General features: G+C 40.9%; 2 protein-coding genes across 2 annotated transcripts; both read right to left on the bottom strand.

The window, feature by feature from the left end:
• Positions 1–10695: 10695 nt before the first annotated feature.
• LOC103615194 (inositol 1,4,5-trisphosphate receptor-interacting protein-like 1) lies at positions 10696–13364 on the bottom strand. Its single transcript, XM_008633210.2, has one exon. It carries the CDS (start codon positions 13010–13012, stop codon positions 10808–10810), a length of 2205 nt encoding a protein of 734 aa, XP_008631432.2. The 5' UTR covers positions 13013–13364; the 3' UTR covers positions 10696–10807.
• Positions 13365–20576: 7212 nt separating this feature from the next.
• Positions 20577–50394, bottom strand: RNASEH2B (ribonuclease H2 subunit B). Its single transcript, XM_017733665.1, has 12 exons — positions 50349–50394; positions 49475–49506; positions 48129–48198; positions 45098–45205; positions 42746–42822; positions 40070–40190; positions 33577–33641; positions 32267–32372; positions 29150–29228; positions 28370–28412; positions 23273–23353; positions 20577–21323 (listed from the first exon to the last, which is right to left on the bottom strand). Exons 1-12 carry the CDS (start codon positions 50392–50394, stop codon positions 21216–21218), a joined length of 936 nt encoding a protein of 311 aa, XP_017589154.1. The 3' UTR covers positions 20577–21215.
• Between the last annotated feature and the right edge of the window lie 9882 nt (positions 50395–60276).

Raw genomic sequence — 60276 nt, 5'->3', positions numbered from 1 at the left:
AGACTTAAATTATTTATAAAGCAATATGTCTTTCACTCAGAAAAACTATGAGGGATCTGTAAAAAGGAAGAGAAAAGCTGGAAGTCTTGAATCTACAGAATTGCGTACAGCTATGATTACGGGCCCTGACAGCTGCATCTCACGGTGATGGGTTCTATCACTCCTTGATGTCTGCACTGACCCATGTGAATATTTTGCCAATGACTTCTTCCTTTCCTGCTGCAGGCATTTCCAAGGTCAGACTCTATAAACAGCTCATGGTAGCTTGGTTGCTCCTTGAAGCAATTTAGATCCTGCATTGTAGGAGCTCCAGATAAGTGACAGAAGGAAAATCCTGATGCCATCTCATCTCTTCACACTTCTGGGGGATGCAGAGATGAGTTTAGAGAGGAATGGGGTAATTGTGGTACAGCTTATGGGCTCTGATGGGGTTGGAGAAACAAGAGACCTGTCAATAGCATTATAGTGGATCAGAGAAATTCCCATGTTATGGACCAGCTCAGTGGGACAGGCAAGGAGGGGACCAGGTGTGGTTGGATGGCCACAGCCATATGGTGAATAAGCAGCCAGCAACAGGAAGGAAGAAATGGACTCTCAGGAAGGAGATGTTCACCTCTAGCAGCCCAAGCTTGTGCCATTCCATATATGTGTTAAATGAAGCAGAAACATTTTTGTCTTCTGGCATCTGGAGTTGACTCCAATGCCTCTGAAGGATATTCCAAAGAAGTTTTTCAAGCTCTACCACTATATATGAAAAAAAGAGCTTGGCCTCCTATTCTTGGAGAAATGTTGTCTCTATGACACAAGGGGAAAAGATGAGGATGTTGTAGTCACTAAATCATTAAATTATTCCTAAAGGGAAGAACTTTCACCCCAAGAGTTGAAGAGGGATATCAGTTGTGAACTTCAGGAGTATTTTAGCTTCTTGGATACTCCATTTCTATTTCCTGTTCACTGTCCTATCAGAGGGTGCCAATATAAACAGAGAATAGGTCAAAAAGCGTTTGGATTATTTACGCTAATTACAAGAGTTGGTGGCTAAGCTGCATTTTCTTGCAATGTTAGATCACCTGTGATCATGAGCATGAAGCCTCTCCCATAGGACACCCAAGTACCTTCTCCAGTTATCAAAGACAGCATGCCAGAAAGCCAGGCAGCAGAGCAAAGGCCACAGCCCTAAACTGCAGGAGGACTCATTTGGGAGCAAGGAGTCTGCTGCCAAGGCACCCCTCTGCTGTTTTGTGACCACCAGGTGACGAGCAAGCTGCTGACAAAGGAGGCCAGTCCTTTGAAAGAGGGGCCAGAGAGTACAGCAGAGTGGAACTGCAGATGTATGACTGGAGGGCAACAGGGAGCCCTGAGGGGGAAGCCAGATGTGGGACTTCCCTGCTCAGTCAATGAGAGATGCTGTGTGTGCACCCAGCGCATACACTTTTGGCATTTCTGTGATACAAACCAGGCCGTGGGAGGAAGCAAGGGACTACAAACCTTCTGAGCAGAAAAGAGTTGCTTGAGTCCTTTGAGATGTTCTTTACTCAGGAGAGCTGAATGACCTCCTTCCTATCTCCCTCCTCCATCTTATGGACTGTATCTGATCTTAGCAACACTGGTAATGAGTGTGCCTAAATTAAGGCCACTGAGAATTACTGATTTTCCACTTGGGTAGGAGACTATCCATTAAACTGAAACAGAAAAAAAAAAAAATTCCCAATATTCAGCAGAATGAAACAATTAATTCTGTCTGACTGAAGAATTTGAAGTGACCCCGAACAAATACTTTACTTCCAATGCCTTGGGCTTTAAAAAAGTCAGAGAGGAAAAGACAGACAGCCAAAGAGGGAGGCTAGATATCCTATCCAAAGCTATCAAGACAAATGCTATCATTCTCCTCACTTTGTGGCTTAAGGACTTCAGCAGTGATGGAGGGTGGGGGGGGGTCTTGCCTGGGATGTGTACAAATGGGCTTCAAATCTTTGATCTGCCCAGTTCAGGCTAATGAACTTACACTGACATCTTATGAGAAGATGAGAGGATGGACACATGCTCTGGGTGTTGATATTTTTCCACTTTCTAAAAGGTAAATGTGTGATGAGGAGGACTTGAGACTGGAGTTGAAGGAAGTGAGATCCAACTGCAGACAGCAAACACCCATCTTCTTTTGCCTGACATTGAGGATGACTAAAAACCATAAATGAGTTAGGACAACTTTGACCAGGATTCTGGGGAGAACATCCTGATGGTGGGAAGATTCATCTTGGGAGTCCCCGCGCAGAACCATGCAGGAGGCAGAAGGGGTGTTTTAACCTCTCTCCTCTGTAGTAGGTAGACAGGGAAAGTTCCAAAAACAGCCCCTCTTTGCAAAAGGGGCCCAAATCCCCCTGAGAAACCAAGTTCAGCAGATGGAAACAGTTTGTACCAGAAATGTCAGCACAGAGGATAAATAATGCTGGTGGCCACTCTCTGCTGTCTTTTGGCAAATCAAAGGCATGCCCAACTCCTCATCTCAGAACACATTCCTTTTATCAGCATTGTCACAGATACAAAATGCAGGACAAGCACAACATGAGAATTTAGTGAGACTTTCAATATACAGTGTGATGGCACATTTGTTACCTAGACCCACTGGCTGCTAACTGTGTAATTTACTTGGGCTGCTTGTTCTGCAATCAGTAGAAATGCGAACATATTTCCAATTTTTTACAGGCCTTCTTATATTTTGCTTCTATGGAAAATACATTTTTCTGTCATTTTGTACCCGGAAGTTTTCCTCCTACACATCATGCAGACAAATAAACAACCCCACAATCCAGCCAGGGAGGTTGGCAGGCTTGATACTGTGCTATGTCTAACTGAGCCAGTCTTTTACATATGTTATATATTCACCTTTTCTCTGGCATCTGCATTGCACTTGGGAAAATACTCGCACGCAAAGGGATGGGCTCTGGGGAATGGAGAAACATTATCTAGCACGGGAATACTCAATTAATTTTCAGCAAGCAGCTTTTATAATACATAACATACACTTAACATAATACACTTTGGTCTTGTGCCAGAGATTCTAAATGATTAGGCTGTATCAATTTACTCTTGAAACACTGATTAAAATCTTAAAACTTTCATAGCAAATGATGCATGAACCAGAATCTGAAATGTGATGATTGAAATATTGCAATGTCAGAGATTCATCACACAGTCTTTCCAAATCCACTCTCAGTTTCAGCTGGCCCCTTAAATGTTCTACTCACACGTCCTAGTGATCAGCTTTTTTCTCCTGCTCTGTCTCACCCTCCCCAACCCTCTGCCTCTTGGAAAGATAATAGCCAGGCCTTAATTGAAGCAAACAGGTCATTAAAACAGTAATTTTGTAGACATTCGCAATGACAGACATTCATTCACTGCCAAGGACAAGTAAAGAGTCGAGGACTGGATATTTCACGCACATTAATTCTACCATAGACCAAATCAAAGTGAAACGTCCTCCTCACTTCTTACTGTGAGAAATTTCCATTGGGAACAGAATTTAAACAAAGAAAAATGAAAAATAGCTATTCAACTCTTGCCCTGTGAATGGTGCCCTAGCCTTGAAGGAGGTCTTAACAAATGGTGTCACAACTTCTCCAAAGAGAAGGAAGATTCTCATCTCCTGTTTTTTGGTGCACAGTCACAACTCATCATTTGTTGCAGATAAGAGAGGTCAAATCACCCCGATTATTTTTACAACCTCTCTGTAGGACAACCCTCATCACAGTGTCACTAAAATGCACTTAGTTCTCACTGGAATCCAGAAACTCCAAGCAAAATTGCCTGCTGCGTGAAGCACATTGTCCAAAGATGATGTCTCTCCTAGGAACCATTGTACCAGAGCTTTTGTGAAATGATACTTTAGCAGCAAGCCAACACTGTAAATCTTGTATTGGGTCTCGAATGCCTGTACAGATAAGTGCACTTGGACTTCTTCAAACTGTCAGCTACAGGTCTCTTCCTTCACTGTCAAACTGTGGTGTCTCTGGGGAGAAGCCATGTGTGATTCAGATAGTCTGATGGTGAGGATGTCCTGACCTGCTCTGGCAAAGGACAGCACTCATCACCCTGAGGGGAGACATCTGAGCCTGGACTCATCCCATTTCACTTCAGGCCAAGTTGAGAGTCCTATTACACTAGGACTTTTTCCCACAGTTTGTAGAGAGAGGCACCACCGGACTCCTTGTCAACACTCAAATGAAGACATGTTTTTGTCCCCAATGACCCTGGAGGAAACTGCTCCTAACTAAGTGTTCAGTTAAATGCCCAAAATGAGATGAGGTGGCCTGGACCAGGCAGCAACCTGGTGTAGCTGTCTCCACATGAACTGCCAATGTGCTCCAGTGCCAAGTCCAGTCTTGGCAGGCTAGGACCAGGCCATGACTGGCATCACACTAGCATCTGAGGACACTAGGAACTGGGGCCTTGGGGAGATGACCTCTGCTCCAAATATTTTAGGGACCATCTGAAGCAGGGAGAAGTCCAAGGAAGGAGCACATCATCATTTTAAGGTGCAGAGTAGACGCCTGGCTAGACCCAGTGGCTGTCCCCCGAGGGCTCCCCTCCTCTCAACTGGCAGTGCTTTCCACTGTGCTATTGGCATGCTTGAACCTGTGTCCGGGAGCTTTCCTGGTCCACCACACACCACCATTAGTGGACAACTTCTGTGTTCTTTTCAGAGCTTTTACTCTGCTCCAGCTCAAACTGTACGCATGCAAGGAGGAAAAAAAACCCAACTGAATGAGATCATTTTTCTCTTCTCATCTCAGACATTCAGCCTGCTAGCCAGGGTTACTGGAATAAAGCAGAGAAGCTCTTTTTCCATAGCAAGCCATCTGGTTGACATAGACTCACACTGATGCTAATCTGTTGGTTTCTTTCTTTTTATTATTTTTTTTTTTTCCTGAGGAACACTTCATCTGCAGCTGTAAATTCAGACCTGCTCCCTCTGTGTGCAGAGCATTCATTTTGCACACATATTTATTACCACATTATGCCCCATTGTAGGTGTCAGGAAATCATTGTTATCCTTGGTGTGTCTACGTTGTTCTAATGTCAGGGATGTACTTTCAAATGGAAATTAAGCAATTATGTTTCACATGGGGAAACCTGACAGACGCGTAGATTTTTACACCACTGGCAATGTTGCTGTCACAAAAGCAGACATTGTTCTCAGTGGACTGTCAAAGAAATATAATGTATTTCAAGAGCACAGTGGGAGAGGGAGGAGAGCACGAAGGGGGAATGTGGGGTAATTAAGTGTGTGATTTGAGTTCATAGATCACGGAGCTGTTTAACTTCAAAATGCAGAAGCGACTTGACAATGAGGCTACTTAACTCATCCTTGAAAAGGAGTCTTCCAGTAGCCATTTAAAACACAAATAAATGCTTTCAACACTATCTTCAACTCCTGGATAAAACAGGATGCTACTGCATGTTTACTATTTGTACCGCTTATTTAGGAATTGGTCTAATTAGCTACCAAGACAAGCACTGTAGGAGCAAAGAGCCATGCTGGTTCCCAGTTTATTGAATATCAGCCCCCTAGCCGAGTTGACCAGGTGGTGTCCTTGGGACAGGGAGCTGGGCAATCCTTCACCTGGTGAGGAACGTATACTGCAGGTTGGTGCCATACATCCTCTAGGGATGGGAACCTTCCCCTCTCGCCCCGTGGCTCTATCATTGTAATGCGGCACACAGGGCCCATCTGGAGCCTCGTGCAGCACCACCCGCCTTCCCTCCTCCTCCTCCCACCTTCCCCCAGCTATTTTCGGTTTGTTGCAGGCTTTATTCAGCAGCTTTTTGTGTAACTCTCCTCTGCCCTTGGTCATTAGCTTCATACTACTCCCTTGGGTTTAATAGACCAACAGCAGTCCAAAGCCAGAAGCCAGTGAGCTCAGGCAAAGGGCTGTACTCGTGCCCAGTTAAAAGCAATAGAAATCTGGGGCCCAAGGAAGAGACTATCTTAAAAAATGAAGTATTTTAAAAATATTTCAATCAAATCCTCACATTTTAGAAAAAGGTCTGTTAAGAAGCACAGCAGTGTACATCCAAAACCAAGCCTTCAGTTAAATGGATTTCTAGAAAAGATCAAAAAAGCACTTAGGACTCTTCAAGGAGAATTTATTTGTTTCACGGATGCAAGAGGGGAATAAAGCCCACAGCTGTTTGTTTGGGTCCAGCTGGCTGCAGATATCCTGGGCCTGCTGCTCCTAGAGATGCAGGGCAGAAACACTTGTGGGCACCTGGACACTTCTGCTGAACATGAGACCTTGCCCCATCTCCGCAGCCCAAGGAGGCTCAGTGGGCAACTGTGCCTACTGCCACCCATAGCTCTCGAGCTGGGAAGCAGTGTTGATATCATCTGCTTTCAGATGTGAACCCTTCTTTTCCTGTCTTCTGCCTCCTCCTGCCTACTCACCAACCCCAGTCACAGGCTTTAGTTTTAATTATTTTCCTGCTCTTGTTCATTAAGACACACCATTCCTCATTCTTCTTCCTGTCTCATTTATTTCTTTCTCTGTCTCCTGCAGAAGATAAACCATATGAGACCTGGAAGTGCTCCTTGAGAGATTGAAGATCACTGGACAAACAAGTGCTGCTCTAACACCAGTAGATTAATACTACATAGCTTCATCAACAAGAGGGAAAACCAGTGTCCCACAGATCAGGTGGGAAAAATGAACCAACAGACACAAATGATAGTGTTCCCTGTAGGTGCAGATTGAGAATCAGTATCAGCATCAGCTGGGCTTCTGTCAAGCAAGGCTGGGATGGAGGGACACAGGACCTTTTTTGGCCCTCTGCAAATATGTATTTTACAACAACTCGGCAAAATGTCCAAAATGTTTCCTAGGAATACTTGCATCTGATAGAGTGCTAAAGGAGGTAAACAAGTTAGTGACAGTGTCAGGACAGTGGGCCACAAGCAATCCATGAAGTGCTGCCAAATCCAGGTGTAAAGAGCACAGGCCATGCCAGGAAGCAATGAATGTGAGAAAAAGGTGTGGTGTGGGCCCAGCATACTACTGATGGACCACCCTCACCATCCACAATACTGTGGCCAGCAGGGAGAATGTGATTCTTGGATATCAAATTGCAAAATCCTGAGTAGGATCCAGATTTTGAATGAAAATCTCCAATCTATTCAACTTTGCCCCAAAAAGCTGAAAAGTGACAACTTGGGATACAGAGGGTGGTTATGTTCTTCACCTCACGAACAAGGAAGAAAGCAAGCCCATCTCTTCCTCAGAAGAGCTCCATACATCCAAAAGGCTGCTACACATAGACAACAATCACTCTCTTCATCTTCCCTGCTTTGCTCCTCAGCTTGTATCAATCCATCACAATTCTCCACTTGGGCAAACTCTCCCCTTTGTCAGATGGGTCCCACCTATTCCTATCGGGTCTCAGTCTGCAGAGTGGGTTCCATAACTGTCAATGTTGGCAGGTTGATTCCTGTTGGCACCAGATGTGCAGCCAGGTGTTTATCCATTGAAGCTCTGTTCCTTCCCAAGCCCTTGCCTTCACTCATGGAGACCAGATATTGTGAGCATAATGGCTTAGGTTCTGCCAACCTAAAAACAAACTGTTTATACACACTGTTAGTTTAAGCTCAATGTTTCCAAACCCCAGGGCAGAAGTCAGATACACAACTCCCTTTCTGCCCAATAGGATTTGTGTGGTTACACTTTGGCAGAGTTGAAAATACACACACATAGAACAGAACACATGGACACAAGTATGAGGACATCTGAGAATGTCACAGTTTGTAGTTATTCTGTAAGTCCACTGGGATAGATACCTCATCTCTCAGTGGCTTCAAAGCCAAGTAGGACTCATTTGTACACTTTAAAAATAAATACTCTTCTATGAAGAACTGCTGAAAAAAGCCTTGGCAAACTGCACCAAGAATCTTTCTGATCCTTGTAAGTGCTACTGGCAAACTCATTTCTATGGTGGTTTTCTCTTAAAAAGGTCCAGTAACATTTTCTTCTTGTCATGGAGTAGCATGTCCATTCTAATGAGTTACTGCTTTTTAGTAGTTGTCTGCTACCTAGTGGTTTGCACATACCACTGGCACAAGTAAAGAAGAACATTTAAAGCACAACTTCCAGACAAAATGAGAGCACGGAAAAGCACTGGCCCTCTTTGCTTCCCTGTGCTATCTAAGCTCTCTCTTCTCCCTGCCCTTCCTACCTCTACTCCTTTATTTCTAATCTGACCAGAGTGACAGAATTGTTGGGGTTGGAAGTGCCCTCTGGAGATCATCTAGTCCAACTTCCCTGCCCAGGCAGGGTCACCTGGAGAAGGTTACACAGCATGCATCCAGGTGGGTTTTGAATATCTCCAGAGAGGGAGACTCCATGACTTTCCTGGGCAGCCTTTGAGCCTTTTTTTTTCAAGCATATCTTCCTGCAAAAAAACCCCCAACAACAAAAACCTCTGATCTCTGTAGATCATTTGGCCCATGCTGCTTGTCACTAACCAGTAATTCTGGAATGGAAACGTTCAAGTCAGGCATATGCACACAGGGACAACTTGCTTTGGAAATAACAACCACAGCAAATAATCCTGTTATTCATGAAAGTATGGAGTTGGTTTTTGCATGGTTGAATGCTTAGATTTTGTAGGTTTAATTAATTAAGAGAATTAAAAATAATCATTTAAGTGGTTAAACAGGGTTGATAATTGTTGTTGATCCTTGTTATTCCCTGTTAAAATTGTTTATGTCCCCTAGTTACATGTTTGATGGTGATCACTGTTCACATCCTTTTTGATTACCAAGTTTAGTGGTTATGTTGAAAATTAGTAATGAAGTCGTGTTGGCTGGGTCACTCCTTGCATTAAATCATTTATTGATTACAGTGTTTAACAGTAAAATTAATAGTCCTTTGTAAGTGTCTCCCCCCCCAGAGACTTCAAACCATCCCCACAGGCAGAACCCCCAGAGCTATCCCTGAGGGATTGCAACTTGACTCCATGACAGCCATGCATAGCAAGGGAAAGCCTTTCCCGCCACAGAAGGAGACGACACCGCCCCTTCCAGCTGTCCCCTAGCAGCAGCGAGCCATTGGAGGAAAGACAGTACATCAGAAATCCCCTCACCAATCATCTGAAGCCTTGGAGGCGGGACTGTGGGTGGACTGTGGGCATATCTGGGAGGGCACAGAGGATATAAAAACCCCGACACCGACTAGCCGCTGGAGAAAGCTGATGCTCAAACATTCGGTCCTGAATCTCTATCTAGAGACTTTATTAAAGAATTCTGGCCTCAGACTAGCTGAGGCTGACCCAGCATTGCTGGCTCACTGAATTGAGGCATATAGCCTGTTCAGCTTAAAGGCTTTTCAATACCTGCGCCTGGACTTTTTACCTTTTATTTTAACCTTTTCTTCTCCATAATAAACTACTTGTTCTTGGACTACCACACACCAAGAGTTGTTGTTTTTTATAACAATCCTCCCTGAAGGTCTCCTTTCTGCCAAAGCTGCACTCTCTAACCAACGGGCTGGGAAAAAGGTACATACCACTCTTGCTGCAATTCTTTGGTGGCACAGCCATTACAGATTTAACTGAATTATAGAACAGCCCATGATGGAAGGGACTTCAAAACACTGTCAAGTCCAAACTTTTATGGAAAAAGAGCCTAAGTGGGATCGTCTAGCACCCTGTCAAACTGCCATCTTGAAAACCTCCAGTGATGGAGTCTCTACCACAACCATGAAAGGTTGTGCCGGTAAATGATTGTTCCAATATAAACAATTTCTTTCTATGTCAAGACAAGCACTCCCAGTGGAACTTACACTTTTTGCCCCTTGTTTTATCATTGCAACACCTCAGGAAGAAAGCCACGATTCTCTTGGTGGAATGTGTCCCTGCAGCACCACTAACTTGATGCAAGTGGTACTCACTAATTAGGAGCCCTAAAGGCACTGGTGGCACCCAGATATTTTGAAATAGGACTGTTCCAGTTTGGCCAAATTTAGAAATATATCCTCTGAGAGAAGGCACAACCACCCCTCCCCCCACCAGGTTCGGGAAAAAATAAAACTTTTTTGTCATCCCAAGACAAGGACAAAGGGCGTGGTCCAGTGGTTGCACCACCAAGAGACAATGTGATGGGACAGGATGCTGGGGGGAGAGAATTGAAGCCAGGAGAAGGGTGAAACACATGTAAGGAGTTGTGGACACCACACAAGCCGCCGGCGTCATCTGCCGCTGCCTGGAGATGATGTAAGCTCTGCACAGGGCACGGCACTTGGGGATCTACCTCATATGGAGGAAACAGCAGGATTGAGCTCAGTGCTGCTGCATCTGCATCTGGAGCAAAGGTGCAGCAGCAAATTAACAGTAGACCGATCTCTGTATCCGGCGTGCCCACTCAGGTGGCACCAGATGCCTGGCGAGGCCGTAGTGTGAGTGATGCAGTAGAGAAATTCAGCAGAAACTAACCCACCCGCCGAGTTCCAGCTCATCATGTGCAATAAGATGGGCTGGGTGCAAATAGGCTGAATTTCTGATTAGAACCAATTCAGCACTGTAGGTCTGGCAGACTACATAACCACCTGCAGAACCCAGATTTTGGAATAATACGTTTTATTGAAGAAACGGGAAGGCTGCAATACATGCACTAACTATCCCTACTGGGGATAAATCCACTAACTACATGTTAACTACCTATCTATTGGGGGGCGTTAAGTGCACTATCTACCTATTAAATACTTAAACATGGACTACTCCTTTTATATACAGAGCCTGTCTTCAGGCGTGAGCCCCCAGCAGCTCATCTCTGTCTCTTAGCACTGGCCTTCATGGCTGCAAGAAGCAGTTGTTTGAGCTGATGTCGCAGCCTAATATACTCCTGCACCACCTCTCTGTAGGCGTCTGGATCACACGCCAGGTGCTGGAACAGGTTGGGCGGTTCAACCCTTTGCAGCTCTGGCGGCAAACTGATCTCCCTGGGAAGCCTCTGGTTGCCTATGACAAAGTGGTCAAGGCGTTTCTTGTCCAGGGAGCAGCGCAGGGAGTCCACAATGTCCACCAAGCGCTTCATGAAATCCCTCCTGCTCCACTGTGACAGGGGTCTGGTGTTCAGGAGGTGCATGACGACTGTCTTCAAGGCGTAGGCAGAAAAGCCTTTGCCCATTGCAACGCCGGTGAGGAACTGCAGGCATTTGCAGTGCCAGCTGTCCTGCGGCGCCCGCCTGGCCACGTGCCTGAAGAAGTTGGCCTCAGCCACGGCGTAGGTCTCGTGCCAGGTTGTGCTCGGCATGAAGTGGACTTCCGTGGGCTGACTGCTGACATAGATGTCCGAGTCGCCTTGCCGCACCCCAAACAGCACCTCTACCACCAAGCTTTCCTTGCCCTTGCTCAGCTGCATCTTGCAGGAGCGGCTGGAGGGCAGCAACATTAAATTAAGCCTGTGGGAGGACTGAGGCAAAAGCAACCAGTCTGCTCTCACCAATCGGTACAGCCAGCGGGCAGTTTTCTCCACATCCAGGTAGGGTCCAGTGCAGAGGGTGTCTAGGAGGCTGGGCTCCTGCTTCCTGCTCAGCTCCTCCTTGGAGTGGTGGAGGAAGCACAGCATGGCGTTGTCGCCCAGCTGCTCCCTCACACAGGTGCACTCCAGGTCCACGCGGACACGGAAGTTCCTCCCTGGCATTTTTACTCCAGTGTCCGGTTCCAGGTGGAAGGCGTGCCCCGGGGGTGCACTCAGGGGTACAAGCACGTGGTACAACGCACCTTCTGCGCAGGGCCTCCAGCCTTCAAAGGCATTGCCCACCCCGATGGCTTGTTGCAGAACTGGGTAGAAGTGATTGGACGAGCCATATCCAAAGGCACGTGTGAAGTTGTCCATCAGGAGAGTTACCGTGGCACAACCTCTGTCCAGGTCCACGAGAGGCCATTGCATGTGCTCCTGCACAAGCCTTTCAAGCTTGCCTGCAAAATCCCACTCTTTGTCTTCATTTGTGTCAGATTTCTCTCCTTCGTTGCCAGCAGCATTGTTCTTCTGCACATCCGTGTTGGCATTCACTTCTTCCTCATTTGTGCCCTTACTGCATTTTTTTCCACCATGTCTGGCCTCCTTGTCTTCTTCATTTGTGTCAACATTGCCGCCTTCTTCCTCATTTCCGGCCTCAGTGTTGTCTTTGATGACATTCTCATCATCCTTTACTTTTCCAGTATCTCCATCCTCATTGCCTTCTTTTTCCTCATTTCCAGCATTGTCTTTTTCATTTGAGACAGCATTGCTGCTTTCTGCCTCCTTTCCGGCCTCCTTGGTGTCTTCCTCCACGTTGACATCATCACCTCCTTCTCCAGCTTTTGCCTCCTCAGTGCCTTCTTCTGCTTCATTTTCAACATTGTCTCTCTCATTTGTGACAGCATTGCTGTCTTCTTCCTCATTTCCGTCATGCTTCTTATCTTCCTCCACATTCACATCATCATTTCCTTTTCCAGCTTTTGCATCCTCGCTACCTTCTATTCCTTCACTTCCAACATTGTCTTTTCCAGTTGTGCCAGCATTGCTGCCACCTTCTCCGCTGTCATCAGCATTGTTGTCTTTCTCCACATTTGCCAAGGTGATTTCTCCTTCTTTCTTTGCCAGAGCATTGTTTTCTTTATCATTTGCCCTCTTGTCCACATTGCTGCTGGACTTCGTCTCCTGGCCACTGCTCTCTGGCTCACAGCACCTTTTCCGGGGGACAAAGCACAGCACCAAGAGCAGGGCCAGGACTGCAGCAACGGCCCAGAATGGCCATTGCTGCAAGGCAGCCCAGAGCATGGCTCCCCAGGGGCCACCACTCTGCTCCAGGGTTGCCTGCTCCAGCTCCTGCAGCTCCTGCAGCAGCCGAATCCTCTGCAGCTCCTCGTACTTGGCACGCAACTCCATGAGCAGGCGTGTGTCCTCATCCAGTCCATCCCCGACCATCTGCGGGTATTGGAGAAGGCTGTGCACAAGCAACACCAGGAACATGAAGGCTGCCATGGCTTCCAGGGGGAGCAGAGAGAGAGGAGGAGGGGAGCTACTGGCGTGGAGGTGGGGATGGGAGCCTCAGGGATGTGGGGACGGGAAGAGAGAGAGCCAGGCAGCTGGCAGGCACTAAGGCACCAAGGCCCAGCTGCAGCCACAGCCACAGCAGCAGCAGCAGCTGCGCTGTGCTGTGTCCAAGGAGCTCCTGCAAGGGGCTGGGCCCTGAATGCAGGACGGGAAGCACTCTCTCGGATGCCCGAGTTTGTGCTCCGGCTCTCGTCCAGCACAGATTCTGGCTTGCGTGAGCACTCGACGCTCGCCCAGGCTGGACTGGGGCAGCGCTGCCTGCTGGTGTTGTTTCTATGCACCTCCCATTGTGACATGCCTTGTGATGACACAGACACCAGAGACACCACAGCCAGGCCAGCCCCGCCCTTTGTTCCCACCCCAGCTCAGCCCCTCAGAATGGCCCCGGGCAGCCAAAGCCCTGACACCCACAAAATGCAGACCCACGGCTCTGGAATGGGCCCCCAGGGCTTTCCTTTACCAAACAGGACAAAGCCCCCGCAAATCCTTGTCAAATATACAACTGCATGATGAGATCCAGGGCTACTTTGCTCCTGGACATCCCCTGCAAGGAGATGGGATTGGTTCCCTTAGTGCTGAGCCCTGTGCTTGTGGGGGTGTTCTTGGGGCCTTTGCTACAAGGCTCCAAGTTTGATACAAGTCTCAGGGAGGACACAGACAAAGGCAAAGAGACATCTCTTCCACCTCTTTTGGGAAGCTGTCTCCGCAGCACCACTAACTTGATGCAAGTGGTACTCACTAATTAGGAGCCCTAAAGGCACTGGTGGCACTCAGATATTTTGAAATAGGACAAAGGGCGTGGTCCAGTGGTTGCACCACCAAGAGACGATGTGATGGGACAGGATGCTGGGGGGAGAGAATTGAAGCCAGGAGAAGGGTGAAACGCATGTAAGGAGTTGCGGACACCACGCAAGCCACCCGGCGTCATCTGCCGCTGCCTGGAGATGATGTAAGCTCTGCACAGGGCACGGCACTTGGGGATCTACCTCATATGGAGGAAACAGCAGGATTGAGCTCAGTGCTGCTGCATCTGCATCTGGAGCAAAGGTGCAGCAGCAAATCCCACTGCAGATAACAGCTGCCCGATCTCTGTATCCAGCGTGCCCACTCAGTTGGCACCAGATGCCTGCCGATGCCTGGCCAGCCCGTAGCGTGACTGATGCAATAGAGAAATTCAGCAGAAATTACACATAGTCTTTTTCATTTGCACCAGCATTGCTGCCCCTTCTTCGTGTCCAGCTCCATTGTGGTCTTCTTCCACATTCACCTCATCAGTTCCTTTTCCACTATTTTCCTCCTCACTGCCTACTTTTCCTTCATTTTTAACATCAACTTTTTTATGTGAGCCAGCATTGCTGCCGCCTTCTTCATTCCCATCCTCACTGTTGCGTCTCTAACCGTTCTGCTGCGCTTCTCCAGCGTAGGATTGACTACAAGATAAGAAAGTATGTCAGGCTGGGTTTTTTTTTTCACTTTCACCCCTACTGAGTCAAGTCAAGTTTTGGATGAACCTGTAGCAATGCCAGCTTGCACCAAGAATTCAAGAGGAAGTGGTAATGATTCTATTCACAACCAGGGCTGCAGAGAGGTTTGATTTTGGTTGTCTTCATGAATGTGGATTCCTGTTCTCATACAGTTTGCTCGGTTAGCCTGAAGTCAAGGGGATATGGGGCTATAACAAATTAGCACCTTCTGAAAAAGAATCAAGCTCTCAGACTGAAGAGAGACAGGGTGAACAAAACAATGAACATAACCCTAAATCAGAACCCAAATTTTAAAGCAGAAGTTTTCACCTTTCTATTACTTTCCCCTTTTAAAAACTGATGAGCCTCACTGGGGCAGTGTTATACCTGACACAGTATTGCTTGCTTTGCAACTATCTCAGGGTATGCAATGCATTTTAAAAGGGAGCTTTGGAAAAATTAGTGCAATTTGCAGTGCCTAAAAAGACAGACCCTAAAAGATGACAGTTGTGCAGAGAGGGGGTACCAGAGAGCTCAGCTGGAGACACCTGGGCTATAGAAGATCTTTAAGAAAGTAAAGCAATGTGCTCTTTTCCTTAGTCTTTGCAATGCCGCGCGAGATGACTTCATTGAACTAAGAAGTGTAAATGCTACTTCATATTTAAGTAGACACTGCCCTATTGCTTTGTCGTTTGCACTTCTCTTTCTTTGGGTAAGCGCTGGTGAGTGATGGGTATATGAAATGGTACAAACCTTACTTCTTTTCTTGTTTGGTTTTCATTAATACCAATAAACCAACTTGACAGCCAAATAAAATACCCACCACCTTTGCTTTGCCCCTTGTTGTCTTGATTTTATAAATGAAATGGCTGTAACTCTCCTAACAGCCTTGAAGCCTCGTGTCAGCACTTAGAGTATCAGGGTGATACCAGGATAATGTTTTGGCAGAGGAACAGCTTTCCCGCTGTGTTTGATTAACTGTCTGCCATAAAAACCATGGAAAATAATTGTTTATCAGTTCTCTGTAAGTCTGTTACAGAGCACCTATGTATCACATATGTGATGGCGAAGAGTGTGAAATATGTAAAAAGTTACACAAGTATCACATCATTTTCTTCACCCTCACTCTCCTCATCCCACCATTGCTCAGGGATTCACCACCACATTCACGAAAATGAAAATATCCAGAGTACGTAGGCCAACAACTGAATGTACACAGAGATGGGTTCTCTTTAGAACATCTGTACAGTAAGGTCCTCAGGGATTAGCCTAATTGCATCACTGAATCTGTCTTAATGAACTTTTAGATTCATATTTATATCAGGATTCATTATTTCCTTCAGCTCAGTCCAAGAATTACTGACTACTCTGTGGAGGGTAACAGCATCAGTAGCTGGACTGCACCACATTTTTCTTTGCATTTCTCTGTGATGCTAGTGAAGAAATAATCAACAAATTACTCCAAAGGAATTTATTTCTTTCTTGTACATGAATTAAAAATAAAATCTTACAAAAATATGGAACCACATACTGAAATATATCATCTTAATTCATACATCAAGCATTTTTTAATGTAAGCTAGAAAAATAGAAATTTCATTTTGGACCCATATAATATTCTTGCAGTATTCCTAACAATTATGTTAAAATAAATACTTTTTTCCTTAAAAAGGGAAAGTACACATTGCTAACCAGACTAACAAAAATAATTCAGTGCAAATTCCTAAAATAGGCATTCAGATTACATTTTCTTTCACATATGATTTCTAAATAGTTAACAGTTCAGGTTTTTCATATTTGGAAACAGTTGAACAGAATCAGTTGAAAAGAAAGTTGAATAGGCTATTGCCTCTTGCCTTAGAATTTAGTTTTCAGAAAGGTCATGATAAAGTCTTCTTCGAGCTTTTCTTTACTCAAAGTTAGGCAAAATTTGCCAGAGTTGATGTAAAATATTTGTTTACTTTTTACCTAGGATGCTTCAAATACATTCAAGCTTTACCGAACATTTTGGTCATTTGCTGTAGGCGTCTGTGAACAGGGGTGACAGTTGGAATTCACAGAAGTAAACATTCATTCTGTTCAAAATCCTGTCAATTATTAATTTTAAAAAGTTTTCTAGCAAAGAGTTAGATATTATTAGTAGTTTGATATACAGGTATTTAAGTTAAGAACATCAGACTGCATCTGACAGAAATCACTTCAGGATCTCATTAACATCCACTTACTGCATGTTTTATGTAGACTCAGGGTGACATTTTGGTTGAAGTTCACTCCACAGAAAGTGTCACTTACATTAATAAAAAAAGGATAATTAAATCTTTTTTTTTTTTTTTTAACCTGAAGGATTACATAGGTTTTGGTTTAGTTCTTAACACAAAATGTACATGTTATTTTATACATGTTTGTTAAGGTTTCAATTCCCTAGAATAAAAGAAGTAAAATAAAAAATACAGCTTCTCCATCTGCCCTTCTGAACACACAACCTACGCAATGCTTTAGTACTTAAGAGTCAGACTGTCCACACAACCCAGGCTAGGTGACACCTTCTGTATAACAGGTCAGCATTGGACAAAATCATGTAAATGAAACTCAGTGAAATTATTTAAAAAAATGCAAATGTCCTAAAAAGAGTTAACATAGGGGGTTTTTTCATTTTGGCTGATTTTATGTCTTAACATTGGACTCCTAGTCCAAAAAGGCCACTTTCTGAATTTGGATAGATTTTGAAAAAGAAAGAAGAAAATTACATACAACATATTTTCTATACAGATTCTAAAACGTAATTACGGTCACTAAAAGCGTATATTCTATTAAAAAAATGAGTACCAAAAAAAAAATTCCTAGAAAATCAAGTATTTAAGACTTGCTCAAGGACGTAGTTGGTCTGACCTTGCAAAATACTTAGGCAGGTGCTTAATTTTAAGCATGTGAGTCATAGTGCCAAGAGAGATTTTATGGTGAACACTAATGCACAAATATTAGACTGGCTCTTCCACTTCAAGATAAGCATGGACGTAAGTGCTTTGCTGGATATGGATCAGGATGCTCAGCACCTAACAGGACTTCAGGCGCCGATCCAGCAAAGCACTTACCCACACGAACAACACGGCTGACTTTAGGATCCCTGCTCATGTGCTTAACATTAGGCATGCTCGTAAGTGCTTTCCTGGAAGGGCCCGATAGACCAATCGAGTGTAAGCTATAAAATTTGAAGCAGTGTATGTTTAACACACCGCGTATTTAACAATGCTAATCTGCTGAGATTTGCTTTTTCTTGGAACAAGGCATGTCCAATGTCAAACATTTATTTTTCAGAAAGTGCGTAAAAAAAGCCTTCAAAAGCAGCTTTGTGATTATGGCAAGTTAAAATAATATTAGTGAGTCTCCTTATGCTCCTTTCATTTCTTCTTTGCATGTCTTTTCTCAGGCATCTACAAAGGAAAGAGAAAACCCTAGTCAAAAACATTTCTTTATTCAAATAACCATCCATGCATTTAATTTTGCTCCAATAAACATCACGTCAGATGCAACTGAACACCTGAAAACAAGCACACTGAATCCTTCCAGATTTCAGATCTGAATGCAAGTTCTGCCAGCTATGCCACCTTTTCCACTGAAAATATTCAAATCACCAACTGTCACTTCTACAAATAGAACTAGGTTTTTAGAACTAGGTTTTATTACTTAAGACTGAAAATTATGCTCCAGTTTGACCCTTACATGTCCCCAAGTCAGTGCTTGTATTTTCATGTTTTCCATGAACACTGATGTCAATCCATTTGCTATGCAAATCTAAAAAAGTGAAAATGTAAGAGTTGTTTAATCCCAAATAAACAACTATGAAAGCATCACATCTCATCAGATATTTACATGAACATGTAGAGAAGTCATGCTAACCCAGAAAAAGAAATAAAGTAAGACCACATTTCTATAATACTGCTGGCATATTGCTCCATATTATGCTAACCAAGGAAGAAATAGCAAAGCAGCACTTCGTAACGACCTACTGCTACTGCTGCCCAGGCAGAGTAACTATATTTAAATCCTTATTGTGGTAGGAAATATTGTTTTATGCACTTGGCACCATATGCTCTTCATAACTTCTCACAGCTACATGTCGAGGAAGTTTCAAAGTTACTAAATGTATTTCATGCTTTCCTAAAGGGAGAAGAGTTTTTGTTTTCACGTGAAAGCTCTAATGGTTTTTGGAAATGGCTTATTTTTTTTGTCACGCACAAATTCCTGCTCAACCAAAAACACAGTCACTAATAAAATTACTATTGTGGTAAGTTACGACATAGCTGACAGCTGAAGTAGAGATGTGGCACTAAAGCACAATGCATCCTTGCACAGAGGAAGAACTCTAGACTTAGTCCTTGAGCACAGCAGCAGATGTGAAAGTCATGTATAGAGCAAGAAAAAAGCTGGTACCCCAGCTCAGAAGTCAGCACGAAGGACTCTCATCTCTACCAGATTTGTTCTGTCTGTCCCAAATTCTGAACAGAGTAACTGGGACTTTTTTGTAGAAGGTTCTTGAACAGTTCAGTCAATGGAAAGGTGCATTTGCAAAATGTATTTCACTAAACTTTTGAACTGTTAAAACCCAAACCCCTAAAACTAGCATATTTAAATATCCAGAAGAGCTTCTACCATGTATCTGTTCTGCTTCATAGTTCCTATTTCTAACATAATTCTCTCCCATTCTTGGTTTTCCAACAAACACCCATCCCATGCTTGTCTGCTTTCTCAGCATCTTCTAGTGCTGAGCTGGCTTTTCATTAACAGATACAGAACTCCTTTTTTCTATCAAAACACTCCCTAACTTGTTGCTTACTGCACAGAGCTTCTCCATTAACATGACAGAATGTGCCTGTTCTTTTTCCTTTTTTCCCCGTAGCATTATCCTGCATTTTTGACAGGTGTTTTTCAAAAGTTGCCATTACTTCTACATCCCTTCTATTCACATGAGTTTGGGAGGTTGAATGTTTTCCAATATTTAACCCTTCCAGTTCATAACCAGAATTGCTCATTCTGGGCTCACCAAACACTACTTATTATCAGAGATAATAATTCTATCAATTTCCAAGTATTTTACTCTATCTGGAATCCCAACCATGCTGACTCTCTGGATTTACAAACTACATCTGACACTTCGTAAAAACTACCAGTTTGAAAGGCATACAAAGCCCAACAACAACTACAAAAATGCACAGAACACATGGCAAGGCTTCTCTTTCATGTCTGGTTGGAAGAGAGTGCCACAGAGCTTTTTAACCTAACAGACATCATTGTAATCCAAGGGTTGTAAATGGCAGCAAGTAAGTCTGAAGTGCAAAAATGACATAGTAACAACTCAAACAGGGGGATTTCCTAATTTCTCTGAAACTCACATTATCAAGGGATACAAGCAGATTCTCTACTGAGCTGAAGTAGCAAAGAATGACGTGTTTTAAGTCTTCCAAAAACACACATTGTAGTTGATCCATAGTAATGACTCAGTACGTGGATGACACCGAGTATTGTGCAGAACTGGCTAGATATGTACAAATGATCCCAGTGACTCCATCTCTTTTTCAGTTCTGTGATTCAGGGAAGCTGCAACATCAGCAATCCCTCTAAATACACAGGAATACTCTAATGATGAAAGAACACAGGAAAGAGTGGGTAGTGCATTTTAAGTAACAGTCCTACCTTGTGCAAAACTTTATAAAACTAAACCTTATCTGATAAGACACTCATACTTAAGCTTTTGAAGCCAACTCCGAACAGGCTTCTTAAAAAATCCCCCGCCCATTTTTGCCTTTAAATCAAATTTTCCCGATTATTTTCATAAGGACCTCTTGACCTTGGAACTAAACATAAAAATGCCCCTCTATTGCTGTGTGCTAAGAGATTTATCACAAAAGCCAAGGAGATGCCATAACTCTTTAAGGATTAAAATTTATTAATAGGAAAATACCAAAACCGCTTAAAAATGTGCTGAAACCCAACCTAACTCTTGAAGCATACAGTAAACACAGCAAGCACAAGTTTGTTACACAAAGCACTTTATTGCATTACATGTACATTCACTGCCACTGGTTTCCAGCATATTGAAAACAACACAAATCCCAATACAGACTGTATCTTTGCCTCGATAAAACGCCGCCAATGACAACGCTTACATCAGCACTTAATACTTGGGTCAAAATAAAAATGCAATGATGCCATCCTACTCTGGTGTAATACCGGGTAAAAAACTTCAGAAAGTCTAAAAAATAATGCTCCTTATCAATTAAAAAAAAAAAAAAAATCACCAAAGGTGGGCACATTTTCAGCCCAGAATAAAGTGTAATGGAGAAAACTCTGGTCAGCTTGACTAGGCTTGCTCTAGAAGGAGCAGCAGCACAGTATGGTACCCCGCTAAGCCTTACTTCTCAGCTCACCACACCATGTTATTGCAGCTGGGCCATCTTCCCAGTCCAGGATGGAATATCTGATATCATGGTGCTGCCTTGTCCCACTAAGGCTCAACAGCTCTGTGCCCTGCCAGCTCACAGACCTCTCCATCACACTCCACCATGTACCCAGACGTGCCCTGCATACACTATACTAACAAAAAACTCCAGGAGGCATCTTTAGCTTAACATAAAAATAACCACTGTATAAAATTCTTCCAAGAACAAGTTTTTATTTTGATGTTTTAGGTTTGGAGCTGAAGAAAGCAGAAATGGATTTCATTCCACTCTTATCAACTTTGGCCAGAGCCTTCTGTGCTGCAGACATCTTGGTGTTTGCCTGTGAGTGAAATGATAAACAGAAACAGTTAAACAGCATCTCCATAGGGGGGAAACAGATGCTACAACCTCCTAAATACAGAAGTCAAGCACTAAGTTGAATTGAGTTTTTAGTATACAGCCATAAAGATAATGCTATGCAGGCTTTGAATTGTAGGACAAAATCGTTAAAGAACAAATTTGAGATTATTCAAACTGAAGAATACTTGTTGTGAATTACTTCACCTTAGACAAAGACAGAAAACCAACGACAAGGACATGGACGTGAAACATCTTTCCTTTCTGCACAATGAGGTATCCCAAATCAAACGTTTACTTTGGGATAATCCCTGAGTGTACATTAAGAGGAATAATGCATACAACAGAGCAGATGCATTCTGTACCCTCCGACTCAATCTCATGATTATGCTGTCAGCAGGCTGAATTACAGACTTGCATTACAGATGATGAATAATTCACACTGATTTACTATCAAAGACTCTATGCACAGTGAAATCAAGGGAAAAGAGATGGAAGAACAAGGAATGAAGAAGGTAACTAACATTTGCAAAGCACTTTTGAGGCCACTGGGACAACTTCCCAGACTCCTACACCTAAAACACATTTTATGAACCACATTTTATAGAGCCGACCTCTTTTCTTTCTTGTATTTTATAGCGTTACGTTTTAAATCTCTAGCTGGTTTCCCTATTAAGAAGACTTTGCATTGACCTTTCTTTATGATAATCCTCAGTCTGCAGGACTTCACAATAACAGTACTTGGGATCAGCTAGATGGTTATGGATAGGATGGAGATAGACAACAACAGTATGATTGTCTGTGTTACTCTACAAACAAAACCACTGCCAAAGGATTTTAAAAAGAGCAGTATACTGTACAGAGTCCAAGGGCTATCTTTTCTTTCCCATATTCTCTCATCAATGTGCTTCATTATTTCAGAAGTAAATCATATTTAATGTTAAAATGAATTATCTCTCTTCAGTTTATTTCTATCCTTATGCTAAGTTCAAAAGCTATACTATATAATGTGGAGTGGGGGAAACATGCATATTTTAAACTATTTATCACCTTCACTTAGGGGGCAATCCTCTTACTTCAAAACTAGAATGTGCACTGAGTACAAAAAAATCTGGGGTTTTGGGGGGAGGAAGGAATGCATCTGTCACCAGCTGCTTCTCTTTGCAAAGGGATAACGAGTAGTCAGCATTAGACTGAAGGTCACAAGACCAGCACAGAGGGCCTTTTCGGTTCCCCACGGATTGGAGGAAGATTCATTTTCTTTCAATGTTCAGAGAAATAAGCCAGTACAAGCCTCACAGCTTTGGCACACACAGAGAGGATCTATTTCTTTTCACATCTCTGTTGCTCTCCTAGGAATAGTACAGTGGCAGGCACTGCTGGACTCAGATTTGGACTGGCCTCCAAACATGCGTTGGAGCTGGCAATCAGTAAGTTCTGTGTTGATTTAACTTCATTAAGTTGACATAAGTAAGTGCACAAGCAATATTTCTAGGTAAAAATAAAGCATGTCCTAGCATCCCTTGGAATTTAAGTAAATGCTGCCATCCTCGTTTCTTTTTCAAGTAACTGAAATTTAACAGTTGCTATCACTAAGCCATAGGATTTCTCATTTAAAGATCTCAAAGAGCTTTACAAACATTAGCTGAGCACCTTAACACGTGTGTCTGAGTCTGCGAGGCTCACTGGAATGTTCACTGGTCAAATATAGCCCAGCAGAAATAGCACAAAACAGTTAAGAATAGGAAATTAAAATTGTCAAAGTCATATTAAATCTGAATGAAAAGTTCAAAGAGATATAACTACAGACGTCAGACAATTTTGTATTTAGTTTTGTGATGTGTTTTGAAGGGGAAAGTTAAGCACTCTGTGCTAATAATTGCTATTAATCTACGCTTTCGCAAAACGTGTATGAATGCAAGACTTGCTTACCTTTTTGGTTTTCAGATTGTCACTGTTAAATTTAGTATAGTCTTCTTCTGGTTCCACAGGGACATCTGACCATTTCCTTTTCTGAAATGTTAGAGTGAGGAAGTTGCTCTGTCAACCACTTTTATGATGTACACACATGGAAGTTCAAAGCTTTGGCTTTAAAACGTAACCATAGCACCAAAACAGGACTGGCAGTCAACTGAAGAATCAGCAGCAAGAGTGGAAGATTTCTGTCTGCAGTCGTCTTCTTTACATGTGAATATTTACCATCTTTACAGCATTCAGAAGAGACCATTCAGTGTCATGGGAAGCATTTTCTTCCCAGCCTTCTAAAGAATGACTGTTAGAAATCAGCCATGATTGGGACTTTGGTATCAGTCTATTTAGAGAACTTTCTGGAGCAGCTGTTGGAAGTTAGTGCCTAACAGTCAAGGAGCTGTGGTGCTCATGATCTCATGGACCTGCGCAGCAACTCCAGTGTTGTAGCTATCTGCCAACACAAGTGGATCATCATCCACTCTGTTGTCTGTTTGTTCACAGCCTTTAGAATTAATTAGCTTCTACAAGCTGGCAACAGTGAAACACTGCCATAGCTCCACTGACTTGATTCATCACTTGAATCCAACAGTATATTAAGAAGTTTGATTCTGCATGTGCTGTGTGCCTTCTAACTTCAGAAATAATACAAGTGAACAGTTCTCGGCACTTCATATGATCAGGCCGTAAAAATGAATATTTCTTTCCATAAACTGTGAGCATGTGTTTAGTTTAAAGGTGAAAACTTTCTGGTATGTTTCCAAAAGTGAAAAAAAAAGTATGTAGTATTTTACAACACTGTATTTTTATTATTATTATATATCTGATATTACTACCCTGTCCTTAATATCCTGTGAAATCTAGACTGTGGCCTTCCCAGCTTTTGTGCCAAGGAGAGTGATTTTGCAAGCAACTTGGATGGTACCACACATTTTAAGATCCTGTTTTATTCATTTTGTTTATGGTGCTTGTGATATCTCTCTCTCTCCCGCTCCCTCTCTCTCTTTGGCACACAAGCCAGGTCTGCAGCTTAGATTTCTCAGCTCTTGGAACCACATCCAACTGCAGCCTTTTCTTTTGATTTCAATGGAATCTGGATCAGCCTCTTTAGGAGGCTGTTTACTGTGCTGTGATTACATTTTCAAATGACAATCTAATGAAAAATTACTTTTCTTCTCTTTTTGGAGTCTGATAAACAAGTTTTTAAAACTTACAACAAAAATGTTTGCATTTCAGCAAAACATTTGCTGTTTAGTTGTAGCAAAGCCTACATACTCTTTGTAAATGTCTCTCATCATCTGCCAATGGCCAGACTCCCTGTGCTGACAAACCGGACAGTGCGATGATTACAACACAAGATCAATGGCTTACAATTAATACAAAGAACATGCAATTTTGATTTAATCATCAAGTCACAAAGTCCAGGCCATACCCAGTTTGCTCTTGTTCAAGAAAAGAATGTGTAGTTGTTTTTCTGCTAATCACTGAAGTTTCTACATCTCTCCTCCCTTCAGAGTTTAACATAATTTCCAAACATGCAATTACTTTTCCGAAATAGGAAATACATGTCAGAACCTTCTTACTTGCAATAACCATATATTATGTCTGTTAATACACCTTGCCCTCATGAAGAGAAATGTCAACACAAGTGATTAAAAATGGCCTGAAGGAGACTAGAAGTTTCCGTGTATAAGCCTACCTTGCTCCTCTGAGATTGTGAAATAAAGGAATGTTTTAATCTCTGAAGTTGCAAAGACTTAAATACAGAAACATCATACACACCCTGGTCAGTGCTCTAGAAATTAATCAGATCCTCAGCAAGATCTCACTGCCCAACAACTGAACAGTTCTAGGCCTCATTTCCTCTGTAACCAAACTGCTGAAATAAAACTGTTTTTAAAAATAGATTCTCAGAACTATCCCAACTGTATAAAAGCTATTCGTACACAATATGGAATGTACATCACATGCAGTTTAATACAGTTGTTTTAACATGGCTATATAGCTAATGACTATCAGTTGGCTCCTGATGTGTGCTTAATATTTCTTACAATGCATAAAGATAATTCTTAACTGAATCAAAGGGCCAAGTAACTCTGCAGCCAGAACAACTGTCCAGCCACATGGAAATAACATATCTGTGGATATCCATTGGAGAACAAATGCTATTAATAACAGTAGGGCTCAATTATTCCTCTATGTGCTAGCTGACATGCTGCTAAACAGAACAGTCAGTGAATCAGCCAGAAAGGAGGTTATTTTAGACTGTTTCGGTAAGTAGCAGGGACATTGCAGGAAAGGCCAGTGTGGTACGTAATCTCCTTTCAGTAGACATACGGTGCCTCAGTTTAAATTAAATGGAAAGGATAATCGAAAGAGGGGTTATTGGTTCTAGGGGGACAAACTTTGCAAACCACATGCCTTACTTGTCTAAGGCAAAGCAAAGGGACTTGATGTGTGAGGAAGATGCTTGGAAGGTAAAAGACAGAAGTAGTGATTTTGGATCCTTTACTTCAAACAGGGTGAAAAATCTTGGAGGGAAAGCTTCTCAGACTAAGCAGTATAAATGCGGCTCCTGGCTCACACAGATGCACGCATATTCCACCACCCACCCCCATCTCCCAAAAAATCCAACTGACACTATGTGTAAGCAGAATTCTGCAATGGATGGGGAAAAAAAAAGACTGGGGGAAAAATAGATATTAAAAAAAAAGATCAGTTTAGGAGTCAGGTAATACTGGGATTAAGTAAGAGCTGCCAAAAAGTCAAGCTGAGTTAAGACCTTGGAAAGGAAATTAAAACAAACAGTACAAGGTTGTTTAGCCACAGAGGCAAAAAGGGAATTTAAAAAAGAGAAAGTGAAGCTGCTATACTGTAAGGATTGGATAGATATTAAAGTTAACCTATGTGTGGACCCAAAATGGATGAACTCCTTTGCCTCCGTAAATCATTTTCAATAAAAATGATGAAGTTAAGCACAGGGGCAGAAGAGAGGACAAAAATCACTCTATTCAAGATAGAAGTAAAACTCAATATGCTGACCCAGCTGGAAGACCTCATCAGAAATCACAAGATGAGAGGCAGAATCTGGCATATGTTCTATCAGGCAGGGACCATATTAGTGCAGAATAGCCAAGGACCCATCTCTAATGTAAGAAGGAAGAAAAAGTCATAGTAGGACTCAGGAGAACAGGGTGGGAAAAAAAGTGAAAGAAGGAAGAATAATTAAAGAGTAAATGAAACACAGAATCATAGCGTGATTCGGGTTCAAAGGGACCGTAAAGATCATGTAGTTCCAACCCTCCTGCCATGGGCAGGAATATCTTCCACTAGACCAGGTGGCTCAGAGCCCCATCCATTCACCCGGCCTTGAATGCTCCCAGCGATGGGGAGTTCACAACATCTCTGGTCAACCTGTTCAGTGCCTCACCACCCTCACATCTAATTTAAACCTACCCTCTCTTTCAGCTTAAGGCCATTGTCCCTTGTCCTGTCACTACATGCCCTCGTAAAAAGCTTCTCACCAGCTCTCCTGTAGCCCCCTTTAGATACCGGTCTTCCTGGAGCCTTCTCCAGGCTGAACAATCCCAACTCTCTCAGCCTGTCTCAGCCTGAAAACTAAACACAGGTAATGCCCACTAACTTCTCTTTATTTTCTCAAATATAACACATTTTCTGGTGACAGAATGTGAAGGACTGCCAGAGGACTTGACATGGTGCCACTTAAGCAGCTGAAATTACAGAAAACAAATACTGCATAAGTATTTTAAGGTAGGTGAGAAACTGGGAAAAAGGGAAACAAAGGCAAATAATGCAGAAAGGGATTGGATCAGATGGAGTTTACTAGTTAATTGCTAATTGAAGATAATAATAGAATGCTAACATTTGCTGAATGTACACCACTGAGTAGCATTATGAATACCTAAACACTTTTTAACGCTGTGAAAAAAAGCCAGGGAACCTTCAAGACTGGAAATATTAAAACCAGATTAAATGTAAAGAAGAAGTAAAAGGTCATGTACACAGCAACTGACTGCATGAATTTCTTGTAAATCTGAGAGCTGATCAACTAAAAACTGCAGTGGGAAAAAAAAAACCCCAACTGTGTGTCTTAACTATTCACAGCATGACAGAGAGCTATCTGGTACATCACACATCAAGAGAGGCAATTGGGATTCTAGTCTGTAATGGGACAAAGTATTTCCAGTTAAGACAAGAAGGGAAGAATGCCATCATATTGTATGAGTAAAGGTTTTATCAGAAATAATTACACACTTTTCTGGTCACCTGCTTTGAAACAATTGAATTCAACTTGGAATAGGTGTAAAGAAATGTTTCTAGAATGAGGGAATGGAGAACCCATCTTACTCAACCAAGTTGGCTTCTCAAAATGAAAACGCAAAGCATATATGTTTTCCCTTTACACATTGAAAGAACTAATGTTAGGGAGAAAAGAGAAAAGAGCCATTTCAATTTGAAAAAACAATGATAAAGTTAGCACAAAAGGGCAGGGGAATAAATTGGCCATGAATAAATTCAAGGTAGAATTTACAGAAAGGTTTCTGAGCATCAGAGGAATGAGGTTATAAAACACTCTTCCAGGAGAAGTAATGGAAATAAAAAAATCCTAATGAGACTTACAGTGAAGAATGGTCAGTGTATGAGAGATTATCCAACATGGTTGTCTGGGAATCCATGACCCAGGAGGTCCCTTTCAGGGTCCTCATAAATTATATATGAAAGAAAACCTATGAGGTCATATTGTCCCATCAACCTCAATAAAACTAAATAAGCAAAACATGTATGAAAAGACTGTTGACCAAACCCATAAAATATGCCTCTCTCTTGCCCTCCCCTTTTTTGAAAAGGAAAACCAACCAAAATATTCCTTATTAAAAAATATGAGTTACCTGCTAAATTTCTTGTGTTGTTTTAGACTGGCTTTTCACAAGGCCACCTTACTTATTGTACCCAGTGCTTGGTCTGGTCCAATTTCAATAATAATTCAGAAAAATTAACTTACAACACAATGTATCTATCAATATCTTAATGTTCTCCTACCTTCAGTGGTGGCTCTGGTGCTGGGCTTCTAAGTTCTGTGAGGCTGCAGAACAAAAGATTTTAAAATATAAATTAAGACAGATTAATTGCATGGTTATCAGCTGTTCACATGTGGCAAGCACTCACAAAAAAAAGCAGCTCATGGACTCTGTATTTCTGATTTACGAATCTGTTCAGCTATGGGGCTTCAACTTTTCCAAAGGCCACTATAACAGAAGCCTTTGAACAGAACTGAACTGATAAGGAGGTGCAGAGTCCCAGTGATGCTCCAAGCCAAGTCTGCTGCTGGCAGGGAACACCAGGATGAGGATGTTGGCTTACCTTCCAGATTTGAATATAAACTAACACAGGTTAGATAAGTAAAGTCAAACCCAAGCAGCACTGAGTGAGTAGGGGAAAAGAAAGAGGACTGGGGATGAGGACTCTACTCCTGGCTCTGCTGTTTGTGCTTGACAATTCTGGACAAACTAGTTTTTTGGATTTTCTTCCCACTTGCTTTAAAAGAGGATATATCACTCAGGGTTTCATCATGCAACAGTGATAACAGACATATCTGACTTTAATATTACATCTCCCCCAGCTCACAGTCCTTAACACCATAGGAAAACCAGAAAGACATAACCTACATTTGAAAAAATCACATTTGAAGTGTCGCAAATATAATCTCATTGCGTCATTCACTGCAACCTTGATGAACAAATCTCAGTATTCAACAGAAATGACTGAATGGACATTAATGCATGACATGTATAGCTATAAGCTAGCTGGAACAATACTTACCCCAAGTATTTTAACAACTCCTTACTCAGATCTTCAGGAATATACTCTGATATTAACCCATGGGCATACCGTACATAGTCTTCAGGAAGAGGTCAGGGAGTGGGAAGAAGAAAAAGAACGTTCATGTTACATAGTCATGTTGCTTTAGCCATGTTGCATGTGCTACCATGAAGCATAAGGTTGAATCAATAGTAACAGACTTCTAATGGATACACTGTGATGCTTCTCTGTGTTGAGTAGTTTATGTTATATGACACTTGTAGGTTTATTTAAAAAGTGAAGACTTACTACACTCACTTTGTCAGCACATGTTATTAATATCTGCTGCATGTACTTTACAAAAGCTGTTCACTTTCTGAGAGTACTAGATATCATGTATTTTTCCAAAGAAATTAAATTTTAAGAACCTGCAAAAGTAAAAAGCTGACTCAACAGAACATGCAATCATTAATTTTAAAGCATCTGGATCTCACAATTATTTGGCAAGGGATTCAGTACTAAAGAACATTTTCTGGCTTCAACTGAAAACAATTAGATGAGACAATGAGTCTATTTCAAAGTCTTGTACTTAATTTTCAGTACTTTATAGAAAATGCCAAGGCCTATCTAAACATCACTGGCAAGACAGGATAATTATCTGTGGAAATATGAACTACTAGAAGCTGTTTTCAGTACAGGGCACTCCTGCTATAAATGTTTTTCTGAGAGACTGAGGAAAAAAAGTGACCCTTTTATAACATGAAGTCCTAAACCAGATCTTTTCCGGTCACGTTCTACACAAGCACTTACTGATCGTGGGCTGGACTTTTTAAACTTGCTCTTGTTGAGGCTGCCAGGGAGTAACTGCACCCATGCACAGGAAGCATTTGCTAGACAGACATTAAGTTAAAATCTCACCTCTGAATTCCAACTCCAATAGGCCAGTTTATCTGCTCATATACCTACAAACACTTAAGAGAGTTCAGAAGCAAATGGTATACCAACCTTAAGTTGGCAAAGAACTATTTCTTTAGTGCCAGAGATAAATTTCTCCCTTTTTTTCTCCATTTTCTTTTTTTAACCTAAAAAGCCCAATGCGAACTGGCATTGAAGAAGAAAGCATTAAAAACCTGACAGCAGCATATGCATTTCAACTATATTGATAATAAATTCTTGCTATCACCTATCTGCACTTCTCCTTCTTTCATGGCCTAAATTCATCATGGATTTGCACCCTCTAAGCCCACTTTAGGCTCAGGAGAGAACAAGAAATAATTGCAACCCAAGACAATTTCACCTCAGTACTTAGTATGTCCAATTTATTGCTTAAGAAAAATATTCCCATAATTTCACTCTTTTCATTGTGACACTGAATGGTGAGTCTAAGTCAACTGCTATTATTTCATACTAAATACAAAATCCATTCCTTTTGCATTTCTGACTCGAAGCAATCTTCACTGACTTCATTTACAAATTTGAAAATACCACTATTTGCCTCCTAGGGAGTCTGTGTTCTCACCCTAGCCTAGCTTTGTTATTAACCTTTTGTCAAACATCAGGCATGCTTGCACACCTCCCTTCTTTGTCTTCTGAATGAAATATTCAAGTCTCATATGATAAACCTCCCCAACTTCCGTATTTGCTCTCATTATATCCTCCCCTAATTTTGCCCTACAACATTTGTAGATGCTAACTACATATACCCACCTATTTTTAAGGTACTGAAATTTCATAATAACCCCTATGAAAGCAATTCTCCACAGAAATAAATTACACTGTCACAGCAATGAAAGGATCAGACAAGAAAATGAGCCTTATTAGAAGTAAGTGTTGAGTAATGTCCATATGACTTCCTGTCATTCACCCTGCCACATACAGTGGGACTACCTCCAAAACTCACCTGCTTTCAACCACAGTATTCCCAATTTCAATGTTGCTCTCTTATATATGAAAACCCAAGGTTTTTAAAAAGACTATTATTACCATGTCACTATAAATAAAGAGAAAGATGGAGAAAAACCACTACAGATGAAACATTTAATTACAAATTTCATAGAAAAAGTATTTAAGCACAGTCAGGATGGTTGTTGCCAGGACACTTTCCCCTTTTTTAAAAAAACAGGGGTTGGGAAAAAGATTAAAAGCTACTGTGAAGTTAAAGTCACAAGTTTTGCAACTTTGTCTCTTTTTAAAAACCGTATATTACATCTCTTTCTATAAAACTATTTGCCTCTTAAATCTCATTTATGTTGTTTCCTTTGATATCAGTACTTGGTAGCTCATTTTCCACTTTGTCAGCAAGCTGCTTTGTTTCTCCTTAATTTTCAACAGCATGAAGACTTCTGAATGTCTTTGGAACAAGAAACAATTTGCTTTGGTTCATCTTGCTCTAAACTTTTCTTAATTTTCATTAACATTTGAAGATTTTATTCTGAGTCCATGTTCAGGTTTCTCTACAAAATTTGGTACCAGTAACATTCAGGACATTGCCCTCCTCAGCAAAATGGTGAACAGAAGCAAACAGGATCACACCAGACTTTTTGGTAACAGCATTGTTACAATTTAGTACACATATTACTAAAATTTTGCCCTTAATAATTACAGATTTGTGTATTCTATGCATTTGTTGCCTAAAGTAATGTTTGGACCAGGAGCTTTTTCTCTGTGATTATGACTTCCTAAGATCCCTTCACCATTTTGAAGAATTCTGTGAATGCTAATATGCTAATATTCCATGCATCCCAGTAAAAATAATAATAACAAGACGCACATTCTAATACAGAGAGACTTACTGGGTGGGAACTCATAAATATGTGTCCTATTATTTAAGACAGTCTCAATTCAGCAAAGCACTTCAGCATATATTTCACTGAGAAAAACATTTTCTCCTTGAACTGTGGAGAAGTTAAGAGAACCCCAGCTGAGACCTACTGTTAATTACAATGTCATCTGATGAAGATACCAAAGAATATGGAAAAGCCAAAGCACACAGTCACAACTTACATGGAATTTTCTGTACAAGGAATAAATTTACTGCAAAGGCCAATTTCAATATAGTTTAGTTTCTAATCATGTGTTTTATCTCAACTTATGTGACTTCACAAAAATGGAATTCATTACCATGTTTAGTTTTCTTACCTTCCTGAGTGTCTGTGATCTGTTTACTGTTGATAAATGTACTTGCAAGCACCCTTTCACCTACTGATATACTGTTGCTTTTAAGTGCTTTCACTGTTTGATTAACCTACAGAAAACCAAAGAATGAAATGTCTGTATCAGTATTGTTATGCACATGCTAATGCAGTGACAAAGCTCTTGTAATTTTGTTTCAAGCATATAAAACACTCAAGTTATGGACTGTGGTGAAATTTAATATACATTTGTAATGACTAGCATATGAGCTCAAAACACTCAAAGAAACTAGCATGTCTTTGAACATGTTGCCTTGGAAACACAGAACCACTTTTGCAGCACCCTAAGATGAGCTGAGCTACTCAGATCCAACAATCATGATTATACAGGTGAGAAATACACCTGCTCAGAGAACGCCTGAGCTCAGGAAGATGGCAAAGGCAGTCCTGGTGGAAATCAAAGATTAAGGACTTTAAAGGGCACTGCTGCACTGGATCCAACAGAGAGAGAACTGTCAGAAGCAGGTATTTTCAACAACACAAACAGGTACCTGTTCACATGTATATATTCAGGTAATCATTGCAAAATAGATATTTCCCATCCCTCATCACTGTGGAAAGTAGACCAGATTTTGTGCTTGTATTGATCAATTTAAATGACAAGGCCTTCTCATCATGTGATGCATACCATCTTTTTCTACAGAGTGCCATCATATTAAGGGCACATGTGCATGAGTAAAATGAAATTCACCTTCTTTATACCAAAACAAAGACCCCATCAAGCTTAGCTTTAACACTAGTTTACTTCTGGCATACTGTACAGACCTCTTGAACAGCATGATTGGATCAGGATAATAGCAACCAAACTAGGACCATTCTGAGTGAACTCTGCCAAACCTTCAGGAAACACATTTGGAGCACAAAACCAAGGCAGTTCCGTCCAGCTTCAAAGCATGGCAGAATTTAAAAGCTCTAACAATCAAAACTCTCCTCTAGCCCATCTAGGAAAGGGACAAAGCAAAAGGCAAGCCCCTCACCTTATGCAAAGCCTACAGCAATAAGCTGACAACTTCCTCTTCCTACCCACATCCCTTTCATGGCCAGTCCCATCAAAAAGAGAAATGCAACAAGCTTTTAATATCTCTAACACCTTATCACATTCCCAAGCGCAGCAACTTTACTGTGATGTCTGTCCTTCTTGGACAGGACATGTACCTTGAACCTTCGCACATGGCTGAAATGCAAATATGGACAAGCTAATAAGCATTTCCATTTTAAACATATAGCAATTTTTAAAGCAAAAGAGAAACACAATACCTTTTTCTTTAACCACTTCAGTGTCTTCTCTTGGCTGTATTTGTGGAATTTCTGACTGCCAATCTCTGAGAAAAAACAAGCAAGGGGAAAAAGTCGTGTCTAGTTTGGATTCCATTTTCAATATATTTAAAATCTTTTAACTTGTAGATACAATATAAAAGTTAATTTGCGTTTTGTACATGTTTGATATCAGGGCAGTAAGTCTCAAAAATACTGGAAACAAAAAAATAAACAGACTGAGCTGATATGAACAGGTCTGAACAATATGACAGTTCTTTAATGAGGACCTAATCCAGCAAAGCATGTATTTTATTTATGTGTAATCTTGGGCTGCCTGAATTCACTAAGACTCTTCTGAAACCCTTGTACTTTCACTTCACCTTCACTGTCCTGTGTCACCAGACAGGTGATTTTAACTACATAGTTCACAACACAAAATGTTGGTTCCACAATTTTCTTTTTTTTTTTTCTTTTAACAACATATTATCTTAAATCTCTATGTGCTGAATCCCAGCACCTAGTAAGGGGCCAAGACAGGGAGTTGGTTACTGAAGCTAAACCATCCACCTCTTCAATAAACTCTTTCCCTATCAGTTCTTCTTTCTCATGTCAAGAGTGACTAAAGCAGAATTTTTACTTCTATCCACCTTTTACATAATTCAATGTAATGTTAAAAGAAAATACGGAATTCAAAATAGCGAAACACACTCCTTGTGGGAGGAAGTACATGATTCACTCATGATTTATGGAGCAACACAAATTAACTCAATGATGTAAGAATTTCAGAGAGTGCTTCCCCTGCGATAACGAGGGTATCATGAACACTTGCTATTCACAGGTGATCAGCTATCTGGAGATACGTGGGTTCAAAACACTCAGGCAAAAGAGAGAAAATTACAAAGGCTCGGGGAAATTTCAGTATAAAAATTCAGAATTAACTCGCAGAAAGCTACATTTGGGAGATGGAATGAGATGCCTAATAAGATTTCACAGGAGATTTTGGAGCGTGCTGCTTCAGTCTTTTTCTTTAACAGGTATTTCAGTAAGTTTTAATCTCCTCTATACCATTACCATGAATACCTACATCTGTTTCATGTCATTTACTGATACAGTGTCATATTCCAACAGTCATTTCATGGATTTTCCTTCTCCCTGGCAAACAACAACATATTATTTATGATTCCTTCAGCATTTCCTTCTTTGGAGTTTATCTTGGCTCCTTCAAATTGCACACAAATAGTGAACTATTATGTGCTCTTTCTGTATGCATGGCAGGGGGTATGGAGAGGTTGAGGAAAGCTATCTGCAAGATAAAAGTTTAAATCTGTCTCAACAGTTGGACAACAGCAAAATACAAAAATTCGTCAGAGCAAAAATGAAAAATACACTAATACACATTTTGCTGTATGATGAGTTGCAGGTAAAGTAATTAGCTGTGGCTTTGTTGGCTGCAGCCCTCAGGACTTAGAAGTCTTTAAATGGCTCTGAAAATGAAAGAAAAGAAGCAGAAAATGGAGAAACGGTCTGGATACTTGAACCTGCTTCTCAATGGGCTAACAGAGTTTGGGTTCAAGTACAGTGAGTACAATTCATGGATTCCTCTCTTATCTAAGAAAGTTCGAGGAAGAGACATCCTCCGGGCACCATTCCCCAACCCATGCTGAAAAGTAATTCTGGCCTGGATTCCCAGGCAGACTCCCCCACAACAGCATGATTCAGAGTGACTCAGTTAGGGAAAGGAAACATAGAACTGTGAAGCCGTTTTCATTAAAACATGTGAAAAATAATTACACTGAACTCTTCAGAGATCACTTTGTTTGAAAATATTTTGTGTGCTTGACAGTTTTGACTATTAAACTCTAGAAACTGACAATATTTGAGACCTCTGAAGAATTAAACTGAGTTAAGAAAGTCACAAACTGCTGACAAAAGGATTCAATATTGGAACGTGGATTTAACATGTGATGCACATTTGATATTGGTGAGAGTTAGTGACTACGTTTGATAATATGAGTGTATATTGGAAAGCCTTTTGTTCCCTAATGTGTCTGGTGCCTATAAAACTGGTCTGAGACATCTGGAAAGATTGGGTTTGAGAAATACAGATGGAATATAAGTGGTTCTACAATTAAATAATATGTTCAGTGATCGGGTAATCGCTATGTAGACTTGGAAGTTTCCCTGATGTATTGTTGAGCAAACTGCCTAAAGCACATTTTAAAATCTATTTCTTCAGTGTTTTCCATAACTCTGAAACTTACATGGCCCCTTTTTTTCCTTCCTTCTGGGAATACAAGCTTGGCAATATTATTTAGTTATTCTAATCAGGTAAGTTTTCTTGGCTCTTCATGTTAATCACATCAGACAAGATCACAGTGCAGCTTTTGCCTTGCAAAATGAAACAAAGAGTAACACTCTAGAACTGGAATGCATAACCCTTTCCTAAACCATCTCTACTGTACTTTCAATCCAATGTCGAAATTTATTAGCAAACAACCTGCCTCACCCAGACTTAGTGAGCTGCAATGCACCCTTTCCACAACTACTAAAGCAAGTAATTCAGAATTTAATTCAGCTAAATGAATTTTCAGTGCCCTTCAAGAATGAGGCCAGGGAAGGTGGATTTTCTGCTAATTCAGTAAGTGTAAACTGTGAGTGCTCTGGGGTAAGAATTTGTTGGACAGATGTTAAATGTCTTAAGACTGAATGAAGAGTGAAATAATTATGTTGTTAGGTTCTGTCAAGCAGAACAGAGCTGCAGAAGCTTTAACACAACTGATACTTCTTGCCCTAATGCTCTACTCCTTAAACGAAAAAGGCTACAAAGTGGACAACAGGTCTTAAGAGCGAGAAAAGAGTGAGTACCTTAAGTCATAATGCTGGTATTTTTTACAGGCAATAAAAGACATGAGAATATGAAACACATAGAAGTGGATTAAACAGAAAGGTGATGTGTGCATGACAGGCAAGCAAGTGCCAATGGTTTTGTTGCATAACACTACTCTTGGTGTTCTAAAAAAAGAAAGAAATCCTAAGAACAACCCTCGCTGTTACTTTGAACCCAATCCAAACCTGAACAAGAAAAAAGTAGCATGTACATGCAGGTACATGCCTGGGAAAATCCAAGAATATCACATAAAGCTGATGTGCGTGTGTGTGTACAGCTTTTATGACAAAAGCATTGTTCACCTCACATTTCAAAGCAAAACCCAGCAAGTGAACACAACTTCCTTAACAGCTAATATAATCTGTTGGCAAAATGACACAAACTTAGAGGTGTACTTAATACATTACTGAAAGTGAAAAAAAAACAAGCAGTAAAGCATCTTCACTACTGTCTAACAGAATACAGTTTATGGGAGGATGCTCCAACAGGTAACAACTGCAAACACAGTATCAGAATGGATACAGAAGTTAGACAAAGACACAAGCTATTGTCCATAGCAAATACTTTTTTCTAAAGTTTTGTTTTGGGAGCATAGATACTGCCCAAAGGCTGAACTGTTGTTTGGAGGAAGTGCCCCTTCAAAAAAATAAACCTAAGTTCCTGTGCAGACTTAGGTTTGACAGCCAAAAGGATGTGGCACCGTATTTCACCTTCTCAGAAGGGTGACCAACCTGGCCTCCATTATGACAATGTGATCCACTTAGTGTATGAGGGGAAGACTGTGGATGTTGTCTATCTGGACTTCTGAAAAGCATCTGACACTGTCTCCCACAGCAGTGTCCTACAGAAACTGGCTGCTCATGGCTTGGACAGGTGCACTCCTCACTGGGTAAAAACCTGTCTGAATGGCCAGGCCCAGAGAGGGGGGATGAAAGCAGTTACATTCAGTTGGCAGCTGGTCACTAGTGGTGACCCCAGGGCCAATTCTTTATCTAGTATCTTTACCAATGATCTGTATGGGGGGGATTGAGTGCACCCTCGGTCAGTTCACAGATGACAGCAAATTGGGCAGGAGTGTTGATCTGCTGCAGGGTAGGAAGGCTCTGCAGAGGGATCTGGACAGCTTGGATTGATGGGCTGAGACCAATGGCATGAGGTTCAACAAGGCCTAATTCCAGGTCCTGCACTTGGGTCAACAAACCTCTGCAGAACTATAGGCTGGGGACAGAATGGCTGGAAAGCTGCTCAGTAGAAAAGGACCTGGGGATGCTGGTTGATGAGGCAGAGTGTGCCCAGATGGCCGAGAAGGCCAATGGCATCCTGGCCTGTACCAGCAATAGTGTGGCCAGCAGGAGCAGGGCAGTGATTGTGCCCCTGTACTTGGCACTGGTGAGGCCACACCTCAAATCCTGTGTCCAGTTCTGGACCCCTCACCACAAGAAGGACATTGAGGTGCTGGAGCAAGTCCAGAGAAGGGCAGTGGAGCTGGTGAAGGGTCTAGAGCACAAGTCTGATGAGGAGCAGGTGAAGGAGCTGGGGGTGTTTACTCCCAGTGAAGCTCAGGGGGGGACCATATTACTCTCCACACCTACCAGAAAGGAGGTTGCAGTGAAGTGGGGGTCGGTCTCTTCTGCCAAGTCTCAAGTGAAAGGACAAAAGGAAACGGCCTGAAGTTGCACCAGGGGCTGTTCACATTAAATATTAGAAAAATTTGTTCCACTGAAAGGGTGGTCAGGCCTTGGAATAAAGTGACCAGGTCAGTGGTGGAATCACAGTCTCTGGAAGCGTTCAAGAGGAGTCTGGATGTGGCACTTGGAAATATGGTTTAGGAGTGATTATGGCAGTGCTAGGTTGACACTTGGACTAGATCATCTTGAAGGCTTCTTCTAACCTTGATGATTCTGTGATTCTGTACACAGAAGTTTAATATATCTTCTCTCACCCTGGCTACTTATCCAGTGTTAGACAAGTTGCAGGGCACAGCAATTGCCTGAAAGCTTAAAAATACTTTTTAATGGAAATACTTATCACTTCATGAGAAGGAAAAAGGGGTTTTGCATTTCAGATGCACCTGTCTTTAAAGAAGCCTTCTCCAAGGTCAGAACTCACACAAAGAAAAAGGTTGTTTGGTCCAAATGATACCAAATGTCACTAAATGTTTTCTATAGGTTCTTTCGGAAATCCAGCAGGAACAGTAGTATTACTCCACAATTACGTGCTTATGGAAGCACATAATTCCAACTACCCCACTCCCAAACAGAATTTGACAACAGCCTTGCTACCTAAATTTTCTTCTCTCTTGTTAGTGAGCATTTTCAATGGAAACATGTCCTGCTCTGAAGTTCAAATGCAGCTTCCCTACCTTATTGCATATGCACCATATCAAGTCCGAAATAGTTAAAAACTTGTGCACCTAAATCAACTTACAGCTTCCATCCCACACAAATACCTTAATGTTCTATACAGCTAGGAGGAGGTCTGGTCTTTTACTTAGCAGACTTTTTATTCTTCCATCGCCTTTCCTTAGCCACTTCCCAATTATCTGTAGATCATTTAAATATTTCTTCATATATATATATAAATGACAAGGGCCAGCTTGCTTCATGAAAGAAAATTCTTAATGTAGGTAGCTTTCAATCTATCCTTTAACTTTAACCTCAACTCCTTGGAGGAGCTCTAGTGCATAAGAATCAGACCGCTTACTGGTTTTGCACTTGATGGTGCAAAAGATTCCTGTACCTTCTCCTGTAGATCTCCATGTGCATGCAGGGAGATCTCCATTCCCTATCAAGGAGTTAGCAAGCCTAAGCAGAATGCTATTTAAAGGACCAAAAATAAAAACTGAGGTCTTGCACCCTTTCAAACCTGCAAAAATTATGTCATGCTCCTTTTCCCTTCCCTAGAAAGCACATTTTGTCCTCATATAAAATGCAAGCCCCCACACCAAAGGGAATTCTGAGCAAAGGTTGAGGAAACTATGTATAGAATTGATAGCTTGCTAACTTTTTCCATTTGAGTTTTCTCTCTCATATCCTTATGCATCCCAATCAACTTTTGTATTTTAAAACAATTAAGTCTTTAAGCTTAAACCCACACTAAATTATGCAAAACCAGAAAACTTGTGTTCTCCTTTCTCAGCAGCATATGCACTCTTCTCCAGCTTTTTACTACTTATTGTTTCAATGCTTTGGAAGAAAAGGGTGAAAAAAAGTAAAATGGACCACTTCTTCCATGCCAGACTATCCTACACTAAATAAAGAATGTAGAGAGGTAAAATTCTGATCCAAGTCAAAGAGAGTTCACAACATATACAGTAATGTCAAGAAGCCAGCTCTGATCAGTTTATCATTTGTATGACACCTAGCAACAAGACTGCATGAGTTTTGCAGAGTTGCAGCAGATAATCTGAGGTCCACACATTTCTATTCACAAGACTGCGATGACAAGCTTTAAACCTAAGCTTCTGTTTTTAAAGTACAGCTGTGTCCAGCACTTTGGTTGTTTAGTAAAACAAAAAACAATATTTAAATCTTTCTTGTAATGAGGTGACACTAACAAATTGAGTATTTTTTTTTTTCTGCCCTCCCCCCCACCCCTTTTTTTCACCTTTTTCTTCTGTTACGTGCTGTATGTACTGTTTAACATCTGCACACTTCAGCAGCAATGGGCAGTTAGGGTATTCCGAGTCTAGCACAACTTGATCAAGTGGCTGGAACTTTCCTTGCTGCTGAAAATACATCAAAGGGATTACAAAAGCATTACTAAAATGTTAAGACACATATATACACACTACACACATATATATAAATATATATGCATGCAATGGCCATGATTTTAAAAAAAAGGATTTAAAGAACATCATATTTTGAATGGTAACACATGACACATTGCGAAACTGATTACAAAGCAAGCTATAAATATTTATTTCAGACCAGTAAATACCTGCAAAATGCTGAACTCTTCAAACACTGCACTTAAAAGGCCAAATTTAGAACAACATGGGGAGAAACTAATGTGAAGTACAGCAGGATTTTTTGGAAGATGACATAAGACACAGTAGTCAGTGTGTGCCAAGAGTGTTTTAGACCAAAACCTGTTGGATTAAACCCAGTGTCATAGCTTCCATTCAAATTTTGCTTTTCCTTCGACAAAGATAAATCTCAAAGGAGCAGGGCAGCTTCTGGAACACAGTGTTAACCTTTCACCTCTGCAAAGTCAATTCCAGTTTCGCCAGAGTAGGGATATAAAGTGATTTTGGCACAACTTAAATAGCTCCACACATGACAGAACCATCTAACAAATTTAGCCATTGCCAAACAATGCATAATCATTCAGCATGGTTTGGCACAACTGGCAACCTTCCCTTTGGAAAGATCCCTTAGCGCATCAGTACAAAGACTCTGTGAGCTTCTCATGCTTAAGAGAGTGCGTGGTCTCTGGAGCCAAGGCTGAACTCATTATATTGGTCTGCATGAAAAAGCCCACTTGGGGTATACTGCTTTCATTATTAATTAATTCTCTTGCTAGACAGTCAGAGGCTTAATAAAAAAAACCATCTATTGTTAAAAATCACAATAAAAACAAGAAAAAAATCCCAAATACACAAAAAGCAAAACCAGAAAGTATTTAGAGTGTTTTTTCTCCTTAAAAAGGAAAAGGCACAATAACAGTGGCAAAAAGAAGTTAGGAGACACAAAAATAAAACTGCAATAAGCTCTTTCTTATAGATAACTTGCCCTGCTTGTGTCCCAAAGCAAGGCAGCTGCATTTACATCATGCATGGGCACAGAGCCTAAGCCAAGCAAGGTGCTGTATAGGAGATGGCTCCGCTCAGAGACATACTAAGCAATCCTGCATCACACTATCAAAATCAAAGGACAGTGCAAAGGATGATCCTAAGATATCCAGTGATATCCATTAGTTCAAGCTAGAAGTGATTGTGCTGCATTCAAGCGAACCTTACAACAAGACTTCCCTTTACTTAGAATACACTAACTTAAGCAAGGTGCTGCAGGAACGCATTTGCCCTTTTTTAGGACCCAGAACACCACTGTGCATTTTTCTGGCATCATGCCTCACCTAGAAACCAGAAAACAATGTACTGAAAAAGTGAAGGGCAGCACAGGACTCTTTCTATGCACAGAAACAGCAGCAGGAGTTGTCCTTTACTCAGGCACCCCTCCACATAAAGAGAGGAGATTTACTGCTTCCCTAATTTAAGTTTGATATAAAGCTTTCAAAGGTGTGATGAATTCAAACAGCGCCCAGGGAACAAGCTGAACTACTCCTTGTAGAATGACCTCTTCTGGTGGACCATCTTGACCACAGAAACATAGAATTCATCTATATCACACCCTATATCTTAAACCATTAAAAACGATTACAGAACAATAAGTTACTATTACAAAGGTGTAGGAAGACTTTATATCTTCACCATAAAAATTGTTCTCCTGCATTTTCCACTTGCAATCTAAAGCAGAAAATAGCAAGCAACCTTGTAGAAATTCTTTTAGAGCAAAAACCCTTAGGCTGCATAAAGTGAAACTATTGTCTCCACAAGACAAAACAAATAAAAAAAAAAAAAACAACATCTCCATTTCATTTTGTGCCCTTTTTTTCACATGCTGTTTATAAAAATAAATCAGTAAATTTGCCTATGACTTTTGACATATTTCAGAAATTTAAGTGAGGTTTTGCTACACCCACCATAAAGCAATGAAGCCATTTATTAATTACCCAACTTTTGGATACTCGATCATCCCATTGCTCTTCTATGATACAGCACCTCTACAAATACTGTTTCTAAAAAGGCAAGGTTTCCTTTTAAGTTCAAACTGCCACAGAAATGTTCCTCTTTCCCGCTCCATAGCATCCAAATTTTTCTTTCTTTTTCCCTTTTTCCCAAAATAACCAGTCTACTGATGTCTCAGAAAGGGCACTAGTTTGTTTTGATCTGATGACATGTCAGCATTTTAAATTCAATAGTTCTGGGACAGGCTCTCACAAAAAGACAAAAGAGAATCTCTTATTCTCTTGAAAAAGGAGGTGATTAGTGCTTGTTGAGATTGAAAGCTGACTCTTGTAACATAATTTAGCGACGAAAAAACTTGATGCAAATAAAAATACTTCTAGGTATTAAGATAACTCTGCTTTAAATGCAAATCAAATTTCCATTATTATGGAAGCCACTCTTTGTAAAATTAACATAACTTCTCCAGAACTGAAGTCAGAAATAATGTTTTCTCCGGAGAATTACAGAGAAAAAAAGTAAAGCAGGCTTACCTCCTTGTCTGCCTTTATGAGGTAGTAAAGTATCAGAAATAAGGGGTCCATTGGTGTAACAAACAGCAGGCGCCCATCTAGGTGACAGAAATACAAAAATAAGCTTACACAATATACTGACTTTTTTGAGGGTTTAGGATGCTTTTTAGGAGTGTGAAGAGCCCATTTTTTTTTTTTTAGGAAGTATCCCATATTTTAATAACACAAACAGGAGAATTGTATCTGTAATTTTACATTAAAAATACGGAGATAACTCAATTCTCTACCCTGCCAAACCAAAGCAAAAGCTCCACTTCAGGACTTCTGGCTTCATGTACTCTGAGTTTTCCCTTTTTTCTGGACTGTATTAAAACCAGCAAAATTGGAGCTGCCCTCTATTGGCAGATTTGGGGGCAACAGAGATTTGGTTTGGGATACCGGAGAGATTCAGCAATACTCAACCTCCAACACTGGGCAAGGCAACACTGTGCTGGTGGAAGAGACAGGCAGGACAAGAAAGAATTTCAAGAACTAGTTACCTTAGAGCTGCCTCTCATCAGTAAAGGCAGCATCTGATGCAGACTCCTAATGGAACACCCAGATGAGAAAATATGGCTCAGTGTGTTGCATTCAAGGTTACACACAAAGAAAGAACGTGGTCTCCCATTGAAACAGACACCTCTGCCCATCTGGAGTTCATTGCAGGACAATGGCTTAGTCAGGCTTTTTGTATAATTGCAGATAATTGGAAACAATGTAACATCAAGGAAATTCACTAATGAGACCAAATAATTGATGACAATTTGACAGTAATTAGCAAACCAAAAGCAAATAAATGTAATCTTTTTGTTTCAAGTCACATGACTAAGATCATTAGAGAAAAGGAAATGCTATTATGATGGCCCTAAAACTAACAAAAGATCATGTTGGAAGAATGTGGTTTGGGCAAAGCTGATATCCAACCTAACGTGTATTACTAACATGATGCTCCATGTGAGGCAAAGCAAGCATCAAAACTACTTACAAACATGAAAGCTTTGATATTGAAACTGGAAGGAAACAACACCCACTGCCACTTTCTCAAAGCTTCTACTCAACTGCTTTCCACTGAACCTCCAGGAAGAGTTATTTTTCTTTGTTCTAAAGATTCAGACTCACTAGAGGTGTATAAAGACCTCTGCCCTTCTCTGCAGATAACCAGGTAATTTGTTTTAACTGCAAACACACAGCATTTTGTGCTGTTCTTCTGACCGTTTCAGAGATACAGCAGCCATAACATTCAGGAAACATTTTTCCACTGTATTTTAAAAAAAAACCTGAGGGCATGATTCCTTAAGGCAATCCAAGTTCCTGTTTTCCAAGGGGCAAAATAAAGGTTAGAAAGGGAGAGAGAGAATACAATGTGGACATGACTGGGAGAAGGGAGCAGACCCAGTCTGTTGGCTCATCCCCAAGACGGAACAAGGAAAAGCTCAGAGACATACTGCTTGCATTGCTTTATGTGCCTGCAGAGGATGTTTAAAAGTTAGCACACACTTTGGGACATTACCATTAAAGAAGGCATATGTCTGGAAGGGCTGCTTTTATTTATTACTATAAATGGACTTTTCTCTAATGAAAAGGAATAAAATAAATATACCTTAATCTCCCGAATTAATACTTATGGACATGCTGGTCTGTGGACATGGTGGCAGAGAAACACTGCTACAATAACATCCTTACTGAAAAGGCATTGTGAAAGCCGTCACAAGCAGTTACACAAGTTTCCTCCTCATTTTCAGAACAGCGCAGGATCACAGAATGTCCAAGATGGTACAGACCAGCTCACTTCAGAGAGAACACTGAAATGGCAGCTTCAGACAGCAGGCCTCTCCTGAGAGCCCAGCACTCAGGCTGGGGACTAAAGACATAATTAAAAGAATGCAAGACCATACATTCCAGTGCTTGGAGCTCTAACACACCACTTTGCTCAGCTAGCTAAGGCGTTCTAGCCCTTTTTTTTCTTTCCCATAGGATAATACTTATTAACTTACACAGAGGACTTGCTGGTGTGATTGACAAGGAAAGCTAAGTATTTTATGGCACTTCAGTTTAAATACAATTGAATTACTTACCCCTCCTTTCCCCTTCAAAAAATGACAAATGAACATCTGCCTAATTGAGGCTGCCAAAGGCAACCTTTTAAAGAGAATTGACAAAGCCCCAAGCCCTGGTTAAATCCATATGGCAAATGAGTCTATCAGAAGGTGGGGATATGATGCAGCATGCCTCAAACAACAAGGAAAAACACCTGTAAATTTACTAGAAGAGAGAGGGAAGGTCTGTGTACAAACATTAGTTAAAGATGGGGGAAAGATTCATTATCCAACTCACCTTGTTGAACAGTCTGACCTATAAACCAGGACCGATGTTCCTCGTGAAAAGCTTTTACTTCAAACAGCTGCTGTGCACCACTGCTGAATAAGTAAAGGGTTGCTTCCCCTGTTGAAAAGAAATCTGGTTTGTGTTTGTAAGCTTTCACAAAAATCAAAAGAATACCCAATATGTTTGAAGAATGTGCCTTATATACATACAGACACACAAACATACACACTTTCTACATAAACTCACTACAAAGAGAGCTCAGACAAAAAACACTATTATATACAGATGTTCATTTACCAGCTCTATAAACGAAACTGAATTTGAATCAATAAATAAGATGTGTGAATAGTTCATCTTACAACACAAAGCCTTTGATCCAAACCCAAATCAAAATCACTCAAGAAATCAGCTTTTTTTCTGTAGTGAAGGGGGAAGGTGGAAAACAAGAGAATTCCCTCTCCTTCCATCACATTTGTCTTGAAGATCAGACTCTGGGTTAGGGGAACAAAAGTTTCAAACCATTCATAGACAATTTGAAATACTTTTTCTTTGTGCACCAAAATGGATTGTGATGACTCAGTATGGGTAGATGCATAAAGTAAACAAGGAAGCTAGAAGAAGTTGGTTTGAAGTGCCCATCCGAACCTTAAAAGTTTGGAAAGGAAAAGACAAGGTTTATTTTAGGTCACCCCATAGCACAGCTCTTTCATTTCACATTAGTTTTGGGTTACAATGAAAGGGTGACAAACACATTGCAAACAGGACTGGCATTTTCCATATCTAAAATGGGAAGTTGCCACACCTACAGAAGGGGCCACTGAAATGTGGTCTGCTGAGTCTGTTGGCTGGTCTGCTTCTGTCTTGGCTATCAATCTATCTTCAAGAAACAAGAGCAACTACAGCACGGCTGTCCTGCTCAAAACACATAAATTGCAAAGCTGCACTGGCTTGCAGATCATGGGCTGGCTCAGAGAAGTCTCAGTGTAAGCCCTGAAAGCTGACATCAGCACTGCTCTTCTCACTCTGCAGACACCCCCAGGTGTGGAGGGAGGTCAGCTAAAATGGGCAGACACATGAATTCCCAAAAATCACTGATAATGCATTTTTTCCCCCTTTATCCAAAAGGCTGGCCAGATGTTTAACCTCACTTAAGGATATAATTTCAGTTCTCTGATAATTTTTCTTTTGGGTAGGGGAGGAAAGGAGCAACGAGTAGTCGTAAGGGGGAACAGAGGTTTCAATCATTACCATGTGCACCCTCAAAAAGGGTCTACACCACAGTTTGATCAGCACCACATCAAACTACTCACAGAAGTGCTGACTGAACAACTTAAGACTCCTACAAGTGAGTGTGCTATCCAAATCCAGTGGTGAGCTACAAAATCTTAGGAAAGGGACCCTTCTTATTACCTAAGTACAGCTTCTCAATTTATGTCATTATGCTAAAAGGACAGTCACCACAGTACTGTTAGACAGAAATTCCAGGGGATGGGGAGAGAACTTGGGCAGCTTTGCTCACAACTTCTCCAACGTTTATTGTGGTACTTCTGAATTGCAGTCTGATTCTACTTTATAGTCTTTGTAAGGGATAGAAATTTGTCCTTTTTACCTGTCTATATAAAGGACGAAGCATGTTTTTATTTAATAACGTGGTTAGCATGAATTCTATAGTGCTCTGAGCCCTTCAGTGCCTATCTATACAATATCTGGCATCAACAATTCATCTGTTAGACCCAAAGGTAAGGAAAATACATTAATAGTGTGGTCTCAGTTCTTCCATTTTCAGACTTCGTATTTGTAACAGGCAACATAACTGAAAGTTTATGCAGGCCTATAAATAAGGTCCTGTAAATGCTAAAGGAACACACCCAGGCAATCATTGCACTTTAGGTTTTCCCCAGAAAACTTTCCCAAGATCTCTGATTCTACAAGGTAAACAGATCGCTTTTCACACAGAGGAAAAACAAATTAACATCTGTGCTTTTAAAAACATATCAAACTACAAAGTCAATATGCTACAGCAAGAAATAATAACACAGGTGGAAAATAGATATGGCTTTATATTCCCACTGTAAATCTGAGCAACCAAGAAATAGGTAACAGGATGAAGAAGTGATTTTACCTTCTGTATTATTATTTTGGACAATTTTCCTCTTTCAAGAACAAGTACGGTTCCTATATTGTCACACTAAAATGTATCTGAAGACTTCAGTTACACATATATATGTAAATACATAGAAATACAAGCAGTCAATTTCAGACCAACACCATAAAACTTAAATCTACAGAAAATAAACGAGCTTAAGCAAAGATAAAAAACCAGCATGAAACATCTTGCAAGCACAAACATTTTTCAAACAGAATGTTAACCCTAACAAAGGCTTACTGCAAGTTTCTGTTGCAGTATCTTATACTCCAATTATTAATTGATCATAGAATAAAAATCCTTGGCAAAAAGAACGATCTGACTAGAAGAAAGTAACCACGGGATGGTGGTGTCATTTTATTGCCTGCATTTGCTGGTCTTTCCAATGTATTTTGAATTCAAAGTGCCTCGTCCTTTATTAAGGAGAAAAGAGACACCATGATCTGGGCCAGGAAAAGAAAATTAAGACTTAAAAATGAGAAGACCCAAAAAGCTCGGTAAGTACAACTGAATCACTTCTTCTAACTCTATTTATTTTAAAGCATAAAATGAATGCTAAGAAGACCAAATTTGGATTAAAAAAAAAAAGCCTGGACTCAACACCCAACACTGTAAGCTCCCCAAAACTAATGCACTTAAAAACAGAACTTAAATTACACCCCTTTTTTTGTGCTGCCAATATTCCTGATGAATAAACAGTTCGACCAATTAAAATTATAAAAGAAATCCTAAATGTTTGCACAGCATTAACTATCTGGCATAAAGAGCAGTATCTTTGGCACTTAAAACTTGTATCTATCATCATTATTTCAGCTTTGCGAAATATGAATCTTTTGGTGGTGGAGAGTATCAACCAGAATTTTAACAGGCTCATGTCACAATTCCAGAACTTGCCTGTGCTTGGATTGCGCAGTTTTGTAAACAAGGGTTCGCTGTCAGGTGTCTTAGGGGGGTCAATAGCAGCCTCTGTAAGGGGAGAGGAAAAAGTTATGAACTATTAAGTTGTGAAGTATTTCACATCTGCTTCTCCAAGACATTCAGAATTAATTGGATTGACACTTTTTGAAAACACACACACACATCTGCCTAAAAGTTATATGCCTCAACCCAAATTCATCCTACCTGATCAAGGCACTTAAATTATGATTCCAGACTTCCTGGCACTCTCTATCTGTCACAGGAAAGATATGCACCTGGGGATGATTTAGATTTTGAAAACCACTTCCCCCTAGAGAGCCTTCAGGCAAGAGAGCTCCTAAATTTGACATCCCAGTTAAGTAAGATGAACTGATATGCTGCCCTGATTAGTCACAAAGACAATGAGAATGCTTTGGTTAGTTAGGCCAAGCACAATCTGGACATTAAAAAAGTGCAATAGGTAAAATAAACTTGGGAAGAAACTGTGATCCTTTAAAGCTTTCAGGAAGTCAGATTATGCAGGAATTAGCTTATTCTAGTTGTTACATCTGTGAAAAACATGCACACTTATTTATCTGTTATGTACAAACTTGAAAAATAAAGACTGCATTTAATTCCCCCCACAAGTAAAAGATGCTGAGAGAATACAGCACCTCTGGCTTAAGCTCCTTACAGTTATTCTCTTTTCTGTATCTTTGAACAAACAGAAGACAAAAAGCAGAGCCACAAAAGTATATTTTTTCTGTGAAACTGAAAAAAGAAGGAAACAGCTACCACAAGGACGCTGACTCAAGTACAAAAAAACACATCTATAAGTAGTTAATTATATTCTATCCAAGTCCTCTTTGTAGGGAATGTCTAACTTATATTTATGAAAACAACTTCCCACATCTCAGTAAAGAGCACCATGACAGCATCATCCTTCTTAGCCTGCACACTGCCAGTTCAGTCCCAATTCCTTTCATACAGGCATTCATCAGAGCAAGGAAAATTACTAAAACATTTCACATATATAACCAGTATCCAGACCCCAGAGAATGGACTGACAGGGATCAGGCTGATGTTTGCGTTATAGTGCTGCCGAGGAAAGCAGACAGGAGCAATAGCAGCAGACCGCATGACTATTCAAAGGAACAGAAGTGCCACACTGTCCTTCCCCTTTCAGTAGCATCCAGCAGGTTTGTGAAGAGGGAGCTGGCAGAGCTCTTTGGCAAACAGGGAAGTAGGAACAACCGAAAGTAGCTGTCCTCCACCCTGGCTGAAAGCCCCAACATACCTGAAAAGGACAAGTGGACTTCTCACACTTGGCTGCTCATTGACACCTCAGGGGCAAAAAAAAAAACCCCAAATAACTCTCAACCTTCATATTCACTCCTTGTTATTCAGTTGTGTCACCAACAGAAGTTGCCCAGATAAAGACATATGCAGGACACAAAAACCAAATGTATTTAGTGATAAAAGTGCTGGAGAGTAATAGTTCTCAGAGTGGTTCAGAGGATTTAGAGTAATTTTCTTCCCTTCAAAATTTAAATGAGTCTTCAGGTGGCTTGAAAAACTGCTTCAAAAAGTTTCAGTAAAAGTTGAGGGCTTTTAATGGAAAAAGTCCATATTTGCTAACCAGACTTGCTTCATATGCTGATACGTAAACACACGGCTGTCAAGCTACATTTGCCCTGGCAAAGGCGACCTTCCAATTTCTAGAGCTGTGTATATTTCAATTCTTGACCACAGTTTAACATTAGTGTATTTTTTGTTACTTTTTAAAACACTGAAGTGATTAATGATAGTGAAAGAAACATGCTGCATGTGTTTACTTTGATGTGTTTCACATGAACATGTTAAAATATACACAGTAAATGTGAGTTTCAAAATTTAAAACAAAAAGCAAAACAAAAAAAAAAAACCCAAAGGAACTTTCAGCGCTCACTTGCTCTGCTTTCTTCATGCATAGATTGATGAACACTGGAAATGAGTCCAGCTGAGCCTGAAGTTGCATCTTGTGAACAATTAAGACGACAATCCTTCCTAATTTGCTGTTTTTAATGACATTCGCATCTTTACTAGGTTGAGATGTTCTCTTCTGAACACTGAATTCATCCATCTCTGCTAAGCCTGGGAGACTCCTACAGGTAGGGAGCACTCAGTGTAACAAACCCAAGGATACATTGTCCCTTCTATTCCTCATCAATCCTCTACCTTCCCAGCCCAGATAACCGCCCTCCATCATCCAGGTCTGCCCCATGCTATCCCCCAGGCTCAGCACCCTCTGCTCTGCCCCTCTGGCCCTGCCAGGAGCTCTTCCCCATGTGAAGAGCACTGCCCATGGAGTTCTTTGGTGCTTCTCAGGCTCCAAGGGGGTCACCACTGCATGAGGACAGCAGGGATCAAACCCTAACAAACAGTCTGAGTTGCAGGCTTCTGTCCCACTATCTCAAGCCGATGGGATCAGAGTTTATGTCACACTCTCCACACAGCTGCCATGGAAAACAGTTTGCCTGAAGGGACATGCACACACACAAGAAGAAGGGAAGGACTGGGCAAAGGCAAAAATGGTTGCTTTGAGTTTCTTTAATGTTCAATTTCCTCAAAATGTAGGCAATATTCCACTCCATTTCCAGGGGCATCTGAAGAATATTTTTGTTATAGATTGGCTTTACTATATGTCAAGTTGGCAGACAAAAAAAAGAGGCAGCTGGGAGAATGCCTGCTTGGAAAACTGGATGCAATATTAACATGGCCTTAAGGGCAAAGAAGGCCCTATTTATCTGAATTTAAATACTTCATGGCTAGGAAAATGCTGAGCAAGGGATTTTTGATGTTAGGTGTCCAAACCTAACTTATTTGTGCTCTGGACTTTATCCAGGAAAGGTAACTGGATTTCTTTAATGCCATTACATTTATCAGTCCTTGTATTTCAGCAAGGATCTCTCACAGCTAAGTAAACACAGACTTCTTTAAAAGCAGTACTGTAGCCATTTTCTAGCAAAACTGAGAGTTAAACTAGGTTGGGAATTTGTTTTCAATTTTAAAATTCACATCCAGATAAGAAATCACCTTACAGAAAACAAACAAAAAAGTAACATTACAGGAAGAGCTGTTTTGTTAAATTCTGAAGGAAAACATCAGATGACTGCCACTACGGTTATTTTAACAGTTCCCATAGCTCAGCCCTGAGAAACTTGCTCATCTACAAGAATACTTAGGGAGAGAGGCAAGACCTTTCTGGAGAGTACACTCTCTACCAACAGTGACCCACAGTCAGGTCACCTTACTAACGTGTCATTACAGCATGATTTTCTCCTAGGACAACAGACTACAATGATATAAAAAACTGATAGAAGGGTACAGAGGGGCTAAATTAATCCTGTCTCAAGGAGGCCAGCAAGCAAGCCACTCTTTAAACTGCCTGGAAAGACAGAAGGCAGACACTTCCAGGAGGCAGCTGAACCCACCTAAAGCTTAATTCCACCTATTATCATCCCCTGCAAGTGTATGGCTCTGTCTCCTCGCTTACAGACACCTCTGGCACTGCAGTGCTATCCGGATGCAGCACCACCACAGCTACACCAGCGGAGGGAGTCCCGAGTTAAACACAGTCCAGGACAATTCCAACACTGGGCCAGTAACTATGTCCCCTTTGCTCAAGTTACTGTCTACTGTTTGTGCACTGTTAACCAGATCACACAAAGTCCACCTAAAAATGTGCACGATGTATCCAGCAGTTTGGAGTCTACAGACACATCCTCAGAATCCTGAAGCTGAGCAAAAGAGACTATGGAAGCTTAAATGAAGCTTTCCACTACAGAAAAGGAGAAAAGATTATTGTATTTCATGGAGGTCAGACATACAACCAGGCAAATTCTGTAAGATACATAAACAGAACAAATTGAAAATGAACCAGCTGTCAAAGGATTTCTGGCAATAATTTCTTCCACAATGGATAGATATGAGGCACTAATGAATTTGGTCACTGAAAGAAAAAGTGTTACCTGGTACAGGAACATAAATACATTGAAAAACAACGTAAAACTCCCACTAAGATCTGTGAAACTGTTATGGATGATGCAAAGTCTGTTCACCTTCTTTTTTTAAAAAAAATGCTTATAGAATACTATATATAACAGACTAATATCAAGTTATATGGAATTCCCATGCAAAAAGCTGCCAGCCAAGCAAGCAAAAAGGCTGTAAATATCTGTCAATTGCGTAAGAGGAAAAAACCCTCTGAGAGCACAAATTTCCCAACCACCACCACCCTGCAAAGAAAAAGGACTATTTAAGTCTGGAAATATAAAGTTAAGATTTCATTTAAAAACAGATATTAAACCATACGTCACCTACACAAGTCTTTTCCATTCCCTTCTTAACTTCTAACTGTGCATGAAAGGTGTGTCAGATGGAGACATTATGATGGAGCCCATTAAATAGACATTTTATGGAAGACTTTAAACTATGTAGCCTAAGGATATAGATAGGTTAGATCTAATAAACATTTTGTTTGTGTTCTTTTTAGAATCTCAACCCTGAAGAAAATGGCTTCAATTCAGTGCCCATGTCCTTTGTCGTGCAGTATGCCCTGAAAAAAGCCCAGTGAAAATTAATTAATAAATCCAGTACTTTGTATCACCCAAATTTTTTATAATTTTTCTATGTTACAAGGTAATTAACTGTAAGCATAATACGTGAATTCAGGTATGCACAGACTGAGGATACAGTTTCATAAATGGCTTCAAAGGATCAAAGACCACAGGCTGATACAGATCTGGGTTCCTACAACAGGCCATAGAAGAGTGCAGTCCTGGGGTCCCCAACTCTGCTCCTTTTTTGTTTTGCATCTCTGCTGCTTTTTTCCACCAAAACTAGCAAGCTCACGGCCCCACAGCAAATCAGCTCAGTTCACTGATCCAGCTGAGAAATAACCAGCCACAATGAAGAAGTAGTTTTCAATCCTATCAGTAAGCTCAATGGAACAAGAGACAGAACCCACGGCAGGAGCAGATGGTATAGAATATATCCTACTCCGTATGTGACACAGGTGTCTTTGACCAGTGTAAACTAATTAGAGAACCAAATCATACGTGAATTTACAGAGTTGAGAAAGCAGGAGATGAGCCACAGGACTACATTGCTGCTTCCCTGGCTCACAATACTCAGGGAAGCATTGAACAGTACCTCTGCAAATAGCCGGTATTTTGCAGGTGCTTACATAGAGGGTAGGGGCTTGTACTTGCCCACACTTGATTTTTGGAAATATCTTAATTGTTATTCAGTTATGTAAACCTGATGTTACCTCACCACCTTACTCTTTCTTTGACTGTACATAGCACTTGCTTCAGTAAGGGGACTTTTTGCATGCCTATTGTAAGACATAGAATGATTATCAGTTTGGTTATCATGGCATTTATTATTTGGGGCCGTAAGGAAATAACGTTCAATGTGACATAATATAGAACATTCTACAGTAAAAGATAGTATCTAAAAATGGCACTGTTTTCTATCTTAACCACTGCTTCACAAAGAAATGCTACTAGACAGTTTGAATGGTCTTTTGCTCCAGGACACAGCTATGCAATACAGCTAAATTTTAAGACTTATGCCTGAAAGCATCTTTTGGCTTCCCCTTACGCTGGCACAGTTCACTTCTTATGTCAAAAAAAGAAACAAAAACATGTTCATGGACTCACTAGCAATGGACAGTACTAATTTATCCATTACTGAAGTCTAGATGCTTGGCAGAATGTGTACAGTTTCAGCTGAATAAAGGGGAGGTCAGTCTTGAGAAGTTCAAGAAGTGGTTATCACTCGAAAGGATAAAAACTACAGACTTCCCTTCTCAATATTTATAGGGTCACCACTGGTGCAGCTGTATTACTGGCTGAATCAGCCCTATTCCCATGCGCAGAGAGGCCTAAGTTGGCATAAGCTGGTCTCTTCCAAGCCAGATGGCAGAAAGCAGAAGTGGGAGATGGTGTTACACATTAAAACATCTCTTTTCAGTTATTTTATTTGCTATGCTTCCTTCTGGCTCCTAAGCTTGCCAGTTTTATCTGCTTTATTCACAGCAGAGCTCAGTATGCCTTTTAGGAGATGACATGTAAGAAATAGTGCAAATTACCTGCAGGCAAAAGGCTTTGTTCAGGAGATGCAAATGCCAGTTTAGGGGGAGGTTTAGTAAAATATGCCCACAGAATGCTAACTTCTAAACTAAGCATATCCACATTCAGCTTATTAAAAAGGTATATCAATATGTGCACATATTTTATATAGGCTTTCTGATGTTTTGACTCAGCTGTTAAAACCAATACATATTTGTTTACCATAAACATTATTTCCAAGTTCTTTACCTAAATTATTCTGGAAAGTATTAATGTTCAAGTGTTCTGCCCAATTTTGACAATCATTACAATTTTTGATCCAAGTACCCTAACATCCCAGCAGTGTGATCTACTTCGTAGCAGATAAACTGAATTGTTTTTTAAACACTAAATGAAAGCATGTATCAAAGTGCAAGGATGGAAAAAAAAAATTAATGCAAAACCTACCTACTTCTGTTTTTAAAGCAAACTACTTTCATGAATTAAGTATTCCACAGCTTCTTTTGCTATGATGCTTTCTCTCACTATGACCCAAAATTTTCAAGTCAAATACTTCCTCGGTTACTGCATGGAGACAAAAGTTTCTTAGTCTCAATTGAAAGGATGGAGGATCAATTTAATATGTGCTGATGCCCCATGGTTTGGCATCACAGTCCATTTATTTCTGTCTCCATTTGACTTTCGGCATATATGAGATTTGTTCAAACAATTTGCCAAGTCTAATGTGAAACTGCTCCTTTTATTTTTGAATAAGTAATTCCTAAAAATAATAGGATTGTTAAATTTCCCTCCCCTGTTGCAACCCTTTCAGTTCTATTCATATGGCAGTTCCCATAAAACAATAAAAGAGCTAATCAATTTACTGTTGAAGAAAACAGCAGACTGAAAAAATGTGCTCAGTTAAACTTGTCTAGCTCAGAAAAATAAATGTTGAAAATGATTTTCAGCATGCAGCTAACCCCTACTTATTTTCCTAATACAGACAAAGACAGAATATATTAAATATATCAGTCTTAACTCTAGGTGTAGAGTGGAACACCACACTTAGAAAACTGCCTTCAGTTCCTGACCTCTTTGCTAAAACCAGTGAAGGATATAAATAGTTCCAGTTCTGACGTAACACCTATCCCTGAGGAATACTGAAAAAGAGACTGTCCTTCACACCAATCCTGTTAAGCAGCTAGTGTGATTCTGGTTAAGACTGGTTCGAAGCCATTATGTAAGAATGTTTATTTGTTATACAGAGCCCAGATCAGATCTATGTCATACACAGTGACTTTACCACAGTATTCGAGAGTTTTCCAAAGCCCTGACCTTAGATTTAGATAGCCCTAAAATTACATGGGGTCTCAGCCGTATTTCTCAGTCTAGAAAATAACTTCTAGCTCTTATGATTTTCAGAGAACACATAAAAAATGGTAGCTCCATGGGCCCAGCTCAAAAGGCAAGTAGAAATTTCCTATATTCACACAAAAAAGTAGCAGGATTTTTTTTTTTTAAAGTACATGGATACTGAGTAAATACAGACAGAATCTGCTCTACTAAAGCACATCATTAGGAACTTTGTAGCCATGAGAGAGCCACGGTTTAATCACCAGGAGCTACTACTTTTCTCTTGTACCTGTTCAGTAGCTAGACCAACAACAGAAAGCCTGTACAGGAATTTCTACATTCTCAAGGGTAAAGCAGAATTTGGATACATGGGTAATGTAACAGCCTTGATTACCCAAGTACCACTAGAAATGCAGAAAAGCACTATCTGGAAACTCAGCCGTCCACCGATGAAGCCCGTTTGGGTCCTTCAGGACTCGTTAGCACTTTGGTGTCTCTGTACCATGATTCCTCCAGAACTCCAGATTCGGGAGGTCTTCTTAACCATCGACGTCAACTACTCTGCACAAAGCAAGCTCGGATCCAGATTTCCAGCCAAGCTAATAAAATCTCCTGGAACATGGAGCACAGCACAGAAACACCCAAGTGGGTCTACGCAGAGCCAGCTTGGTCCATCAGGACTTATTAGTTCAGACACTGCCTGAAAGCAGCTGCACAGCAAAGCTGGTTCTGGAAACAGCAGAGATGTGTTAACATGGCACAGCACTTGAACTAATAAACTGCTAGTTCTGAGCCGAGCCTGCCCCAGGCTAAATGTGGTGCCTGTATATCCACTGCACAGTTAATCTGCAACTGCAGAAATAGCCTGAAGAGTTGACTCTATTCCAAGCCCAGCATGCACAGCTCTACCACTACCAACATGCCCAAGTTTTCTTTCCTTTCACCTTCCTCCACAAGACCAATCCCTCCATCTACCCTCTTCCTGTTTCTTCATTGTTTTCTCTCCTAGCCATTCACATCCATTTCTCAGTCTTTCACTACACATTCCCAATAAGGCCGCACAACGTAGATCAGCAGCTTCCAGCCTCTCTGGAGTGATTAACATGGTTAACCACTCTCTTCTCACCCAACCTTCTCAACCAGACCAGCACTTCCTAACTCCTCTCACACCACTTCTGGCTTTCCTCTTTGTTCTTCCCTTGGTGGTTCAATCCCTAACCAAGGAACCATTATGCTTTGTATAAAAACAAAACAAAAATATGATTTTATTTGCATGTTGAATTGTCCTGCCTTCATGGAAAAAAAGCAAGTATCAGCAGAAACGCTATCACAAGACATCTCAGCAGGCCAAGGGCAAGCTACCACTTCTAATAGTAAAATTTGCTATCTCACCTAGAAGTTGCTTAGCAGTCAGCTCAGATATGACTGTCTGAGACTCTCCTTTTCCCTTCCTACTTGGGACTTCCCTTTGTGCGATTCTCCCATGCCAAACAGCCCAAGTCTCTTGGTGTGGCAGAAGGGTTGGCGAAGGCAAGGACTGTCACCAGCCTGCTGATAACAACAGTGGACAAGGAAAGAATGCCATAGGAAAGATTGAGGGCAGGCAAATACTGACTGAAATGGAGCACAGGAAGACTGGCCTGCTGATGGAATATCAGCTCTGTCTCTCAGCTCAGTCAACTCTGCTTCCCCTCCCCACCTTCACCCACCTCTACAAACCATGCAAATTAACTGCTGAGCATATGGTTTGTACCTATGTCTGTGATTTGTAGGCATGAGAGGGTCACTAATTATCAAATTTTTACAGTACTGGAAACATGACAGAATTAATCACTTGCTACAGAAAGTGACAGTCTGTCCCTCTAAAAACAGTTCACAGCATTGGTAAAAAAACCCCACTCTGACTGCATTATTCCTCTAGCCAGAATCATGACTTCAGCAGAGAACATGGGCAGCTCTACCTGACAGAAGAGATTCCTTGTTTCTGAGCTGTTTCCAGAACACTGAAACCAATATAAAAACTACTAAATCAGAAATAGAACTGAAATTTATCTCCTCAGTCATCACACATGCTCTGAATGGCAGAGCAGCAATTTATTGTCCATGCAATATAACAGCAAATAGGTGTGTACTGAAAAAAAAAAAAAAAAAAAAAAAGTAGTAATTTCATAACCTTCAATACTAAAGCAGACAGCATACTCTGCTCACTTTCTATGGCAATTAGGAAATGAAATCTGTGTGCTTTCTAGCTGCCGTGTTTGGTATCACTCTGATGTTGTCAGTCACTGAAAGCCAAGTAAGAAAGGATCTCACCTTTGCTTTACAAGTATTTTTCACAGCTAAGTGTTTCTACATGTCACATCAGCAGTCAAACGGATTCTCAGCACACAGTAACTAAGGAATCAGAGCAACACATGCACCATCACTCAGACCTCCAGCTGTATCTTTGCCTTGTTCTAGGAAGCTACAGTAGAACTTCTAAGTCTGAATGACTGACAAATCCTGACACTTAAGATGGCAAGCTTCAGTTCCCACTGTTTTATTTCTATACTCCTTACAGACCTCATTCTTTTTTAGACTAAGATATCTAGTCTTCTTGCAGAACTAGTCACAATCAAAGCAAGATAAATGACATACATCCAAGTGGAGATGCTATTAGGTTGGGCAGGATGGTGTATGTTATGAACCTTTCAAGGTGTTCTGGGAGACAGGCTACCCAGGTGACTAGTTCAAACTAACTTAAGCACTTGAAACCAAGACCTTAGAAAACGCCTTTACTTCAAGAAAAGTCTTGGAGCTTCTTGCTTAGAATGAAACCACACCTTGCCTCTTCTTCCTGCTATGCACAGGATAATGGCCACAGGTACAAGAACATAAACAGGCTGCATACAACCAGAAGGTGCTGGTAGACTCAGTAACAAATGGCATTCAACTCACATCCAGAAACAGATCCTGTACTTATTTGCACCAGTTGTTTTTATGTATGTATGTAGCACAATGCCATACAGGTATGATGAAGATACAGATTGTCATATGAATAGAATTTTACCATCAAAGGGCATTTTTGTTCTAAATCCAACTGCAGCCATCTTTATTCCTGAAAGTAATCAGGTCTTCCTACTACACATTCTGCTAAACAGTGAATGAAAAATTTCTGAGATTCATTCAACAAAGCAGTTAAGAAATACAAAAGTCTGAAAAGTGGTAACATTAACCTAAACTCTTTTCTGAAAATGCTAAAACCAAACTAAAATCATTAAATGTTTCATTTCAGCAGTCTCATTCATATGGCTGGCTAGTCTCATCAGCTGTGGAGTTCTGAATTTATCAGCCACAGACTTTTTTTAAAATCACCATGTGCTTTGAAGTTCAACTAAAGCTTAATAAACTTTCTTACAGGTCTGGAGTACTATATAAATTTTGTCAGAGCTGCGCTGGCATAATTGGTAATACAAACTGTCTGGCTTCATGAAAGTTACAAGCTCTGGCTCCAATCCTGCAAACACTTACTGAAGAATTTAACTTACTGCACAGAACTGACTACTCATGCATAAGCTAAGCATATTTGTAAATATTTGCACAGTATGGACATCTGTTGGCATAACCAGTCATCTGATACAAGATTCAGCTTTAAATCCTAGTCTGCGTAGAGTCAGTATTAAAAAAGGAATTCCTCACTTTATTAATTCCTTTCTTAGGCACCAAGCATGTCACATACCAAAGGGTGGAACCAAAAACAAGAGGAAGAGAGGAATCAGTGAAATCATGACAGCTGGTTCTGTTTCTCATATAACTAGAGAAGCCTGGTTTCTTATGGGTGTATGTCTCAAGACTGAGCTCCTGCCTTCAACCTTTGCTGAACGAAGCTCTTGCTATACCTTTCCTTCAGTGATGCCATTTACAGCATTTCTCACATCATCACAGGCAAAGCTCATAAAATTACTCCAAAGAACTCCTCCTTTTTATCACGTTTGGTTATTAACACTTTTAAGTTATGGGTGGGGCTAAGATATAGCCACAGTACAAAGCCAGCCCACAGATAATCATGGAAGTCACATTTCCTTAAAAAGCAAACTAGAAAAGGCAATTATGTCTCCTTCCTCTTAGTGTCTTGGCATTTGAGCACATCCTGTTTCACTCATCCTCTTTAACAGAAAAGCATTTTGTGATCTCCTTGTTTAAACCTGATATATGGCAGAAATACATGTAAGGGAGCAAAGGCATCCTCCCATTGATTCAGGGCTGAGTGGGAGAGACCAAGCCTCCACTACACAGAGCTTAAGGCCTTGGTGGTTATTGCACCTGAATATGGCAGGTGGATACCTGCAGAGCTGCCATGTGGAGCTCTGCTGCTTCAGAATAAAGACAAGATCTCACTCTGGCTTAGGGCTGAAGCTAGTTTGACAGCTGTGGCTTAGGGCACTAAACCGTTTCCTTCAAAAAATGCAGGAATGGACTGAGGGGATGGAGGCAAGACAGGCCGCCAGCTCCAGGGAGGGGACAGCGAGACCCATCAGGGACATCGGTGGCAAGAGCACGTGGCAAAACCCTAACAACACGTACTAATCAAACGCACTGATCCAGCGAGGGAAACCGGGTCCCTGGAGGGGAAGGGCGGGTACCCTGCGGGGCCTCGTGCAGAGGCCGTGTCTCAAATCGGCCTTACCACACCCGGGCGGGGACCGGCCGCACGCAGC

This window comes from Corvus brachyrhynchos, unplaced genomic scaffold (assembly GCF_000691975.1).
Source record: "Corvus brachyrhynchos isolate BGI_N302 unplaced genomic scaffold, ASM69197v1 scaffold202, whole genome shotgun sequence".
Classification (NCBI taxonomy): Eukaryota; Metazoa; Chordata; class Aves; order Passeriformes; family Corvidae; genus Corvus; species Corvus brachyrhynchos.
This window is presented reverse-complemented; position numbering and strand designations above follow the sequence as displayed.

Excerpts from the sequence above, each read along its gene's own strand:
- RNASEH2B (XM_017733665.1), bottom strand. The coding sequence starts at position 50,394 with ATGGGGCAGACCTGGATGATGGAGGGCGGTTATCTGGGCTGGGAAG. Across the intron at positions 28,413-29,149 it reads GAGTTGTTAAAATACTTGGG|CCTCACAGAACTTAGAAGCC; the intron begins GTAAGTATTGTT and ends TTTGTTCTGCAG. Across the intron at positions 23,354-28,369 it reads CACCAGAGCCACCACTGAAG|AAAAGGAAATGGTCAGATGT; the intron begins GTAGGAGAACAT and ends CTAACATTTCAG.
- LOC103615194 (XM_008633210.2), bottom strand. The coding sequence starts at position 13,012 with ATGGCAGCCTTCATGTTCCTGGTGTTGCTTGTGCACAGCCTTCTCCAA.